Raw genomic sequence first — 72,089 nt, forward strand, 5'->3', positions numbered from 1 at the left:
ATTTTATCCTTTTTTCCTATCGATGTTCCTGATTCGAGTCAAAACGAATTGAGAATTATGTCCGTTTTGTTTTCTTCGCTGCTCGAAATGAGAGTTTCTCATTGGAAATGTACGTATATGCGTTGTGCTCACAGCTTCCAGCACAAGCAATCTAACCTGTTTATCTCTGTGCCGTGCAAACGGGAAATTGAAAGAGAGAACGAAAGTGAAGGCGATAGATAACCGATGAGAATGATGACAGTCGTCGACACCTCTGAATGAAACTCAAGTATCTAGAACCACTTAGCAAAATGTGTCTGAAATTGATTTAACGTTTATTGACATGTATTCTCTCACCAAGCTTTCACAGCACTCGCTCACTCAATCTAACTCTCTCGCTTTCTTTCTGCCTCATTCTCTCTGTTCTCTCTCTCACTTGTCCGCCGCACTTACACCACGCAAGCAAATAATTCAATTGAAAATCCCACGTTTGCAAACCTTAGTCGATGTGGTGAATCAGTCATTCGGTGTACATGTTATGGGCATTGATGCGCCAATCTAAATCGAATTAATGATCAACATGGGCAAGTCACAACGTACCGAATGAATGAAAGAGATGGATTGGACGTGTGTAGATGGAATGAGGCAGGTAGGAAGGGAGGAAGGGGAAAAGAAAGAGAGAGAGAGAGAGAGAGAGAGAGGGAGAAAATTGATGAAGAATCCGAGAGCCGAGGTTAAAGATCGTACATCAACTCTCGCAAAATTTTATAAATTGCCACACACCAAAAACACCAAATGACACATACACAAACATGCATGAAGTGTGAGCGGGAACGAATAATTTTCACCATCTGATGTTATTGGTGTCACGTTCGCATACGAAACGAAACGCAAATAAACGTTTCGTATCAAAATACAATTCAATTAAGTTGATTGCACATTATGGTTGCCAACGCAAAACGCGCGGCTATTTACATGAAAACAAAAGCGACCGCCAACCGAACGAACTGCATGCATGCATATACAACACTCGAATTTAACTCATTTTTCTTTCTTGGATTTTTCGTTCGACTCGCGCTCTCCCGTTCTCGCGCTCTCGCTCACTCGTCGCGTCATATAAATATAAGAATTGGATTGGCGTTATGTCATCGCTCAAAATCGCATTTCATTTAATTTGTGTGCATATAAAACTTGTGCATTTATGATCGAATTATTACGACGAATAAGAGAAAAAAGAGTTCATGTGTAAGAGGCGTGTGTGTGCAAAAAAAAAGTGAAAAGAAACAAAGAGAGAACATAAAGAGCGAACAACAACAACAATGGAGAAGAAAAAAAAGAGTCAACCCAGAGAAACAGCAACAACAATAACACTGTGATTATGTCGTGTGCACAGAGAATAGAGGCAAACCAAATCGACCCATATTTATGATTGATGTCTTGCCGTGTGTTTATTGCTTCGCCGACAACAGGCGAAATGTTCGTGAACCAGAAAATCATATTTCATGCATTGATATATGAACGACAAACAGCACCGCCACTGCCGCCCGCCACCACTGTCGCCGTTCATCGATGAAAATGCCATGCTTGTGAGATGAAAATGCATGTGTTTAAATGATAAATACTGTGTATGTGTGTGTTGTTGAAACCCTGTGCTATGTTGTTAGTCGTCAATTTAACAATATAATTGAAGTAATCGCCATGGTAAATTGTTATTTCACAGGCTTGTCATATGAGAAGTGCAACATTTTATTTTTCAATCTGATTCTCGGCTCTTTCTCTCGCTCGCTCGTTCATTCTCTCAATATGCGAAAGGCATCAGGTACTATTCATTTATCCAGAGAGATAGAGAACGAACGTGTGACAAGATCACACCGAGTGACATCGATTGTTACCTGATGCGTTTCTAAAATGCTCAAAGTGTTACATGGCAACTATCATTTGCTTTGTCCGGGCAAAATGAGTCGCACATCTGCGCAACACACAGACAAAAAGCGACACAGAGAAAGAGAGAGAGAGAAAGAGATCAAAGGAATTAAAATGGAATGTTATCGTTACGACGCAGTTTTCAAAATGAACACATGAAAATTGTATGTTTGAATTTTCTCTAAATCTCCCAACTACAATTTATAACATTATTTTGTGGAATTATGTGAAAAATGTGCTGCTAAGCTCAATTCCGAAGCACCAGTGTAGCAGCTGCATACAGCAAGTTCATGGATGCATTATTGCATTAATACAGCTTTACATCGGAAATTCTCAAATGATCGTAATTCGCAATTTCAAGGATGATGCAAGTGAAAAGCGTGTTTTAGATCTGCATCCAGTGCATGCACAAGTATTCGCAATGACCGAGTGCAAAAATTCAATGGCACACAATGGTCGGTGTGTGGATGTGTGCATGTGCGGTGCAGCGCAGTGCGGAGAACGGGGACGGAAACATCTAATTTCAAATGACTATTGTATTTATATTGCAAAAGACCAATGACGCAATACAACGAAATAAAATCGTATTCAGTAGTTTTTGCTTGATAGTTTTTAGTACTGGAATGCTCTCACTCTCTATCTACCTCCCTACCTCCCTTTCGCTCTAATCTCCCTCGACAGAGAGCAAAGCTTATTCACATGGATAAACTAATCGAATACGTGGCACAACAACAACAAAATCAACAAACATACTACGAAACGCGCACAATGCTGAATATATTTTGGCGTTTTGTGTTTTTGAGCAAATGAAGCGCACACAGACACATTTGAGATTGTGATGATTGCGAAATTCATCAGAAACTGACAGTGGTGCTGCAGCAAATCCATATCCACATATTCATGCAACTCTCCCATTCGCTTTGAATTTGACAATTGATATTGAGCGCAAACATCACCTAGATAATCTAAGGCAATCAAGTAAACTCTCCGTTCTGTCAAACATCATATACTGAAGTATAACATACGGACATCACAAACTCGCCATAGGTTCTTTAGAGGGCGCTTCGGTCAACTGAATTCCAACCAAATACATGTATCAGTATACAAAGCATTCCATTGTTGCATTCATGCGAACGAATTAAATAGAGGGACATAAGAAAGGTTGAGCCCGAAAATCATTATTATTCTATTGGAAATGTATCTGGTTTGAGCGGAATGGAAAAAGCTTTCGTTTATTTTGATTGGTATTGAAGTTGAAAATCATTGTCTCTATTTCTCTATCTCTACCTCCCTCGCTCCCTTTACATGGCAGAGGAAAATTTTCAGCGATTGTATATGAAAATGTTTCGTATGATGGTGAAAAACCAAACAAATCTCGAATCCCCAAAACGACATCAGTCACTTCATAAATAACCCCATTATTCGATAGATACGTGCGGTTTTCTGCTGTTGCCATTTCATCGAAAAGGACACATTTCAACGGGACACATTCTGTGAATGTTTTTGATAGAAAAGTTTTGTGTACGGTTTTTTCTTCTTGACTTTTTCCAGGGAGAATATCTTATTTCACTTTTCGCTGTTTCATTTTTCGTGCCAGCGAAATGTGTCGAGACCAAATAGACGACGGTTGATGGGAAAAAGTGAAATTCGAGATGTGGTTTCACTTGTGAAGAGTATGTTTTCGCTATTGAATGCGGAGCATGCAAAGAATTTTGGTGCGAGTGTATCTTGTATTCAATGGAATGCAAGACTTCTTCTTACTTTACCGTACGAAAAAGTGATATTTTGTTGCTTTGATCTGGATGTAATGGCCTTTCAATCAAATGCACGCGTTTCACCGAACATAACTTGAAAATATGTCCGTTCACGAAATGGCCGATGGGAAAAAACGCGTTCATTTTTTTTTCTTTACTCGTTTATTCGTTGTTCTTTGCAATCAAAATGGTGGAAAGTCTGCAATCGAACAATTGAAAACGACAATTTTTCCTATATGTACTACACCAGACCGAAAACCGTTGCGCTCGTTAAAACATGCCCTTGAGGCGCTCAATCAAGCTACCATACACACATATATCTCTGGCAGTATGCTTCTGCTCTTACCAATTCGTTTTTTTTCATTTTGGATCGAGAGAACAGCGAAATTTTTTCTCTCTGCTTGTTGTTCGATATTCTTTTCACTGTTCTAGTATAGCATTTAAGCGTTGAAAAAAAAGTCGAAAGAAAGAAAAAAAAGCATGTACATGTACATGTACACAACACGTCATCCCGATTGGTCTGTGTGTATTTATGAGAGTGTGTGTATGGTGTGTTCTTGATGTGTTCGCTAATATCAGTGAACCGGAGACAAATCAGCTTAAAGCAAAAAAAAAAAAGAATCAATAAATTTGCGCTTCCAAGGGTAACAAATTTTTGCACAATTTTACACGGGCGTTTGTTTGAACATTCGGCCAAGTGGAAGCAAATATCCCCGACACATTTCACTCTGTATTGAAATGAGCTCTCGATGATTCAATGCACCAATAAGCGAATTAGGGAATGATGAGAACGACATGGCATGGGAAAAAAAAAATCACTCTCACTTGCATATAGAGATACAGAGATAGAGCAACCTATACTTTTGGCCGGCGCAAGATAGTGGTGGCGCCTAAATAAGATGTATTAGCAATTTGCGGCATTTTTAAGAACTATCAATACTTGTTGTTGTTGTTGTCATGAATTTCGCAACAACAAGAAGTATTGATAGTTCCTAAACTTGCCGCAGACTCTATTAAGGCGCCACCGCTACTCACTGTCACGTCAAATACATTGGTTCTTATGGCAGAGAAACACAGGTTGAGATAGAGGCGCGCACACAAACATACATAATTGAAAAATACAGATGAGAGAGTGACAACAAAATGAAGAATGAATAAATAGAACGACACCGTCACCAACACCAAAGATATGTAATATAATGTTGAAGCGCAAAAAGAGACGACGAGAAAAAAATCAAGTTGATGTAAATTTCGTTCTCATACGTATACACACACACACACAGACACAGGTGATAGCGTCGATTCTCTTCAAACGAATACTCTGCATCATCATTGGTTAGGTCTGGAATATTTTACATGATTCGCACATATCAAGTGAAATTTGGTGATGATGAGGTGTTGGTGTTGCCACGTCTCTCTTCTTCGACAAATAAAAGAAACCACCAATTCCTACATTTTCAACGGTTTAAAATGGCTGAATTCACACTCACTACTATTCACTGTCGCTCGCATCAAGAGAGGGACAGAGTGCGAGTGAAATGGTAATAAATAAACGCGACATTTCACAAACAATTCAAACATTCCCCGAGTCCCATTCAGTGTTTTTCATTAAACGCTTTTCTCGTACTCGCATACAAATATATATATCTACCATATCTGATGACGCCGATTGAATGCCGTAATTTCATCTGCTGTTGGAAATGGTATAGAAACACAAATGTTTTTCACACATGTTCACCTATGCTCGATCCATACATAGATGGTATTGCTAGAGATATTTTACAAAGAAATTCGATGATTGAAAATTGATATGCTTTAGGCATTTTGGCGGTATCAAAGTTCCTTTCAATTTGATTGCAATCGAAACGGCACAAACAGACAGGAAGGCGAGCAGCCGAGAGAAAGAGTGAGAGTGGAAGAGTGTACGAGCACCGGCCAAGCTAAACTAAGCAGAACGTAATCACATACCGACGATATGAAACTTTTCCCTTCGAATGCCATACGCGTTCCCGCATCTCACCCAAAGAAAAGCTGAGAGAGTAGATCGTGAGAAATTTGCCATTTCTGCCAATAAGTGTATGCTAAATGAATTTACTTGAACGAAAATTGTGATTGCGCTGAGATAAAAAACGAGAAAGACAAAAAAAATGCGTAAACGGAGTGTGACATGTGAAAAATGCCGCCAGTTTAGCATGCATTTCAATCAAATAAATTTTTGGATGGAAAACAGAAATGGATGACTTTTTAATCCAACAATTACCCGTCATAAGTCCTTTTCGCCTCGTCTCTTACTCCATACATTATATATATTCAATCAGAGCGACGTCAACAAGGATCTGGTGGCTCAAATGAGCGACGGAATGTTTTTATTGAATATTATGAGGTTCGTTTTGTGATATCGACGACGTTGCCAGCATCTCGAATGAAAAGCAGCAGCAACGGCAGTGAGAAAGTCGATGATGGCGGCGGCGAAGGAATGTCATTTGTTCCTCCTCCAACCACTTGACACGATGAGATCATTCGATGGAATGTATCATATTTACTGTGTCGAGCCGAGGCATAGGACGCGTCCTATGTACTACGTGTGTGTGTGCGTATGTTGGGCTGATGGTGGTGCTGCTGCCGTCCTCATCGTAATTAACGTTCTGTCGTCGTAATAGTAGTAATATCTGATTTTTATATGCGTGCTGAAATAGCTATTAAAGTGTCGCATTTACCCGAAACAAGCGACCCAGCACACCATCAATAACCCAGTCTGATATGTCACTTACGAAAAAAGAAAAACGACTAACGATACGAGTGTGGAAGAACGCGCTCTTTTGCTGGTCATGTAATTAAATTGATGTGTCCACACACCGAGAATAGCGAGCAAGAGAGAGAGACGGAGCGCGGTGGAAGAGAAAAGGAGCAATATAAAGAGAGAGAGAGAGAGAGAGCCCCTTCGAGCCGTCTTCGCCCATTTCATCTATCTTCTATCCGCAAGCTTATAAGTCAGACAAATAGGTGTTGTGTGCACGTTTTATCCGCACAGCGTCTATGAAAATAATTACTCTCGACGAGAGATTAATCAAATTCAACACATAAAACGAGAAGAATAATAATGCTGGTGATAAATAACGCACTTATGTGATGTGTATATGTTCTGTCGACGGTGTGTAGATTGTTTCACTCTTATTGATGCCCGCAAATTGGGTTCGTTTTGCACTCACTACTTCACGACACGCACATCCACACACACACACATAAAGTGTTCTCGAGTCTTGGCCACCGTTCAACCACTTCTACGTGCACAGCAAATTGAATCAATAAAGTCATATTCTCAGTGCAAACACCACCATCAATCCATCAACACCACCATCGTCACACACTCATACACATGGAATGAGTCTGTATCGTTTTTCGGATGCACTCTCGTCATTCATACGGTTGACGGGTGTTTGTGTTGACTCTCTCTCTCTTTCTCTGTCTCTCTATTTCGATGTAACATTCATGCTAAACCAACACAAGCACTTTCCCACCTGCGTAATGAATTTGCACCGTTTGCATGGAGATAATCTGCTTAAATTATCGCTCAACTTTTCATATCATTTGCGCTCGTTCGCTGGCTCTCTCCCTCACTCTCTCAAAGTGCATAAGATGGCACGAGAGGTTTTCGTGTGTTAGCGTTTCCAATCAAGTTTTTGCATTTTGAACAGCAGTACTTTCCATGTTCTCTCTCTATCCCACTTTTCGAAAAGCTTTCTAATGCTGCTGGTGATGGTGTTCGCCAATGTGCTTCAACAAACGAAGGTAAAAAGTGAGTCAAAGTGCTGGAAAATGTGTATGCACAAGCACATAGGTCGAAAGAACATACAGTAAATGTGTTATACCACACAAACATACATACACAAACCCCTTTCGTAAAACGTTCCACAAACAGCTTTTTAATGGGTGCATAATTCGGTATTCGACATGGGTCGAATTTGCACGTCGCTTTTCACCTAACCTTTCTATACTTAATTTGAAATTTATGTGAGACAAAAATACTAATAACTGCCATAATATTCAAAATACACACAATATTTTCAAGTTGAAGCGCATAATTTACTCTTGATTTTGAGCGAATTTTCTTTTTCCGTTCGTTTGTTCATTCGTTTATTCAGTCGTTTTGTTGTCAGTGAGAATTGAGTGCGTTCGTTCGCGGGCGCTTGTTAACGGGTGGACTGGGTGGTGTATGGAATGAGGTTATCGAATGTGTTTGTAACGTGTTTCATTTTCATAGTAGTCACAATAAAAATTGCATATAAAAATGCGAGCGCAGAAATTCATCGCGGCGTATTCATGAGGGTATGCGTGCTTCATTTCATCCGTACTGGGCTCCTATTAGGAATTCTGTCGTCGAATCGACAGTAAAAGAGTGAGCGAATAAGAGAAAAAACAGAGAAAGTAGAAGAAAAAAAATACAAATTCAACGTCAAATGGGAAATGGGAAATGTAAAATGGTATATTTATAAGAATAGCATGAGAAAATTTTTGATTACTATTTAAAACGAAGAAGAAGAATGAGAGAATGGAAAGAAAAGAATGTATAAAAGGGAATTTGTTCAAGAAAAACGAAGTAATATTGGAAATTTACATAAAAAATGTTTCCATGAGGTGGAAAAATGCCAACAGTGAATTTTGAGATAACGTTTGACTATGACTACGGTCACCGCTCGCAATCGTGGAAGAACCACACAGAGAGGGAGAGAGTGAGAGAACGAAAGAAAGATAGACTGAGACAAATAAATGCAGCTTAATTCTTTTGAAACGGGATACAAGCCATCGAAAAAGAGAGCGAACGAGAAAGTGAAAAGAATTGCGTACGTGAGCTCTTATTGTTCATTATCCAACGTTCCAGTGCGTGTATTAGTAATTTATTTCATTGCTGCCATTTGCATGAACTTCTCTATCTCTATCTCTATATCTCGTTTTATCTCTCATTTGGTTTTCCATATATTCTTGTACGGCGAACGGCGCCACATTTCAGTCATTGAAATCACTGATGTAAATGATTTCAAATCTTCAATAAACAATGTTTACCAAATCATCCTCGTCGTTGTCATTAGATCGAATTTTCTAATGAATTATTCTCGAAACTAAATGCATAATGATTTTTCTTTCATTTGTTTTCGAATATACACTGGTTTGACATAGGTCTGTTAGAGTCGGTACAATTCGGCCGGTTTTTTATGATCCTTTTTGATTTCCACGAGCCATTCCCCATGAAGCGGAGCGAAGAAAATGAAAATGTAATATGAATTTGCTTGAAAAGAGTTGAGAACACGTATTATTTCAATTTTATCGGAAAGTTACCGAATGGTCCCTTTGAATTGGAATTGCACGAGGTAGAAGCTTTGATAAAGAATTTTCCATCGACCGGTTTATCGGAATTGGAATTGAAATGGCATCGATTTTATACGTGTTTTCCTTTTTTCTTCTCTTTTTTTCTCTCATTTACTGTGTTGTTGGGTCGAGAGAGGGAGAGAGAGAGAGAGAGAGAGAGAAAAGTCTACATCAATCTAAATTGCATGCGTATTATTCAGTGACAGGGGATATTGTGGGGATAAATCCATTGGAAAATACTTGAAAGTGCCTTTGCATTTTCTGAAACGGCATGTGGTTCCACTCGAATTGAATTTTTCGCCTGGCCAGTGGCCACTGAGAATGCCATTCACTTTCGCATTTTCGCCGAATTTTACAAAATAAAAACCAGATTGATCGGGGGAGAGTTGAGCGCCCGCGCTTCTATCGAACTTTCAACAGTGTGTCTATTTCTCTCTCTCCCTCTATAAATTCGGTTTTTTTTAGAAAAAGATTTGCTCTGGCCTTTTTCCAATCCATGTAATTTTAGCATTATGTCCATGTTTTTTTTATTCACTAACGCCACATTTGTGCTCGCACTCGCATTCTGTTTATTTTCATAAAAAAAAAACATCAACGAAAAAAATGTATGAGCATATTCCGAGGTAGCTAGCGCAAACGAGCACAAAAATTTGATACCTTCATGAAAATACAAATATTACCGAATGGCATAACCAAGACTGAACGTAAACACGATGACAGCACGACCGAACGAGAGAACGGAAGAGAGAGAGAGCGCGCGAAAATGTCAAACGAAAACATAACAAAGATAAAAATAGAGAGAGAGAGAGAGAGAGAGAGAGAGCGACGGAATAAGCGCGTTTGTTTATTGTTGATTGAACTGGCGCTCGCGCGATTGAGCTTTTCCAATGGCAGGCAGTTTTGTTGTTGTTGGTTTTATTATCAACACATGTTAGCACACAGTTCGCCACAGAGTTGTTGTGTTTGTTATCCTTTTGTTTCCATTTCGAGTTTCCATCACATTTGGTTGACGCTATCGCAAAACAATTGATTTTGTCATGAACAGAGGGGAAATATGTATGAATTATGAACACATAAAATACACAAAGGCAAAAATCGTATTTTCAATCGATTGCCGATTAAATAGCCACATTGCTTACGACAATTGGAAATGTCATGACTATTTGTGTTTAACCGCAACACGGATCCCATTTTCTCTTTACTGTTCGGATTGTGTTCGACTTGCTATTGAATAATAATTTCCGTGCCTTTGCCCAACATTTTGGTCCATTCTATGTATTTTATTTATAATTTGAAAAAACCAAGCCGTTGACGATTTTCCAATCTTCGAAATTGGAGAGAAAAAACGCGCGCAACAGTAGATTTGATTTGTATCTGAATCTCATTTCCCTTCGATTGAACTGAACAGTATGACGGTTTTTGACAGATTCAAGCTGGGTGAAGCCATCGAATTTTGACATTTAGCCATTATGCCGAAGGAATGAAAATGCCAACAAATTCTCTGGGATGGGGTTATATTGAAGCGTCGATCATACCATCACATCGGCACAAAAGATCCGAATAATTTGCATTTACGTTCACACGCACACAAAAAAAATAGAATGAAACGCGTTCGAGCGCAACTATGTGGGAGAAAAAAATGAAAGCTATTTTTCGCTCTAATACACCGCAATGAAATGGGAAACAGCAAAAACCGCAGCAAGAGATAGAAAAAAAATCCCGTCGCCCAAATGAGATAAAGATTTCAAAGCCACATTTTAATAGCTTTATTACGTTCAACGATTGCAGATAACACCCGCAAAGGATAATCGTGCCGGCGAAACATACACACTTTTAGCCCGGGGAATTAGATTGAGGATGGCATCATATTTTATATGATCGACATGTGTGTATGCCTTGAGATTAAAATCTCATCGCAACTTTTTCTCTGTTAAATCATGATGTTACAGTATAAACAGTTTTGCCAACATTCTCACTCCGTGTGCGCGTGTGTGTGTTGCCGTGTGCAAATATTGATTCATCCGTATTTAATTGTTCTTCCGTCGTCGTCGTCGTCGTCATGTTGCCCATACTTTTTTTGCCTACCAAAATGGTATGTTTTGCTTTGATTCCCAGTCTGTCACGTTCTCATTAATTCACAACGCAAGCAGTAGTAATAGAATAATTTCGTATTCATGTTTCGTCGAGTGAGTATGCGGATGTGTATGTGTAGATTTTGAAAATCGTATGTAATAGATACACAAGGCATATACACTAAGTATTTATATATATATGAAATAACCTACATTTTCTGGCATCCCGAATAATTTATATTCTGGAATCATATGTTCAGTAGAGCGCACAACTATTCCACATGCTCACTCTCGTGCCATCAACACAGCATACAACTGTGAAGGCGAATGAAACTAAAAAAGACATCAAACCACCACTTGAAATATACATATTGAATGGGCTTAGAATGGCGATACATTGATAAACGCATACATAAAATAAGACGATATTATGCGGAAATTGCGCAATGCGTGTGATAATATTTAGGACGAATCATCCACTAACAATTGTGAATGCATTTGATTGTCACATATCACTTTCAATCCCGCTCTCGCTCTCTCGCTCTAATTCCGGATGGGGTAAAATGACAAGATTATTTGCGGCAACGTGCGCCTCATTGGTCAACAAACATTCCATTGTATACAACGGAATCAACGAAATGAGGACGAGATGTGAGCTCGATACCGTGCCGCATCTCGATGATGACTATTAATATTTCAGTGATGCGTATTTTGTGAAATAAAAGCGAATGGGTACGACGCGTGCACGCGATTACCCTAAACGCAATGAGTTGGCTGGAATTCTCAAATCCATGGGAATGCTAGCGATTACTCGGGAGAATAGAGATCGAATCGGCAGTAGTTGTGTCTTACCGTCTAAACACGATTCATATTTGATGAGGCATTGCAAAATTACTATTACTGCCGATGTAACTAATGCGAAATGAGCAAAATAGTTTACACATTATGAGTAATAAATAAGAGCAAATGAGCTATAACTCATTTCGAAAATATTAATTTTCATGCAATTTTCTCGTTCTCTACATAAACCATTTAAAATGTATTTTACAAAGCACCACAGAGAATTCGCTCTTCGACAAATATGAAGTGCCTGTAAAGACGAGCAATAATTTTAAATGCAGATCATATTTTCATTGATATAATGTTCGTGCGGCGTTTGTGTATGAGTTTGCGTATTTTCCCATTCCGTTCACAAAATAAAACACTGCAGAAAATTTATCAAAGCATAAAGATAAGAGCCATCATTTTTCTGCGGCTTGCGCTCAACCTTTCCGTCACAATCTCGTTTTTTCCCTTCTTCTTTTCTCTTCTTTCTTCGTTCTGCTCTCGTGCAGGTCAAAATGCAAATATCTCTCTTGCTTTTGGGGTGGCTAGCTCAACTGAAATGACGCAATTTTCAAATGACTTTCAAAACCAAACCGAAATTATGGCTGCTGCTGCTAATATATTTAGCAGCGAATGCACTCGTGTTTTTGAACTTCACAATTCACAACACAAACACACGCCGTGTGTTTTTGAACTTTATGAGTCATGATGGTTCTATTTGAAAGTTATGTATATAGATTACATTACATTACCTCGGTTGCTCGTGCAAGAAATACGTTTCGTGACTAAAAGCATAAATAATGATATCGATTTCGATTTATCAAAAAATCTGTAAATCGAAGCAATGAAAAATTGAATCATTCACAGTGAGACGCATCAATGGAAAACACTTAACAACAACGACAGCAGCAGCAGCAGCAAAAAAATGGGTTATGCCAACAAACAACCGTAAAAAAATTGCCTGAATCCTGCGATAAGAACGGGACAGAGATTCATCGTGCTTAACCGGTTTTCTGTCATTTATTTTTTCATCTGTGAAAAAAACGGTGAAATATTGTGTTTGTGAAATGAAAATTATAAATCGAATGATTTGAATATGTGCACACATGCTACTGCTCATTCATATGGAAGTTTGATGTGAATGGCAAAAAAAATAACACAGATTTTACTTTGTTTCTGATGTGAAATGCGAATCACATTTCATGCCACTGAATATTTTTCTATGAAAATTTCCAACTTATCTCATTTCAATTCATCACAAACGCACAATTCACTTTGTGTCGTCGGTTCACCGCAAAAATAGAAAAGAATTCATAGCACACCCTGGATGTGGTTCGGCGGCAATGTAAAATGTTGAGATTAGCTTGATGCTTGATCACACAGGATCACAATATTGGCCCATTGTCTAGGCCATTGTGGTTTCAGGTTTTTGTTATGACCCATGTACATATAGATAGGCAGCGGGGCAGCAATTGGCCACCAACAGATACGTCATTCGCATCGCATAAAGCCGCCCCACATTCACAAAAGCTTATTGCTACAAATTTTGTGGCATTAATTTTCATGCACTATAACATTCCATCCGTTAGCTCTATCTCTCTCCCTCTCTCACTCGCTTTCTCAATTTCTTTCTCTCTTTCTCTGGTAATCTCAGATTTATTTTGGCTCAATTTTTGAGCCTACTCAAAAATGCATTTAGAGTAAAATGGTCTGCTCCGAACCAACCGTTCACTGTTCAGTGAGCAATCGGACGAAGGCATTAAAGTTCATGGAAGCAATCGGCTGTAATTAGACCGCATTTTGATATAGAGAGTAATGCTACATTTTTTCCCCTATCTCCTTTTCTTCTCATAAATTTTTTTAATAGGATAATGAAAATGCGGCAGCGCAAAAAAATATGCCCATATCTAAATTGACACTTATCCTAGTTTTAAAACCGCTAAAACTTTATTTCTGTTTCGGTGCACACGATTCTCAGCGACATATTTTCGCAAGCCTTAAATTTCAATCCACTCAGACTCTTTTTTTTAAGATTGAAAAAATTGTGAGATGTAAATCCAGTTGAGCATGAAAAAAGAAATAAGACCGTATGCTACATATATACCAAAATCAACACTGTACATCAATGAAGATCCTATTTTATATTCCAAATTGTCGTTCTTCTCTCTTCTTTGCTGATGCGCACGCGAAAGATGTCGTTTTCTTCTTCCCACGGTGTCTTAACTGATAAGAGATATGCAAATTTGCTGAAGCAGCCACGAAAATCTGTTGGGCAAACCATTTTCACTTAAGATATACAGTCACACACACACACACAAAATGTATATATTTTGTGTATTCCATTTGCAAAGAGACCGACCGAAAAAAGAATGAACAAGCTTGGTGTTTTGTCAAAGTATTGCTGAATGAGCTAATCGCACACTTAGTTTTGGCTTGGTAATTGGCACTACCAACCAATACTTTTCAATTAGCGCGAAAACGATGTGAAAAGCAAAGTGGCAAAAGGAAAAGTTGGATGGAAAGATTTGCACGGAATTGTGTCCTTCGTGCGGTTTCATTTCGGCGCTGGAAAATAAATAAATATACGTACATACGTATCTATAGTCGAAAGCTTTACTTGAATAATTGGCACGTTATAGCTGTGCGCACAAGAAAGGAAAGAGAAAAAAGATACACAATTAATTAAAGTGAAACATCTTGTTGAGTTGCATCTTCGTTCATTGAAAAGTTTCAAACGATGCGTTAAAGAAAACTGTGAAAACACTTGGCAGCTTCGGCAGTTTTTTCTTCTTCTTTTTCTTCTTCTGTTCGTTCTCCGCTTTTTTTGTGTCGTAGCGGTGATGACGGACTAATGAATAAAACTAAATCGTTGAAAATAGGGTCGCACAAAATGTATTCATGCCATAAACGATTTGGCCAAAAGGGAGCAAAATCTTTCGGGAAAGTATTTTCGGTAAATCCCTCGCGCCACGATTTCGATGTGATCGTGAAACCATTTTAGCTTTGACGAAAATCGATTTATTTATCCCTATTCCTTCCTTTCGCCAAATTTCGAAATGATGCTGCGTCTGCTTTTCTTCGTGTTTCTTTTTTTATTGAGATGTTTGTGCTGAATTCGATTTTGAGCAGCAAGGGTAGAAGAAAAAAAGACCGCAGAGTGTCGCTTCGCTCAACTATTCTTGAGATTTTAGTTACTTATTCTATTTTGTTGTTTGACAACAAACTACTTTTTGGCGCACTACATGAAATGTATTTCATCGAAGTAACTTTGCATTAATATATCATTAAAAGTCGTCCCTTTTGATAACACTATGGATCAAAAGCATAGTACGAAGGACATATATTTGCAACAAAGTAGGTACAGAAAAAAGGTTTCTTCAGTTATCTCAATAATGAATTACAAGATCTTGGTTTAATTTCTTTTTTGAAAGATACATACTGCCTCTGGTTTAAATTGAATAAATAATATGAGCATAAAATTGAAAGCCATTCTAATTCTGTTCATGACTCAAAAAAGTATTAGGGGAAAAAAACCAGATTAGTAGCTCTACATTTCATGTAGTGCTAAAAAGCCATTCGATTACTAACATTCACCGACAACACACCGAATTCCTATCACACAAGTCGAACGGACGGACGGGAAATCATCGTGTATTCCATTTTCGATTATATGTTTTTTTCTCTGCAAAAATTTGTTTATTATTTTGGGCATTCTATTTTGTGCGGATCTTCTTTTGATTCGATGCCACAATGTGTGCGTGTGCTCGCACTGTGTAAAGGATCCCGATTTAAAGCGATACACATAGAGAAGCATCGAAACAATAAACAAGTTTTCTTTAGATGAGTTTTTGGAACTTTAGGCGAGCTCCAAATATATGAATCAAGTATAGATGATTTTACTCTCGTTCTACAAAAGACTTTCGCTTTTTCTTTTCGCTTGCGTGTTCGAGGATTCATATATTCCGACAAACAAGAATGAGAGAGGAAAAAAAAACTAAAAATGTTCGCATACAAACATTCACTTGGCTCCGAACTACATATACCGAATATAAACAATCATTTTCGAAAGCAAATATATTGCGGTCAGAAAAATGGAGTATGTGTGTTCACTAGACACACACACGGAGTGTGAGTAAGGCCATGATGTGAAACGATGCCGATTCTCGTAAAAATACTTATACGATATACGTGCTCATAAACAATTTGGAATAGAATGCGATACTGTCGTTCATTAAAAGGCCTCAGACAATAAATTCTAATCGCACACACGCCTGCGTGCCGTCTTTTTTATATTCCGAGTGCGAATCGGGTGCGAACGGCGAGTCAAGCGAGTAGAGCGAGCGCACAACACTGAAAAGTATGGAAAGAGAAGAAAAAAGAAAAAAGCGAGTGCATACGCTAACGAACATTAAATATATCAGTCACACATATCTTATAACGCTTAATAATAAAACAGAATATATTACTATTAATACGAGATGAAATAGATGGGAAACGGCGTCGACGATGACGATGACAACAACAATGACGGTGGCGGTGAGTGAGAGAAGGCGCTCACAAACGAACGAGCGCGTGCTCCCTATGCTCTATTGCTCCTTTACGCTCGTTCACATCGTCCGTTCTGATACTTTCACGCATCCAATTTTGCACCAAAGTTGGTCTCGCACAACACAAATGTAATTGACTCTGTGTGTCGGTAGTTTTTGTTGGGAGTTTATCTCCGGCTCAAACGAAAACTTTTTCTCTACATATAATTTTTTTTTCTCGTTTCTTTACATTCGCTTCTCTGCTATAACCGAAGCGAAACTAAACTCGTTGCATTGTGTGTTTAAGCGCCGCGACAGCAAGAATATACTCGATACCCGACAAACCGTGAGATTAAGTGGTAAATGTGGAAGCGATAGAAAGTTTTGTGTGTTGTGCTCATCATCGTCGTCGTCGTTGTCGTCGTTGAAATGAAAAACTTTTGGCGAAAATACACACTTTAGCCTAAATCGATAGTATAGATACTGTGTATGAAAGTGGCAAGAGTTGTGCGTTTCGATACATAACTCTATATTAAGCATTTTGAATGATGTATATCTCTCACTATCGGAGTGTGAGAGATAGAGTGTTATCGTGCTCACGCTAGAGTGCCCATGCCAAGAGTGAAAAACTGGTTACAATGATAATCAGTTATTAATGAAACATACTGAAAAACTTACGTTATTACTTAACATCTTACACATGGATCATATTGCTTCTGTTTTACTGGAATTATTGTTACATTTTTCGTTCTCAGCTGCTCTCCTTTTCGTTTCTCCCTTCGTCCCTCTTCTCTTACGTTCAAATCACCGATGAACCGAAGTGATGAATGTTGCATTGACTTAAATGAGCTAGCGTGCGTACACACGCGTTCGGTTTGCACAAGAATCAATCAAATTAATTGATAGCAAAGAATCAATTCAATCAACTTTTGGCTACGAACGGAAAAATGATTTTGATAAAAGTAGAAGTACGGAACGTAGAACGAGAGAGTGAGAGAGAAAGAGAAAGCAAAAATGAGATAACTTCGGAAAATACCATCATGTGATATGATGAGAAAGTGATCGAAAAATTAATATTAATGTCGTGTGACCGTTGGACATGCTTGAAAAAAAAAAAAAAAAATAAAACAAAGAAAAATAATGAAACCGACGAAATAAAAAAAATCGATCTTGTTTAACTGGTCTTCCAGTTATGTGTTCTGTGCTGTCGTATCGTCGGTTGCGTTCACGTTATTCCCGTTTTCAATTCATCGAATCGTGTTCAATGTCTTACGTCTGACTTTTCTTTGCCAAATCAAAATAAATATCTAGATATATCTGTCTATACTGTGTGTTTAATCGGTTGTTTTTTGTTTTCTGTATCATACACATCTATTTTGTGTTTCATCTGTCAGTGTCATTCAATTTTTATGTGTTTATTTTGAAATCAACGTGTTGAAAATAGTTTTTAGCACATTAAAATCCATTTATTGGCTCTACGGTCATTTAAATGTATTATACGAGAGAGAGAGAGAGAGAGACAGAGAGAGAGAGAGAGAGAGGAAAGAAAAAACATACGCGCCAAGAGCGCGTAAGATCAAATGTTAATGATTGCGAGAGGAGAAGTGTTCTTTGGATCGAACGAGAATTCGAGTTAGAGCAAGAAAAAAAAAATAAAATCAGCAACGCCGATATATTAAACATCAATTTACGACTGGAAATGTATCAGTACCTCTTGAGTATTTGATGATTGTGCAACTTTAACATATATGTGGTTATTAAATTGGCATCAAATGTTGTAGCGTTTTCAATTTTGTGGAACTTTGTGTGGCGACAGGTTTTTGTTGTTCATTCTCTCTATTTCTCAACAATATTTTCGGAAAGTGAACGCAATGATATACAATTAACTAATCAGTGATGGAAAAAAAAATTGGTCGCAACGTCGTATTTATACAAGTATATTTAATGTGTGTAGATTTTGTCATTCATATGGATAAAATTGGTGTTAACTTTGTATTAATGTCCAATTATAAACTTGTAAAATTGATTACGGTTATACAACAATGCAAGGTGCAAAGAGTGCCCATGTTACCGTGATGTGTGTTGTTTTTTTCTCATTCTTTAGTTGCTGTGTTCTTTCGACGGATGAATGACGACAGTATTTGTGAATGATGCCCGCTGTGAGCATGTAAAATTCCATACCGTGCACCAGCTGGTGGGCCGCAGCGCTATCAACGAATTTATTAATTTCGATGGGAAAAATCAACGGAACATTTTTAATGGAAACTCTTCAAACTGACACCATTTCATACCATTTTTTTCGTTGTTTTGAATTTCATTCAATTTGATGACGATGCAGTTTGAATGTTCTTGTTATTTGAACGTATTTGTGTGTGTATGTGTTGCTATAGGGAAATGGTTGTGAGTTGCTGCTGCTGCTGTTGTTGCTGTTGTTTTTTTCTCCTCTTCAATGATAAGTAACAAGAAAAACGCGTCTCTTATGAAAAAAAAATGAGCTTGAGAAGGTCTTCATCAGTGCTGCCATGGCTATGATGATTTTAGATAGATAAACACGATGACATAATAAACACGGAATGAACAAAATAACAGCAACAGCGGAAAATATAAAAATTCAGCAGCCAATTTGAAATGATATCGTCGCTGGGCAGTTTTTTTCTTATTCAGGATGAAATTGAAAAAAACACTTTTTTTCGTTCTTTTTTGCTGATGGCCAGTTTGCATGCTATTTTTTTTTCAATGATATGCTCAGCAAGTTGATGTGTTGTTTGCAATGCTTCTAAGGTGAAATGACGCGCTAGTGACACACAAAATAAAATGAAAATAAAAAACAAACAGACCAACGAAAAAAGGGAGGAAGAATGAGGAGTGAACGCGAAACATTGAACCGCAATTTAATATTACTTCATGATTGCTTTTGTCTTTAATAACAAAACTCTGTCTCTTTTTTTGTCTCTCTCTCTCTCTCTCCTCACACTCACACACTCGCAAATGTAAGAGAAACTTGTTAACCGCAAAGTTTGTCAATTTTCCAAAAGGAATGGAAAAAGTTTCCGCGAATCACGATCCATTTTCGTTTGTTTGCTTATGCGATGCACATTTTGTGTGTCGTTTATGTGGTCGCTGAATGGCACATTTCCATTTTATTTGGAAAATACATTAAAACTGGAATATTCAGTGATCTCGAAACGATTAGTGTGTTTGCGAACTTTTATCCGCATGAATTATAGCGCGCTGAGTGAGTGAACCTTCAAACCCAATTTACGAAGAGGGAGAAAAAAAAGAAGGAAGAAAAAAAAAACACAGCCCTTTTGGCGTCAAAACACCGAATATTATCAGCGGAATTATTTCGGCAATCGTTAAACTCCTCCAACCGATTCAATGAATACTCAAATAAGCATAGTTATATATGGGATATTTGCTCTCTGTGCGTGGCAATCATGACATTTTCGACGCCAAATCGTCATATCACATAACATTTCTGTTTGACGTCATTTGAAACGCAGAAGCAACAGCAAAAAAATGACAGCATTCTCTCGCCAACATCAGAAGCTACTCGAAGCTGTTTTTTTCTATAATAATTATACACATACACAAAAAAAAACGATTTGCAAACGCGTCGAGCTAATAAAATGACAAACAAAACAGATGAACAAATTTAATGAATTGACAAACAAAATGCGAAAATTCGGCATTTTCCATTTCGAGTGTTTCCTTTTTTGATTCGTCCAAAGCTTTTGTGGTTTTCATTAATCGTTTGATCTGTCCGCAGTTTTTTGTTGCCCATCTCTTATTCCATAGCGACGAAAAAAAGAGAAGAGAAAGAAAAAACCGATTTGTGCACCCAATTTTGGATTCCTAATTTTCTTTTGTTATTCGCAGAAGTCACTGGAATGGTTGATTGTAAGAAAACGCAAAATATATGCGTAGGGAAAATGAATACCCTCTCCGATGAAAAGAAAGCAGAAAAAAAGCGACACGAAGAAAAACGATCCATTGAATCCAAATGAAAAGGTCGCCTCTGCTCTCCCTCCACCCCATCGGACATACAATACGCATAACATTTGCGCTTCGCATTTATCCCACTGAATAGCAAATGCTACACATAGTTCTCATTTTGAATACGCGTACTATACCTTCAACAACTCGTCTGATTGTCTATGGTTTGACTTTTGCTACAATTTCAAAGCGGGCGCTAAAGTTGAAAGAAAAAAAAGTAAGACATTGAATGTGGAACGCGATGATTCAGCGCAATAGAAAAGGCAAGAGAGGGGAAAAATACACGACGCAACATAAGAAGAAAATGAAATAAAATAAAAATATATCTTCATCTATTCATCGCCATTCTGCCATTCATCATGCGCCCAAAAATATGAAAGTGATTATAAATTTTATACTTTTTTCCAGACAATGTATTTGGCTAATGTCAGCTAGCTAACTGAAAACATTCTGGCTGGTTCAGCGGCTGAATTCTATGCGTTGCGTTTTTTCATCGCAATCTGTAGTACAGAAATCATATATATGGAGATGTTTGTTTTGTTCATGTACCGTTATTTGTCAACAAGTCTGCCTATTTCACTGAACATAGTATACAGCTCATAAGAAATGTAAAATGTTCGCCATTTATTTTTACATTGCCAATACATTAGTTATGGGGATTTTTGTTTTGTTTATTTTTTGTCGTTTGTAAACAAATCGGCCTATCTTTTTGCATTGCCTCTGCACATTTCTTATGGACATATACTATGTACAGTGATAATGCAAAAAGATAGGCAAATTTGTTTATAAACAACAAAAAATAAACAAAACAAAAATCCCCATATATATGATTTCTGTACTGCAGATGCGATGAAAAAACGCAACGCATAGAATTCAGCCGCTGAGCCAGCCAGAATGTTTTCAGTTGGCTAGCTGACATTAGCCAAATACATTCTCTGCTTTTTTCCACATGCAGTAGCTTCTTTCATTCACACACATTCGGTGTGTATGTACCTGACGCTCGAAGGGTTGCGGCACACTATTCCATGGCAGTTACGCGCAATTTTTTTGTTTATCGAACACAAATTTCCTACCAACAATATTTTTATTGCGCAAAATGCGAAATTTTTTCCAAAACTCCGCCCGCACCTGCCGTCGTCACCCTCGTTCAATGGAATATACACACACACTGCAGACAATTCACATGAAAAGCAACTGATATATTTCAAACAGAAAAAACCGTTTCACACGACACAGTTTATTGCAAAATTAAAACTGAGTTATTGGCCAATTTAAGGCCATTTTATTGTTTTGGATTAATCCGCATCAATATTCATTCGACACAAAACGAAATCAATTGATACAATCGCACCAAAACAGAGGGTGCCAATCGAAAATTCGGTGCCAATACGGTATTGCGTCGAGACAGACAATCGAACGAAAAGCACGCAAAGTGCCCAAACGAATGAAAAACTCAGCAGGGAAAATGTAAATTCTATGTAAACCAAAGCTAAGGTCGAATTTTAAGAAACACACATACACATAACCGTCATCTTGTGGACAAAGTGTAAACAGATTATATGCGATGGATGTTTTTCAAGAAATTTGAACTGACCCAATCAATTAAAATTTCATGTTTCTGAATCAGTGTGCGGCGGCCGACAAAACGCAGATATACGGTGTCGATCTCTCGGTCAACGTGCCTGGGGCCATGATAAAATGGCAAACAACGTGACAACAATACTGAAAACACATTAACATCTTTTTTCCGTTCGATCAGATATCATTGTGACCTGATGATTTCTATTCGCCATACGGAGAAAAAGAAAAGTCGTAGCGTATCGTAAAGAAGAAAACTCACTTTTGCAGCTTCACATCTACTCACTGTTGGTTCTTTTCGATTGGTACAACAGCAACAAGAATAAAAATAGAAATAAAGTGAAATTAGGTCAAGCGTGTGGAAGAGCAAGAGAAAAAGGGGACCAATTTTACTGGTGATTTATAGACAATTTTGTTATTTTCAACAAATTAAATTTGTTTGAAAGAAGACCTAAGAACACAATCATTCGTATTTCATCCCTCGAGCAACAAAGAATGTTATGAAAAGAAGGAGGAAAAAAAATGTTCAACGCACACAGAGAAAAAAAAGCCCAGCTAAACAAAAGCTGATATCAAATTAAGTGAATAACAACAATGAACAAAATGAAATAATAATAATTTGAACAGATAGAGAAGAATGAAAAACGCGTCGAATTTATAAAAAAAAAGAAAACACACAATAATTTATATAATCGAGTGAAACACAAATGTTTGTGTGAGTGAATAGAAAAACAGAAAACAACAACGGAACAGAAAAAGTATCGTCATGATAGAAGAAAAATGTGAAAAGTTCGTGGAAAAACTTTTACAATAAATGGGACGTTAATCGAATACAAGCGAGCGGACAGCGACAAAAGAGAGAGAGAGTGATAAAGAGAAAATTAAATCAACAACCATCCTCTCTATCTGTAGCACAAGAGTGAACACAAACCGACCGTAAATCCAAATATCACGTACTAAGTCATTCGGATATTTAAGATAAACATGTCCAACATCATAAAAATCCGATCCAGTGGCTGAGACATTCGAATAAAACACACGAAAAACTGCCAAGTCACAGAACAAGTAACAAGGAAGCCATTTATATTCCCATTTTATACACTATTTGATTTCATCTAATTTCCATTGATTTGCCAAAGAAACGGCAGAAAAATACAAATAAACGGAGAGTGTGTTAGCGAGAGAGAAAGAAAAAAGATCATGCTGCAAACTGGGTGCTAATAGCAATAAGGAACGGAAGTTTTCACACGCACACTGTATCTCTCTCTCTCTCTCTCTCTCTCTCCTTCTCTTTCTATCAGTATCTCCAACGTCTGCGTTGTCATTGTGGGGAGAAATTCCCGTTCAGGTTTTGTGTAAACATACGCTTGTTCAAAGTTATGGATAATTCGATTAGTGATGAAAATATAAATACAGTGGCAGCGGCTGCGGTTGTTGCTGCTAGTACAGCTACAGGGGCTGTCGGCACACCAACCATTACAAAAAGTAATGATGGATCACATTCGAGCTGCGATGACGATGGCCAAACAATTACCCACATGGATGACAATCGCAAAACCAAGTGTGACAAAGCATTTTCGGCCACTGGCATCGTCGTCAACACCACTACCGCCACCGATGAGCTTTGCACAAAAGACTATGCGCTTCGGCGCAATGATGGCAGCTACAAACGTACTATCACCTCCAAATGCATATCACGTGCAAGAGATTTAGTGCATAAATGCCAATCGGATCCGGGCGGATCACGAGTTTTACCAGCGTTAAATGTTGTCGCAAACCGATCGTCACAAACTCGATCTTCGTTTCGACATCAATCACCCAGTTGCTCATCAACGTCACCATCAAGCACAGCGATAACGACACGTAAATGTGTTCTTACACTGGATGGATACAACTACGTCATAGGTAAGCTACACACAAAAAAAAAAACAAATAAGAATCCAATTTGTGCATTCAGTGTCTATGAAACTAAACGGTAAAACACTCCATCAAAAGGAAGTGAAAAAGAGAAATACGGTTAAAAAGAACTACTACATGTTTTAAGAGGCGAAGAAGAAAAAAACGGCAAACCGGTGAATCGAACACGACTTGCAGCGTTTTAAAAACGTTAATCAGTTGAATTGAAAATGCAAACTTTACTTCACTTTGTGGGAGTTTGTTCTTTTTTCTACCTTTTCTTCATCTCGTTACGTTTCATTGGGAGCGATTACGTGCTTTTTTCTTCTCTCGAAACGATTTGTCTAAGATAGAATTTTTTCGTTCGGAGCGAATAAGGAAGGCGGTTCCTTGGAAATGTTCCAAAGGTAGTTTTGAAAAACGAACGAAACGACTAGAATAACATTACACTTTGATGAACGTTACGATTTAAAAACTCAATGCTGGTTCAACGAGTGTTTTTTTTTAAATCATTACTATCATCAAATGCCAAACCAAATTATGGAAATAAATCGTCCAATTACTTATTTTTTATGCTACTTCGGCAAATCATTTCATAACCACATACGTCATTTATTAAAATTCTTTTATTTGTTCACACTTTTCATATCATTATTCCATTTTCACACCGTCAAACAGAAAAAAAACATTCTTTTTTCTTCGAGTATTTTCTTATAAATAATTAACTCTATCTATAAATGGAACATGAATTTGTCTATCAACTAACAAAGAAAAAAAAGGGTGCTTTAATGAAAAATGTCTTGAAAGACACGATTGTTTGACTTAATATGGACAATAAAATAAAAACTGCTTGAACATTACAGAACGCGATCAGACAAACAAACAAAAATGAACAACTAAAACAACGTACATCTCGCTAATTGCTCAATTAATTAGCGCACACCGCATTTAGAAAATAAAACGTGCAGTCGATGCGACGAACAAGCCAAACGTTAATGCGATGTTTGCGATGACTGATGACCCAACGCCTTTGCTATTTTCATGTACATGAGCTGCTTTCAGAATAATTGTATCATATTTTCGTAAAATGACTTCCTTCGCTTTTACTTTTTCACTGGAAATAAATAGAAAAACAAAAACACGTATAAGAAAACGAGCAAGTTGTTTTCATTCCCGAAAAAACGATAGAAAAAAAAGGAGCAACCTGAAAGCAAAATAGGTCATATCATTTCAAACCCCCTTATTTTCATCATTTTCATCGTCGAAGAAAAGTAAACGAACCAAAATACAAACAGACATCGATAAATAAAGTAACGATTCGATCGGCAGCAGCATAAAATAAATGGAAATCGATTGAAAACACTCACACACACACAATTCCAAAAACGGAAAATAAAAACGGATGAAAACAAAAGAGAAAATTAAAAATGAAGTGAATGACACTCTCTCTTGCCATCTCCGAAAATAGATTGGTCATATTTTGTCGTGCATTGTCGATGGTGTTTTTATTTTGCTTCATCGGTCGGTTGTGACAGACTCAAGCTCCATTTGCTATTGTGTTTTTGCGTGTTTCGTTTCCAATTTGCTGCGACCGACCGATATCAAAATATGGATGGTGTGTTTGAACAAGTGATGGGAAAGCATTTTTTCGCTTTTTGGGGGAGTCGATATCTATACCTTTGTTTGTAACATGAGTCACTGCCCACAGCTACTATTTCCAGTTGTTCGGCCAAATTTTCACTGATATCAATTTGTTCTTCACGTGCACCGAAATTGATAAGAACCACGTATGTGTCAGACTCGTTAAGTGCTCTGAAATATAATGAATTACCCAACAAACATAATATTATTTACCATTCGACTTTATCCACAACATCTTTATATGGCTTTGACGTGTGGCACACTTTCGTATCAATCAATTGAGGTGATAAATTTTTTTCTTTACTTACCTCACATAACTGAACACATTTTCATTAATAACCCTCGATTCGAATGAACCATACGTGAAGGTGTTCTCCTTGCGAAGCTGCACCAATTGCTTGTAGTAGTTTAATATGCTGCGTGGAATCTCTTTTTGTAATGCAACATTCACCTCACGATAGTTGGGATGAATTGGTAACCATGGATTTTCCGTTGCATTTTCTGGCATAAATCCAGCGAATTTCTCTTTACTCCATTGGAATGGCGTACCTGAAGTGAAAATAAATGTATTACACATTAATTTTTCATAGATTTTTTTTCTATGACCATCGTCTTCGTCGTTGTTAGTGGAGTGATATTTTCATTATTTTTAGCACGTTTTGCCACCCGAAACAATGGCTCGATATAGAGAGAAAAAAAAGAGGCGAAAATGTAAATGTAAAAATGCTCTTACGTTCTGGGTCGCGTGATTCTTGGATCCAATCTCCGGTTGCAGCGTCGAGGTTACAGGCTGCGGAATCCTTTGTGTCGGAATATGAAATTGCTCGATTATCTAACATTCCAATTTCCTCGCCCTGCAAAAATTCAAATGGAAAATTAAATGTGTTTGTATTCGCTGGGTGGATTTTTTCATGTGGCGGCCACAGCGAATGTGAGCCAATTACATACGTTGTATGTCACGGCAATGCCAGGCAATGTCATGACCAAAGCAAGAAGACCATCGATCCGTCGTTCGCCAAATCGTGAACCAATGCGTGGTTTATCGTGATTGCCCATGACCCAATTAAGACGTGTATCTTTGGGCACACTTTTAATTGTCGCATCGATTTCGTCTTTAAATTCTTGTGCCGTCGAATACCGCGTCACGTTTTTAATCAATGCAAAGTTGAATGGCATCTGGGAGCCAAGTGTGCCATTGGCCGATTTGAAATATTTTACAAATTCGGTGGCATTTGCGTATGCTTCAGTCATTAAAATAGGTTGTTCGCCGCCATGTTTCGCCCGGAATTTATCCATAACTTCGCGGAATTTGTACACCACCTCATACACTTCTGGCAAATCTTTTGTGCAGTGATGCAATAAGTAGTCATATGATTTGGGATCGTTGGTATGATTGCTCAGTGGTTCGTTACGCAAATCTTCACACTCGAACAAGTTATTGGTTGCATCAACACGGAAACCGCTAGCACCTTTTTCCAACCAAAAGTTCAGAACGTCGATCATATCGTTAACGACATCTTCATTGCGGAAATTCTTTGAGTTGCCGAAAAATGGAAATAAACTCAAATTATTCATAAACATCATCATCGTTTACCAAATCAATTCGAACCAAATTTATTGACACATTTTCTTACCAAATCCGGTTGCTCTTTAACTGCAAAAAATAATAAAAAAAAAGATTATTCCGGAACATCTCACCGTTAATATTTATTGCAGTATTCTTACGGAAAAAGTGGTAATACCACTGTTTACGTTCCTCGTTATAGGTCCAGGCGGGCCATAGAAAACTGAAACCCAATTATTTGGTGGGAACTCTTTTCCGTCTTTACCTTTGCCATCAGCCCAAATGTAATAATCAGTGTATTTTCCTTCACGTTTCACTGATTTTTTAAACCACTCCGCTTGATCCGAAGTGTGGTTTGGCACGAAATCCAAAATGATTCGAATGTTTCTCTTTTTTGCTTCTTTGAATAGGGTTTCCAAATCTTGCAATGTACCAAACATAGGGTCGACTTCGCGGAAATCTTCAATGTCATAGCCAAAATCCTTCATCGGACTCTGTTAGAAAAATTGGAATGTAAAAAAATGTTCAAAATATTAAAAATCGATTCAAACACCGAAAATTTCAGTTTAGAGCGGAACAATAACGGCTTAATCATTTGTGTAATGTCTTTTTAATAATACTATAAGGAGAAAAGGAAAATAGCTTGAATATTCGAAGGAAATGAGCAAATAACACACATTTCGTTTCGAATATTGCATTTCATCAATCATTCACGTAATAATTACGTTAATTCACGAAATTGTATGTTTGTTCGACATAAAGTAAACATTATCGTAATTGAATGGGAACTATTCAGTCATTTAGAAAAAGTTGGAAGCATTTACAAATAGCTCTATTGTTCGAAAAACTTCAATTATTACGTGCTTTTCTTCACAAATTACAAAAACATTACTCAATGCTTTTTTTCTGGGGCTATACTTTGGCTCAGTTTCAACTATACGATTAAATTCGCGTTAGACGATGAAAAAAACCCACCTTAAAGATTGGCGAAAGCCATGTCCCATCAATTCCCAAATCTTGCAAGTAATCCAACTTTTCGATGATACCATTAATGTCACCAATACCATCACCGGTGCTGTCTCTGAATGAACGCGGATAGATCTGGTAAAAAACCGCATTTTCCCACCATTCCAATTTTGGTGGTTCGGCTTCAGTTTTTTTGGGTTTATGGCCACAGCTGCCATCACAACCTTCACAATTGCTATCGCAATCATGTTTCTCCGAGGGAAGTGCAATTACTGCGACACACAGCAGTGCCACACAAATGACTTTGAAAATCTGCATGATTTAAGTACCACCAGTTGGCCTGCATACAAACAATTAATTAATGTTTTTAAAAAGCCAATGTATGTGGAGCGTAATATATATTGAATTATAATCCAATAATTATCGGAATTAATTTAATTTAAAGACAATTTCAAAAAATCAATTATTTCACTATGTTCAATTCAATTTCGAAAAAAATTCTTCTATCATCACCTAAAATGTGTGTTTCGGGATAAAATTGCCACGAAGAAATGTCAACCTTGACTACTTGATTCAGCTGTATTTATTCTATTCTTATTCGCAATTCATTCTTATCGCGATTCAGTTTTACACTTGACTTTTTGTGCAATCATTGACATGTTTATTGCCATTCTTCTGTTATTGTTTCTTTTTTTTGCTGCCCAAAATGTTTTTTTTTCTCGCGATATCAAGTTCAATCATACATTGTAATATTCGGTGAGTGCCACTAAAAAAATATCTACACTCATCTAGTGCGTGAGACGCATGGTCACTCATTTAGTGAGTGAGACGCATGCGGATGGGATGAAGCAAAGCGAAAGGGAAGCGCGCAACTAGAACATAGAGTCAATGGGTACTACGTGTTTGTGTTTGTGTCCGTATTCTAACGACGGAGTGACGAAATGTATGCGCGCTATATCGTTCGTTCGTATGGAGTTGCCCGCTTCTCTTCCGCTTTGCTTCATCTCATCCGCGTGCGTCTCACTCACTAAATGAGTGACCATTAGGGTGTTTTCGGTATTAAATAAACAGAAAATGGTAGTTTAAGTTTGATAGAGCAGAGAATTTGGAATCGATTTCATATATTTTTGTTCGGAATCAGTCCAAGATGCCACTTCCCACAAGCAAAACAAATGTTCGTCGAATTTTGAGGTTATATCACTATTCGCTGAAACTTATCTGATATTTTCCACTTTTTTCGATTCATTCTCACTACCAGGGATGAATTCTCAATGCAAACATTTATTTTCACGTAATTTTCATTGGAAAAAGTGGCCAAATAGTCAAAAATTCACAGAAATTGTATTGCCTCTTTGACCGGTTCTTCAATCATAGAAAAAACACCGACAAACTCATTTTTTTCACAAAAATTCATTCAATGGGTTTGAAATACACGACAAATTATCTAAATGCACTAAAATATCCAATCGAACAAAGCCAGGAAGGCCAAATTGCAGCAAAACCAAAACGTAAACAAAAACGAGCTGTCATTATGAAATTCGGGCTTAGTTTGATGTTTGACAAGACCAAAATACATCTGCGCGAATCACTGCGTGCGAATTGACTGTGATTCATTCGCACAAGTGCATTGGTAGCCCTTCAAAATGTCAAAGAAGCCCAGATTTCATGATGACAACTCATTTTGTTTACGTTTTAGTTTTGCTGCAATTTGGCCTTCCTGGTTTTGTTCGATTGGATATTTTAGTGCATTTAGATAATTTATCGTCTATTTCAAACTCATTGAATGAATTTCTGTGAAAAAAATGAGTTTGTCGGTGTTTTTTCTATGACTGAAGAACCGGTCAAAGAGGCAATACAATTTGTGTGAATTTTCGACTATTTGGCCACTTATTCCAATAAAAATTACGTGAAAATAAATGGCAGTGAGATTGAATCGAAAAAAGTGGAAAATATCAGATTAGTTTCATCGAATAGTGATATAACCTCAAAATTCGACGAACATTTGTTTTGCTTGTGGGAAGTGGCATCTTGGACTGATTCCGAACAAAAATATATGAAATCGATTCCAAATTGTCTGCTCTATCAAACTTAAACTACCATTTTCTGTTTATTTAATACCGAAAACACCCTAGTGACCATGCGTCTCACGCACTAGATGAGTGTGGATATTTTTTTAGTGGCACTCACCGAATATTACAATATATGAGATCAATATGGTAAAAATATTAAAAATTTATCAACAAATTTTCTCTTCATCTCAAACATGATGAATTATTGCCGATTGTAAAGAATTGACACCGATTTTGGTAATTTTTTTTCATGCAGAAATAATATGATTTGGGGTGTTTACTACTTGGGGAATATAAATACAGCAGCCAAATGGCACCAGCAAAGCTCTGATGCGTTTGAATGTGCGTACTGGCTTGATGCAGTAAACTTGAAGTTTATAACATGGAATTAACTTTTATGATATCAACGCCGATAAGAAAAAAAAAAACATAATATAAATACTTATTAAGCACTTGGTTCCATGTTTTTGGCATATGAACATTTTATACAGTTTATATAAAGCACATCCGCTCAGAAATCCTTCACATGCCCAGCATTCCTCGGCTCAAGTGATTCGGAATTCGAAGAAAAAATAACGAATTTCGAATCGTACATCTCTTTTAAAAACTGTAGTTTTTTTTTCAAGTTGCCCATAGGCTCGGCATCAAGTTCAATATAGTAAAATTATTAAAAATAAGTTATGCCATAGCATTTCTTCGTTTACTATAGTAAATGTAAAGAACATATAGTTGGGTGCGTGATTTGCCAATGATATTACTAAAAAAACAATGATTTCGAATGATGTTGCAATAGTAGGTAATGTTGTGCACATTCCGACTGTTTTGGTATCTTATCAAGTGGCGAAAAATTTTCGAAATGCGATAAACGATAAGAGGCTACTCAGGTATTGTTCAGACACTTTAAGTAAGAGGCATCTCATTGGCATCGGCTTCTGCCGCTCTTTTTGTCAACGACCCTCTCAATGAATTGTTTCGTGCGTTGTGTAAATGATGTGATGAAGCAAAAACACACACAGAGACTCACAGACAAAGAGCATTGAAGATGGGATTTCCATTATTATTTTAATCCGAATGGAATTATTTTCGATTTAGAGGCTCCGATGCGCAACAATAGCATACTAATTGAGGCATTTGCAACATAAATACGTTGGCAACATAGTAGCCAACTCGATTGGTTCTACCGTTGCATTGGAGCAAATGAAAACGAATTGGAATCTGAGACTAATTGAACAGCTTAAATGTTTTCGAGAGTTCAGCCGTCGTTTTCATCGAAATATTTATCAGCTCAGATAATTATAATCGTTTAATGCGAACATTTTTTTTGTGTTCGTTTCGAAGCCAATCGAAGGCGTTCGCCTCGCTCTCGTCCTTTCATCTGCAATTTTTATTATGCTTTCGAGGAGAAAGCGATATACCGTTGAAATTCAAGTGTTTTCGCAGGCCAAACACTTTGTAATGAATGAATAAGAAGTTACCATGGAATTATTGATGAAAGAGAATTTCATTGGAACATGCGTCATTCAATGTTTGTGCTACTACTACATTACAGTGACGATGACTGGATTTTCAACGAGAGGTGTTAGATGATAAGCTCAATCGCATCATGGGGCTATAAATTTTTTATATTAGGCACTTGGCCTGGCTATATTGTAATATTTTAGAATGTTTTTTTCAGGTATTTTGTATCATTTCCGATCGATTATTATTGCGTCTGAATTTTGAAAATTGGTTTTTCCTTCTTTTTTTCTGCCAAAGGACAAGTGAAAGAAAAAAATCGTAATCAAAACCTGCATATAATTTCATCAGGCAGCGACAAACAAGTGCATGTCCTATACCAAACCCACAATGACAGCCATAATTGTAATGTAATTTCACTGTACAATGAAATGTTTGTCAACAATCAACTGATTACTTCCTAGTCTGTTCGTCTCTGGGGTTTTGCTGTAAATTTATCAAAATATTTAATTTTAGTCCGATGTATCTGTGAAAAACACATACAATTTTCTCTCTCTCTCTCTCGCTAACTGTTTACCGCGGCATAGAATGTCAGTTAGGGCGTTATTGTGGACGTATGTATGCCTTCGGCGTATCGATTCCTTAGTCACGAACCGCTGTGCTGATGTTGGCGTCGGCACAATTGGCTGCGACGGGAAAAAAAGCAATGAGAATCGATTGCTGATGCGGTTGGTGTTGTAACGAATTATCGATTTTCATTCCCATTGTCAATATTGCGACCGAAACCGAAGCGACCGACCGATTCTATATTTGGTCATTCAATATTTTTAGCGTTGCAATACATACACCATCCAATTAAAAACCAATTAACAAATGGGAAAGAAAAACAACACATTGTAAACAAAAGCATGAATAAAATGAGTCAAACAGAGGAAGATAGAGTGTGAGCTTCGGAACCAATTAACCAACAAGCTTTGTTGAGGGCGATTGAACGAGGCAAGGCGCGAAGTGAACCACAGTACAATGTGGATTCATTTCATTGCCATCATATAAAATGTACAAATTGCACCAAAGGAAATGTCAAGCTGTAAGTTTTCAACACAGACAATTCACAGCTGCAGCAGCACACGTATTATTGCGCAAATTCGAATGTCAACAGATCATCTAAACTTGTGAACTGCGGTGATTTGTGTAATTTTTCACTCTGCGAACGAAAACTATGCAACGTCAACCGCATAAAATTGGTGCAACTTTTCCAATGCAGCCAATTTAAAGCATAAATTGTTGAACATTTCTTTTGCCTGTCGAGAAGAGAAAAAAGGCTCCAAGTAAAGTGTGCATTGCGCATAAAGTCTTTTCGGTATTCACCCCAAATTTGACGATAATTTATGGTGATAGCGAAACGAGAGACCAATCTTTGAAAGCTTTCTACAAATGGAAACTTGACACCCATTCATCATGGAAATTCGGAACGAGCAAGCGAGCGAGCAAGAGATGTAACAAACCATAAAAAAAAACTCAACAACATTAGACTGTTTCCTTTTGCCGACGCAAGGAAGAAAAACATTGGAAGAAGGAAATAACGTCAACGTGCGCGCGCTCTTTTTTTCGTGCTTTTGCTTCTCTAGCGTAAATTCCTTGCTTTATTATTGCATGAAAATTATTTATGCCATCGTTATGAAGTAAATTTCAGTATTTTTCGGTCAATTGAACAATATTTTTTTATGTGTGTTGTTTTGCCCGTTCGTTAGAAAGTCATTCTACTTGACTGCAATCTTTGGTAGAATTGACAGCCAAATTGAAAGTGGTGTGCTTTACGTCAAGTCAAAAAAGCACTCATACAATCACATATAAATACGTAGCCTTGAAGATTCTATGCAAACTTTGCATAAAATCGGTTTCCGAAATACACACACACACACACACACACACACACACACACACACACACGCAAGCTGTATGACAATTTGAACGGCCATCCAACGATATTGCCTTTTAACGGAATGGGCACACACTTACCCAATATAATTATCCATATGGAAAAAAAAAACATAAAATCGTTTTGGTATTAAGGCCAAAACAACAACAAAAACAGCAGCAATAACAACGGGGAAAAAGGCGTAAAATTTTCACAATTAAATGATGAAATATAAACGTCACTGAACAGAACACATTTGTTCTTTAACAGCATCCATAAATGAAGAGGCAATCATTTTGGTTGATCCATTTCCGAACAAAGTTTTTTCGAGTAAGACACGGAGAATGAGCAAACGAGCGAAGCGAGAACAAGAGTGCCTTTTGAATGGTGTTGTTTATATGACAACTCGGCTGTTCCGTTTTATTTCTAAGCACAATTGCGCCGCCATCAAAACCATTAAGTGAATCTTAATTGTGCCACTTATAGTAAAAACAATCGATGTCTGCGATCGATATGTACGTTTTTTTTTTCTGTTTCATTCGATTGACGAACAACGACAAGTACATAACAAATGCTGTCGCGTGCTCAGTTGTCTAACAATTTATTATTCGGAATGGCTTTGCTTGGGATGGCTCGGGATGGCTTGGGTTGGCTTAGCATTGAAATATAAAAATGTCACCATGAAGAAAAGAAACACACGAGAAAAAAACACCATTCCACATAAATAATCGAGCAACGTGTTGAAATTCATAGATAAGTTTTCAACATGAATGCGATCAAAAACCCACGAACAAAACGAAGACGAAATGAAAATTCTTCTTATATGCTCATTAAAAATGAATTGCTTATTCTCGGAAGTGTATCGGCAAAAATTCGATTTCTTGAGACATTCGAAGAGTACGATGTACAATGTAGGTACACATTGAGTGAGTGAAAGTATATAAATCACATTATCTGTACGGTTAATATAGGTGCATGTGTATGATTGCTATGAATTGACGTCATTAGGCGAGGAAAGTTCAGTAAACAGAGGTATTGAGTGTGGATATGGATATACTCGTGTTATATTGGAAGCAACGGCAACAGCAATGAACCAGGTGACATTTAATGACGTTTACCAATACACTTATTTGTTCTGGATTACAAGTCGACTATAAGCTCAGTCTCTCTCTCTCTCTCTCTCTCTCTCTCTCTCTCTCTCTCTCTCTTTCTCTCTCCATCTCTCTGTGTGTGTGTCTAATGCCACACAGAAATACAAACCAACCAAACGACGAATAAACGAACGAACGCTTTATCTAGCGTAACATTATGGCATTGAGCCCTGCGGCAGAGTTCATTCTAATTAAAATTTTGATAACGTACAACAATTGCTAGCTGACTTTGTGTCTCCTTCACCTCCTACCCGTTGCTTATCTCGTCTGCAGGACCCTCTCGGGCATACAAGCATTGCGACAACCATGTTAAATGGCACATTGACGTTGCTCTCTTCCATCCTCTCCCTCCTGCTCTCTCTCCATCTGTTCCTCGCTATCTCTCTGTGGCGGTTCCTTCGCTCGCATCGTCGAATGATTGGGACCTTGATTTGTCGACTCGGCGACATAGAAAGTTCGGTTTTATGTTACGAAATATGAACTGCATGTTTTACATTAGATTTTTCATTTTTAAAAAATGAATCATATCCAATTATTACTTTTCCACCAAATGTGAACGAGTGCGCTCTCATCGGCGAACAGGATATTGAAAAATCAACATACGAAAAACAAACACATAACATCAACACACTTGCATTCATGCTCCCCAAAAAAAAGACGGTGTACGAAGTTTGTGAAACAGACGTTTTGTAATTGTATTGTAGTGCTCTTTCTGTTTTTGCCACGGTTTAGCGGTTTTCATGTTCGGTCGCTATTTTTTTTTTCTCTTCTTCTCCTTTCAATGCACGATATTGACCAGAGCATATTTTAAGCCTGAATGTATCGGGGTCAATATTGACATTCATTCGACAATTACTGACCGTAATGCAATCGCCAACATGATTCATTGACATACACACACACACACGGTGTGTGTGTGCTCACGAAAACGCGATATTAATTTTCGTCCGCCACGAAAAAGGTCAGCAATTTTATTGAAATTTAAATTTTTCCAATGGCAAAATTGGAGCAATGACACGATATACAACAGCGATTGAATTGCGAGAGAACAAAGTGTTGGAGAATAACTGTGTGTATTTTAACTGTTCATCGATCAATTAAATGCAAAAAAAAGCGAGAGAAAGAAAGAAAATCGGTCGTAGTAATAGTGAAAATCACATTTCGACCGAACGTGACTGAAATGAAATAAGTGGTCCTCGATTCTTGCTGGAATGGCAAGATGAGGGGAAAAAACATTGATGGGCGATTTTTATCAGATGACAAACTCTTAATGCACTTATGAAATCGAGCACCAATCGAAAGCATTCTCTGTAATTAAATACATTAATGCGATGCTGTGACAAGTTGATATGATGAAATAATTTTCACGAGATACAATTTAATTTCACTCACCTGATACCATTTGAGCCAGTATTTTTGCCCGTTCCACAATTTCAACCAGACTGAATTCAACGAAAATATTATTTCTAAATTTATGGATCGATTTTTGGGGAACAAAAGCCACTTGCTGCTGAAGCCAGTCAATTTAAAATCAAATTAATGAGCACAATGGAATATTATTATTTATTTGTTCGAAAAACTATGCAACTTTGTCTAACGATTTTTCGGCATCAAGATTGTGAAAAGACCGTAAATTTTCGGCTCCACGTAAGAACAAAACGACGACGGTGCTGGTAGCGAAATGAATTGTTTTAGTAGAACAAGTGACATTTTGCGTGTAATTACTTTGCGGCGCAATTATTTCTTTATGCATTAATTGTTGAGCGGTGGTTTTGTTTTCCTTTTTCTGGCAATGATAACAAATGATTACATTTCGACTGAGAGAGCCGCAGACATGAAGAATGAGCTTTTAACTCATTGGAGCAGTAATTTGTTTGTTGATAAAATACGTAGAAAAAAGAGAAACAAAATGTACCGTTTACTGGCTTAAGCAACGCAATTACACGAAGAATAAGCATGCACAGTTCCAAAGTATTAGGAGTCATAAAAATGATGTAGCACTTTACTTGTGTGTATACGCGTTTAAAATGTGCTCTGGTAAATTAAACTAAAACTCTGCACCGAGTATCCATTCAACGCACATGTCGTTTCAGTGAGTGCATCAAACCATGATCGCTCTTTGTTCTCTCTGTTTCATTGCAGAGAATGAGCGAGAGAATGCTCATTTCGCTGGCATCCAGGTTTTTTGTGGCAAAATCAATGCATGGCGATGGGGAAAAAACTATGCGAAAATATTGTTATTGTTTGTGTTTGTGGATGCAGGAGCGCGGGCGTGCATGTATCATTTCACAAGCAAACATTGCAACAAAAATAGTAACTGTAACATGGTCATGTTGACGTTTTATTGTTTTTACCATGTAAAATTCACGATGGAAATAGGCATAACAACATTGATATTGAAATGTTGTATTTGCGTTTTTTTTTCCTCATTCTATCTCGTTGCACAAAACAAATACACGAATGATGAACGAACGCAAATAATGAATAAAAGGGAAAAACATACGAATGACAAGCGCTCCGACGACGCAGGATGAAAATTAAAAGCAGCTATCAACATGATTTTGAACATGGAAAACAATAATGTCAATCAATTCATCGGGTGGCGGTGAATGAAGTTGATTTTCCGGATAAAATTGCAAATAACAACAAAAAACACATACAGAAATACATATAAAAAACTGTATGAATGCAAAATTGTCATGAATCGCATGAAAATAGATGCACATAAATGGATATATGCAGTCGTAACTCCTTTGACAATGATTATAGCTTATAACGATGCATTTCCAACATATTTTATAATGAGAGCTTCTGTACAGAAGAAAAACCAACCCTTTTCAACATGACAAGAAAAAAAAAACACAGATTAAAAAAATGCGTTTTATAACATAAATGAAAAAAAAAACGAATGAAAAAATTCACCAAATTACAACTCATCAGCTATGTAAATACTCCGTGGAAATTGTTTTTTTTTTTTTTAATTTTAAACCTGAATCTGCCGAAATGAAACGAATGGGTGGAATAAGTTCAGGCCAAAGAGATAAAATCAACATTAACTTTGATTGGAATACGTGACAGAGCATGAGTGTGGCATGCACAAATAAATGGCATTGGTAAAATACTGCGCGTCCGCATAATGGGAGCTAGACGGAAAGATGAGAAGAGAAAAAAGCAGCACGCATTGCGCTCAAACACAAAGAATCATTGAATATTTCTATATGAACACGTTTCGGGTGGAAACACATTAGGCGGCTTTTAAATTAACGACCATATAAAATTCGTTAAGTGCTTGTGCAGTTCCGTATTATGTCAAATGATTGTTGTGACTCAAAAGTTTTTAAGCCAATTTTATTTGTTTAATACTTATGTCGATGCGATAATCACAAATGATGATTCAATTCGCTCGGATTATCGCTTCAAAATATAATTGAAACAATAATTGCTCGCTCATTAATTTTAATGCATAGTTTACTCGCGATTTTTCATTTTTCTCCATTTTCCCACGAACACACACACACACACACACACACATTTAATGCTTTTATCGACGAGGCATGTCCTTCGTTATTAAGCTTAAGTGTGAAAATGTGATCGGAAGTCTATATTATATATCATATCCATTTCCAAAAGCCATATGAACTTATTTGCCCCTCCGTATATTGTTTGCATTTTAAGATAAATGGAAAAAGTTTGTCGTTCCACAAAGTAAAACTGTTTGGAAAATTTTCGTTGATGTGCAAGCAAATATTGACTTTCTTGTGTGTGTGTGTGTTTTTTTTGCTCCATATTTTGCTGAGAGAGTGTGAGACATTGTATAGCGCCAATTTGGCTTCGAAATTCATCAATGATGATGCAATCAGAACAAATGCTGTTAAATTGAATAATTTCAGTTGTGTGCAATAAAACGAACCGAGATGACCAACGACCATTCAAGGAATTTATGCGACGTTGTCCTTTTGTGCAGTACGACGACAAAAATAAAATCAATGGCAATTTGTTCCGAAAACCCAGTTTGTTATGCTGATTTGAATGCCCTTGTGGCTTATAATAATCAAGGCACAGATCAACATTTTCTTTCATTTTGCAACACATTGTGTCCACTTTGTGTGCAGCATACGGCCGACATACACAGTAGAACAATAGTTCCGAACTTGTCCGAACAGTTGACTCATGGCATTACATTCTCGCCCATTTTTTTTCTGCTGTCGAAATTGTACCCGGTGCCATTGTGGCCAATTTGAAAGGCATTTATCAAACCGTTTTGCGCTATTCGTATATCACGTCATACTATTTCCGACTGCAAAATGAACGTAGACAGTTTTCAAAAGCAGCACGATTATATAAATATTTATTATTCATATGGTGAAATGTACACATAAAGTCAGCTTCGACTGTAAAACAAACGGTGCATTTTTTGTTCGTTCTCTGCACTCAAATGGTTTTTTTCTTCCATTGAAATAGTTTTTCTCCGTTTTTGTAATGAACATTTTCTTTGCATTATTTCGACCATATACCATGTGTTGGTTCATAGGATTCCTGGAAAAACAACAACGTCGAATTGTGTCGGTGAAGTTTTGTTTTTGCCATCACTCTAGTGTTCTTTTTTCTCGTACGAATGTGCTCATTTCTCTTTATTAATTCGACAAAGATGCCGAGACCTCCTTTCACGAGGAAATTCACTCAATTATAAGGCATTCTAAATGGGAGCATACGCACCAATTCGCATTTCATCTATGGCATTCGTCGGTTGAATGAATGGGGGATAAAAATCCTTCGCAATTTTTTTTTTCAATGCTCAAGAGTGTATCACTAAATGTAGTGGAAAATAAGACTGAATAAGCTCTTCATATGAGTTATGTGAGTTTTTGCGGCTCTTATGGCTGCCTTGCGTTCACTCGCTAGTATATTATTGTACTCAAAAGTCTGTCTTAAATGTAGATATGCACTCCAGCCATAAATTAAGTTCAGATATAGGTAGAGAGTAGAAAAAAAAGGTAATTGTCTACTAGCTAACATACGTCAAACTGAAATACTCTCCTCTTTTTTCCGCTGTGAAATACTTGATCGGTTCGATGTCGCGTGTTTTGTGCCTCGCTTGTGCTGAAACTGTATGTTTCGGAATCCGAGGCGGCTGCAACAACAACCAATCCATATTTCATTCAGAGCACCAGTTTGGATAACCCTCTTTAGCAAAAATATTTTCAACAAACCCTCCGAAATTGTAACAAAGAACGACGACGCAGAAAAGAAACAGACGAAGAAACAATGGCCACATGATTCCTTCACGATACACTATAAGTCTTGAGCCACATACACACACACACCAATGGATGGTATGCGATGAATAAAAGTTTCGAAAACAAAGCAGCTCGATATATTGGGTGCTTACAATTGAAAAGGAGATGAAATAAATGTTCACTTAAATTAGGCTTATGTAAAATATGGAATCGAACGTTTCCCGCGGTTTATTGTTGCTGCCATAAATTTGATCCACGAACACATCCACTTACACTAACACACACACACACATACACGTGCTGCATTCAGTCAACGGTGAACGAAACAGATGGAAACAAAAAAAAACTGGAAAGCTGCACACATTTTCTTTTCCCGCCGAAAAATAGATACGGCGAAAACTTCTGCAACTGCTGTGTTCGTTACGCTCCATTTCCATCGTATTGCGTAGTCATCGTAATAATTCATGATGCGCACTGGTAAAAAGTAATTTGTTGCTCAGCATAAAGAATTGTTGCCTTAACTCTTAAATAGTTATGTATAGTGATTTTCTACTTTAAAATTAACTTTTTAAGAAACGGGCACAACTGTGTGTGTCTTGCAAGAAATCGAGTTTTATACTTTTCGCTTGTAGTGCTGCTCACTCCATGAGAGTCTTTTGCTTTGCAACAAAAAAAAAAACCATCGAAACCTACCTTGCAACTTTTCATATAGTGAAAAACTTCCCTACTAGCGTACATGGAATGCTCTCCTTGAAGTAGATTTACTTATAAGTAATTACTTTTTTGATCAACCAAATAATTAGCTCATACAAATAGAGTATACTTACTTGAAGTAGTTTGACTATCGATCCCTCTTGAAGATAGTTAACTTCCACTTGAAACCATCTAGCTAAACATAAATTTTATTAATTCGTTGAAAGTTTCCCCCGTAAAAATAAATGACTATCATTCTAGAAGAAATGAATAATGACGATAAATTTTGTTCATGTCCAAAATCTAGTTGCCAGTTCACCGGACAGCAAATCAAAGACAGAGAATCTCACAGGTGCAACAAGCAGTGAACACGAATTAAAAAGCCCATTCGATGAGAAGAGTGGCAACAGTGAACAAAGTCAAATATCATCTCCAGCGCCACAGCAACCATCATCGCCCACAATAAACGGATTGATATCAAGTGAGTATTTGGAAATGTATGGTTTTTTTTTCTGTCGTTCAATAGCTCCAGTGTTCCGTCGAACAATTCCATTTCCTTTCTGAAATCCAATTTCATATCATTCGTATGAAATTTTATCGTTCAATGAATTCCCATTTGCATTTTTTATCGCTGGAATTATCTTGGTTTTATGAAAATAAATATTATTCAATTCGGTGATTTCATTTTGATCAAGTATATCAGAATATGTAATGTTCGGTGCTGCAACGGTGAAAAGCCCCATGCAGAGTTTGCTAATAAATATAAATATCTGCATGTGCACATAGTGACTGTACGGATTGTTGTGACACGAGCAAAAATGATTGCACTCACGTACAGACATTACAGCTGAATGAATAGAGTTCTAAACTTCTACGTGTCGCTTGGTCGATATGAACGGCTGTGAATATTCGTTGGACTTCTTTCGATGCGTAGTTAAATTTAGAACTTGAAAAAGGTTGTACGAAAAAACGGGACAAGTGTTGTTTTAATCACGGCTTAAAAAACCCCGAATTTTTTTTTTTTTGATGTACCGTTTTTGTGTACCAACTTTTTCAAGAACCGTATTTCAGAAAGACGTAATAGAGTCCAACAAATATTCTCAGGCGTTCATATCTGTGACCATGAGTGGCATTAAAGTATCCGATAAAAATTTTCAAGCGGATATTAATATTCGTTAGCATACTCTGGCTTCATGTTCCCATATCCACCGCATATTGTGGTTAATAATAAAAATGACAAATATTAACCTCATCCACGAAATTAACTCAAATAACCGATTGCGATTCCGGTACATGGATGCGTAAATATGTACAAGTATATAACACCAATAGATTGGAATTGGTTCAAATTGAAATTAATAATTAATTTGAAATTGTTCAATTTCTCTCGCACTTGCTCTCCATTTGTGTTAAACTGCAGTGTATTCTAATTAAATTGAAATGTGTGCTCGTATTTGTCTTTTATTTGTTGTTGCAGTTCGAAGGTCTTCGACGAAGAAAAGTGATTATTTTACAAAGCGGTATTCGCAACCACAATTAGATACGGGTCTAGAATTTAGCTATCCAACAACAACGCCAGCAGCAGCAGCAACAATTCCAACAGCAGCAGCACCTCATCTACAATCACAAATTGCAAATTCCTTACAACAGATTCCATTGGACGTCAAGTGTGGCTTGGATAAAGCGGCATCGGCGGCCGGAAACAAGCATAAACCGTACTTGAATCGACGAAATCAACTCTATCGCTTTAGCTGTGACAATTGCCCAGACGATTACCACTCAAGCAGTGGCGATACAACGGTAGCGTTTGGTGATAAATGTAAATTTGCCGCTGCCAAAGGAGAAACATTCGCCTGGACTAAAATGCAAAGCGATTCGGTGTCATCGTCGTCGTCTGTGCTGGCACAAAATCGTTGCCTTACTGAACATGATGGTAGTGAACAAGCAGCTGTAGCTACGAATCCAGTTGACTTAACTACCGATAATTTACCAGCCGTCGATACACCTGATGCCTTATCACAGGCATCAGCGAGGTAAGACAATCGGCAACAGCAACGGAATGACTGAACGACTACCGACAACGACGTCGATTACGATTGCGACTACGACGGACGACCATAAGAATAGCACAAAAATAGAAATGAAGCAAACGAATTCCGAGAAAAATGTTATGCCATTCGATGTGGTAGTGTGGTGGCAGCGCCCCATTTTTTTTTCAAATAAAACCATGACATATGCTAAGAGGCTTTTTAAAAATTCTCTTGAGAAAAATGTGATTTATTTATTCTTAAGTGCATAAAGGGTCGTAATTTTGCAATGTATGTGTGTGTATATTGGTCGTTGCCACCGTAGTCGTCGTCGTCATCGTGGTCGTCGTCGTCGATTTTTCCCATTGTCGGAGATTCTTTTGCTTGCCAACGTTCTTCACTTGGCTCATTTATCAGCCCACCATTGTGTAAGCAATGACATATCAAGAGATAGATAGAGCACATTTACCCTCTGCCATATCATATCTACATTTTCTTGTGCTGTTCTTTTTCTCTCTGTATGCAGTAAAGAGAATTTTTGATGCTAGCACAAAAGAATTTTTCAATATTTTTCTTCCAATTTCTTTTTTCTTCTCGTTTCGGTCTCGTTCCTATTTACGGCTGTTTATCAATTTATCACACACTCATACACACACACACACACACACACCAATCAGGCTGCGTTGCATACTCAAGCTTTTACAGCGTTGCTCTGGCGATGTATCGGCGGAAATTCTGCAGAAGAATCTTCATTATGCGGCCCGTGTACTTGAAGCACTCTACATAGACGAAACAAAGTAAGTAAAAATCACATCGTCTGTCTGTCTACCGTTACGGCTTCTATTTATCTACGCGATAAATATATAACATATACAATATATACATGATTTGACTCTTTGTTTCACTCGTTATTTTCATAATAATTTTTCGGATCGTGTTGATCTCTCTCTCTCTCTCTCTCTCTCTCTCTCTCTCTCTCTCTCTCTCTCTTTTGCCCCCTTCCTCACTTATTAACATTTCTTCTCTCTCTTGACTCGTTTTATCTTGTCTCTTCGGCGCTTTGTTTCACTTCCAATATATATAAATTTGTTCTTATTCACAGCTTCAAATATTTAAACAGGCAGAGCATAGAATTTTAAATAAGATACTTTTACTTTTATACTTAAGAAGGCCGAAAACGGAAAAAGAGATATAGACACGTTATATTCATTAAATGCTAAAAGTTTCCATATATGTTGATGTTGCCCATCTTGTGTGTATATTTTGTGAAACACTCTCTCTCTCTCTCTCTCTCTCTTACTCACCCACCCACTCTCCCTCAGTGTCTCTCTTTCTATCTCCTCTGTCTTCACTGTGTGTTTAGCTGGTGCTGAGTTCTGTGTTTGCTACTCACTCTCTTCTTCTTCTCTTTCACTTGCTATCAAGCTTGGGCGCTTGGATTTATGTACTGTCAACATTTGGCGCGCGTTCTCAAGTGTTTCGACATTTTCCAGTTTTGCACCACTGATTGCTTTTCTAATTCCCTTCACACTTCTCCTCACTTTTTTTTGGTGTTGTTGTTGTTGTTGCTGTTCCTTCTTCCCATCGTGTGTCGTCTTCTGTTCTTACTTCGTCTGCATCATCTTTATCTTCTCTCGTTTCAATTAGAAGTGTTCAAATTATGTAGAATCGTTTTTCCCTCCATCGGAATTTCGAATTCACTTGAAGTCAACTTGAAGTCGTTTCGGCAGCCCCAGTCCCAGTCGACATTCTGTTTCCTTTATTGTGTATACGCTGTAAAGTCGTTCGTATTTTGTGTGAAATTTTACAGACAGTCTTCACGAAAATCATCTGACAGCTGACTCTAGTCTCTTGTTCACTCTAATAACCTAATAACAAAATAAACGAGAGACTTTGCGCCGCGTGAAATTGTAAGTGTGAAGACGGCTTTCGACTTCTTATAGGTGTGGGTGTATAATGTATATACTACGTGTTTGACTCTGGTTTCTTGCAAAAATCCACTTTTCGCAAACGAAAATGAGAAAACTCCGTGTGAAAATGAAAGTTTTTCCCTCAGTTTCAAAATGCCCATTTAACACGCACTCTCTCTCTCACTCTCACTCTCTCTCTCTCTCTCTCTCTCTCTCTCGACATAAACCTCCACTCTATCTTTCTTCTTTCAATCTCGTACATTATCTCAATCGCTTTACAGAACTTGCACATTTATTATCTCTCGACAATTGTTCGCATTAACTGACTGAGAGTACTATTTCGCTATTGTTTCCTCACAATATTTATATCGTTTGAAACTACTTTAAGTGGATCCTTCCCCTGGAATTGTGTACAGAACTATAAATCCGATGCGAACAAAGTAGAAAATAAACGAAAAAAAACCACATACACGCGCGCGCTTGCAAACTTGTTTCCCTTTAGTTATATGGTGGTGTATAAGTTTTAGTTACTTTTGTACAGGTCATACAATTGAATGAAAATCTAATTTTGGAAATTTACAAGAAAAAAATAAAATAGAATCCATTGTTATGACGGCAAAAGTAAATATACCTATTCTTAAGGAGGGAAAATGCACTCACATCTTCTATAAATAAACTTTAAGTGGAATGGCATTATGATGAAGACGATCAAGATGATGAAAATGAAAAATCTCTTACGCTCGGGTTTTCTCAAAGAATACAATTTATAAGCTCTTAACAATGAGATAACCTTATATAACCCATTTTCAATGGCAATCGTTGGGCGGACGCTTGTTATGACTTCAAAGTTTTGTGAACCGAAAATTATTAATATTTTTTGCACTGTGTTTGTGTGCCGTGCCGTTCATGCACTGGTGAATGTATTCTCGATGGGCATTGCGAGTGGGTTTGCATCAGCAACACTTTTCCAATTGCTACCGAGCAGGGGTCAAGGCTGAATGCAAACACAAGCAAAAAAGAAAGCCGCCGGTCTCAAATTGAAATCAGATAAACAAATTTCATATTTTTTGGTTTTGATTTTTGTTTTAGCTTTCGAAAATATGCATTAACCAATTTTCTTTTCGTCGAATTTCATTCAGATCAGTGAAAAATCAAAAGAAAATCAGCGACGAAAGTACGGCGCCTGATTTTGAATCGAATATTGAAATTGAAAACCGTGGTGAGTGTGCAAATGACGACGATCACGACGATGTTGATGAAAATGCAAGTGTAAAGAGTGGCAATGCTGACATGGATGTAGACATTAAAACCGACGATGTGCCTGAACAAAGCGTTAGTCCAAATAATCACGAACATAGTTTAGATGAAAACGATCACGAAACCGCCAATGCACACAATGACTTAACATCAAATGATGATACCATCACCGCCATCACCACCACCACCGCTACCGAATATGAAAGCCAAACATCCATTTCGATCAATTCATTTGGTGGCTCTGTATTTTTAGGAGAACAATGGCATCGACGTCTTCGTGCACCAGTTTGGGCCAGGTGTTCTATTAAACTACATTTTTCTCCCACACCCACACACCGACACACACACTCTCTCTCTCTCTCTTTCTATATTTTCTGAGTCTCAGTCTCTCTGCATTTCCATTCACACGCAGAATCAATATTTTTTTTTTGCAGAAATAATACAACAACAAAAATATACCGAACACATTAATTCGATTGATTCACATTGGATTTTCATAGATTTTGGCATTTTGTTTTTTGTTGCTAGCTTTTCGTTTTGTCTGATAAAAGCAAAAACAAATGGCACTTGGTTTTTGAGCAAACAATATGTTTTTTTTTCGTGTATTTTTTTCTGTTGGTTCGCATAACACATTTTGAATCCCGTTCACATGAAACGTTCGTCTCTAGTGCTTAGTACTTTTCCAATTAGTTGGATTTGCACATCAACAAATATCAGCAACATTGTGCCAAATGGAAAACACTCCACTATTGAAGCGATATATTAAACAATTCCGGCAGTCAATAGAGATGGGAGGAACAGAAAACAAAGAAATTCAATTGAAAATGGCACATCGATCCATTTGTAGAAGTCTAGAGCAAGCAAATAGTGTAGAAAATCGGTTGATTTAAAAGCAAATAAGCAAAATGCACACAGCGAAGCACGTATTCATTCAATGCACACATATATTCATTCATCCACCATATATACCATATTTTCCAGCTCTGGAAACCAGAAAATTTATTCATAACTACTATATACCGTCGCTTCACTCCCTTAATAGGTACCGTAAGCTTGATTGTATTGTTTTTTGTTCTCAGGCATTTATTTCATTTTTTTTTCTTCATTCCGGCTGGCCGACACATAGGCATATTTCATGAGATCAGAGCTAGTTCGGAATACACGTTTCTCTCTTGCTCAATCTCCTTCGTGGAAATATCGAGTCTCCGGCAAATGATAGCTCGGAACGAAAACATGTTTACCCATACTGACCATCCCATGAATATTTCAAATTTATATATATGTATTTCCTTCGATTGCGATGGCTGATTGTCCTTTCAATTTGATCGATGTATTTACATACATTTCGGCAAGCACCCGAGAAATATTCCGATTTCATTGCAACGCATAAAATGAAATGATGGGGTCCAAGACTGATTGTTCCTTTTATGCTTGTTTTCCGTGCTGACGTTAAATCAAAAGTAAATATTGCGCCATGTTTGATTGTTCCAATGTTGACTTTGCATTCAAATCAACAACGAGCGAGACGGGGAAAAAATGGAGAAAAATCGCTTCGAGTGATGGATTCCTGCTTTTATTCCGTAACTTTAAATGCTAAGAATAAATGCAAACATCAATTGTGATTGAAAAACATGCGCATGCACGATGATTCAGTGCCATATTTCATACAGTTTTCTGCCTCATCTGTCAAATGATTTAATCCAAGTTTTATACTTAATTCAAACCGTCATTTTTTTCTCCTTTTCTTGGTTGGTTCCTCTCTCTCTCTATCTCCATATGTCGCGCTCTGGTTCTCTTTCTCTATCGCTCCGTTGAAAAATATGGTTAAACTAACATTTGCATTGTGCGGCGCAGAAGGGGTAAAAAAAAGTTGACGTGGGTTTTATGCTCTTTACAAAATATATCCGCCGGAATTTCCGTCGAGAATATAAATGGAGAGATGAAAATGGATCCATTTCGAAATCAAACTATTTCCGCAACGAACGTGACATGAAACGCTAGGCAAACAGAATAAATTTAACTAGTCGTCGATCCAATTAATTTCTAATGCATGAGGCAAACTAGTTTGGATTTTCGTAAAACGCCATCCACTACGCTACCACTTCCCGCACAACAACCACTTTCTTGATGTGCATAGATTGTATATTTTTCGCTTGATTTAATATTCAGTGAACGACAAAGTGAATACAACAATGCGTGCTGTCGCAACAACGAATTTCCGAGAAAAGGGAATTCGTCCAGTTTTTCAAGCGCACATATTTCGTCCACCCTCCCTCCAAAGAAAAAGGGAGATCGAGAAAAAAAACATGTGGATGGACGAACGAACATAATTCCATGTTATTTCGTTTGCATTAAGGCCAAACATGTATAATTCGATTACCATGTTGATGTCATTTTATTTACCCAGCGCGTAAAAGTGCCATCGTTCAGCAGCCGAAAATTGTTTAACAACATCAAGCCGAGAATTGAATAATATGACAGAAGTAATACGAAAATGTTAAAATAAAAAGGAAACTATTGCTTTTTTATTGATTCGTAAATGTCAATTTGATTTCCGTTCGGGCAATCAATTTCACATTAGTGAAAGACGAGAAACGAAAACGAAAAAAAAAACACCAAACGCAAAAAGAAATGAAAAAAAAACTGAGTCATCGTTTAGTTTAGGATTCGAATTTAATACCAACTCTAAAACTTAACAATCAAGAAACAAACCCACTCGTGTTTCGACGATACACGTGCAGAACGCTCTCAAAATGAAAACCCAGTTGTGACATTCATTTTCAATTTGGTTTTATTACACATTGTTTTTTCTTCTTCTTCGGAACACCACAATCCATCATTCAATCGCCCAGACTAACTGTGACTTGAAACCAACTCTAGCTGTGGATTTTCTTCACTCTTTCTATTTTCTTCTCTCTCCGTTGCTCCCCCTCTATCTCGCAGATGATGAGAACCGTGTGCTTAAAAGATAGAATGTCGATAATGCGATGATACACACAGCCATTGCGACCAACAACAACAAAAGAAACAAAGTAGAAGAAGATATATTCACTTCGATAAGCTAAAGATTTTGCGGTTGAGGTTTGAATTGGAAATACGCATAAATATCCTTTGCACACAAACCCAGAGTCGCTTTCGCACTCATTTATTTCAGATTCAGCTTAAATGGAGGGTATAGAACTTTATCTCTTCGTCGCATTAAATCGCAATAAATCCAGACACCGACCGCCACATTGCGACGCTCATATTCATTTTGAATTCTAGTTCGGTACCCAAAAACTTCATGAACTCCACCATCATTATCAAATAAAAAGCTACACTGAATTATTTAAAAAGAGAAGAAGAAGCAGCAGCAGCAACACTTTTTGACGTTAAAAAAGTTTTCACTTTGAAAGCACACGAACACACTCACACACACGCTCACAAGTGCCAAGTGAAATGAGCGAGAAAAAAAATTGATCCGAGCATATTTCGAAGAAACGGAACAGCAACGGTTTGGTGCTACAAAATCGACACAGTGAGAGAGAGAGAGGGAGAGGAAGCGAGAACAAGGGTGAAAGAGAGGAAAACAAAAAATAAATCCAATAAGCTGCTAAGAAATAGAACAAATCAAATGTTCGCCTTGCTTTTGTGCAAACACAAAGTATGTAATACATAGTGGTGTAAACACAAAAACTGAAAGCAAGCATTGAAAATATCCCCATCGCCACTACCACCACCATCATCACCACACACTGTGCACATCGTACACAAATTGACACACAGACCAATGCATGGCCGAACGTGTGAGCAAGCAAAAACTGAGAACGATAGAGAGAAATAAATTACGTGCTCGCTTTGAATAAATAGAATCTTTGCTCCGGAAAATGCAAACAAACGAGCTTTTAATTTTCCGAATGTATGCACAGCGATCGTCCAAAGTGTTTTTCCACAGCCATGCTCTCAATACTGTGCCGTAGCTCTTCGTCAGTCTTTGTTGAGTGATTCGAACAGGAGGAAAACCGATGGGCATGGAAACGTCGTCACATTTCAGTGGTTGGTTTTTATCCACCGTGCGAATTAAGGTTGCATAGTTAGAGTGGGTCAGTGTTGTCCTTTTTGACCAACTTCAAGCATTTTCACAGTGTCATGGGTATTATTGCAGTTGCTGGCTCTTCACCAAAAGCGATGGACGAACGAAAACACGTTATGATATTTTAACATGTAAACACAAGCTGTTCCAGCTTGAGATTTGGCCATAATTTGATTTTATGATTCCGGTTATTTGACGTGTACCATTTAAAATGAAATTATCGCCATCAATTCCCATGAAAATAGCAGCAGCCAAATGTTGGAATAACAAGCTCAAGAACTAACGAAGAAGAAAAGAACGACAACGCTCTTATCTTAATCGCTCTATCAAAGTCGGAAAATCTGGTGTGCCTTTTGTTATTGGCCGGTTGACGGTGGAACGTGTGTATTTAGTTAGGTGGAAGTAGGATTGATGTCAAAGGACGACGTCCTTAGAGACGACGCTAAAAATGGAACGAAACGATAAATGCACGATCTACACTTCAGCCACCAAATTGAGAGTATGAGAAAAGATGTGAGCGTGAGCCTGTTTGCAGAAATGTTACGACCGTTACAAATAATTATTTCTTATTTATGATACTTAAGGCCGAATTATCTATGCCGAATGCCACTATCATTTTTTTGTTGCTTTATGTATAGTATGTTGATGCGACCGCATACCACATCCACTAGCTAGGGGGTAGACACGAAATAACACTAGAAGAAAACTAGCAAAAATTGAGCATACTAGAAGTTACTAGAAGAATATTTGTGAAAAAATTGAATGATGCCTCTTCCATAAGAATAGCATTGCCAGTGGATTTTATATGGACAAATTCTTTCATTTAAAATATACTGCCAATGCTTTGCTTATGGAGTTCAAATGTTTTGTTTACAAAAAGTACCGTTAATCCTTCCATAAGAAATCCATTGGCAATGTTATACTTATGGAAGAAGCAATGGTACGATACTAGAAATACTAGCAGAATATTTGCGTTTCTGCTTGTATACTAGAAAAACTAGAAGAAACTAAACGCATATTTGAACCGATTTGAACAAACTAGCTATACTAGAAATTGGTGTCTAACCCCTAGTCCACTCTCTAACCCCTAGTCCACACAGTACGTCGTCTGTTTAGCTGTTTCGGTGATTTATCTACGTCGCTTTACATATTGCCCCTTCAAAACCATAATAAAATAAAACCATAACAGTTTTTATCAATGAAGAGAGTCAATCAAGATTATATTGTTCAATTTACTGTTCTTCGTATTAGTTATTTTCTTCTTCTTGTCGCTCATATTCATCTCCTTCTTTTTTGTCGGTTGTTATCGTTGCTTCGTCTGTGCTTTGTTTTCTCAGCATCTTAACTTCGATGAAATACATGAATTTCGTTTGATATGCTTTTGCGATCCATTTGCGCGCGCGCGTCCGTCGTGCACACAGACAACACCACCACCACCACCACCACCACCACCATCACCATTCATAGACATACACATGCAAGCCAAATCAATTGGCGATATGGTTTTTATCTAGCAATACATTTTGATGTTATGCATCATTTGCGCCATTCTTATGGTTATTTTCGGTTTATATTCCATTTCGATTTTCCGTTTTTATCTTCGCAGTTCGCCTGGCACATCATCATTTGCATTAGTCGTAATGCCATAGTATAAAATCCACAACGCGTCGCAATCATATTATTAGTCTGTTTCATTCACATTTGCTCTTTTATCTGCAAAAACTACTGCGACATTTATAGCGAAATAATCAGTTCAATGCGTTACATTAGTTAGATAGATATATATATTTTATCACGAGCAAAAGAAGAAAACCACTCTGATCTTTTATCCATTAATATATATTTTCCGAGAGAATGAAATGCCATTCACCTTAATTATTTATTGGTCGTCCTGATAGAGGAGCAGAAAACGTGTTTGATAGAGGAGCAGAAAACGAGCACACTCACTCACTCACTGACACACAGAAAGCATTGAAAGCAGTTTCTCGATGACCTTCTATCACTTTATCTGTAGCGTTTCAACTAGGACTGTATTTTTTCACACACTCTCTCTCTCTCTCTTTTTCTGTCTTGCTTTTGTTTCGATTTCTCTTTTAAGTCACCAGATTTTCCTCTTGTTTTTCGTTTTCAATTCGAACCAAATAACACAAAAGGCTATCTTATTTTGCCGTTTCGGTTTGGATTTTTTTTGAAAAGATTAACAAAATAAAACAAAACAAATAAATTAGACACAACAAAAAACAACCATTTGCTAAATCAAACCAAAAACAAATCTCTCTCTCTCTCTCTCTCTCTCTCTCTACATTGTTCTTTTTGACACAGACAACAAGAAAACAAAATAGCTAATGAGAAAAAGCACTCTACCGCCGATAATAGCGCATCAACCAAAGACAACGATTTGAAAGTGCAGAGGTATTGCGTCGATCATAGTTCTTCTTCCTCTTCTACCACTACTAGCACTACTACTTCTAGCCGACTTACTTCTAAACAATCTGAAATGTGAATATTCCACACCGTATATAAACACTAAACAACATGTTTTTTTTCTCTTTTCCTCACACTGTCTTGAACCGGTTGTGTTTTTTTTTTACATCTATTTGGATTGTATATTGAATGTGTTTTTCTTCCTTCCGTTTTATAATTTCCGTGTGTTTTTCTTAGGAGTTGTTTTAAATTTTTTTTTGTATTCGACTCACCTCTAATTGGATGAGTCGATGTTTAGCTTCCCTTTAGATTGTGAATATATTTAGATTTTATAACAACAACGAAATCGTTGAAAAGTATTAAGACGTCAATGGCAATGTTAATAATATTTTGTTCCTGATTTGATTCAAGCATGTTTCAGTGTAAAAGTTTCTATTTTGAAATACTTTTTTCAATTCACAACTTCTTCCGAACCCCGGAACTCTTTCGCTCGCCTCCCATTGTGAAAACTCAGAATGGTGATAACGTGTATGTGTACGTATTTGTGCTTTACAAGCAAAATATCAAATATCTCGTTATCAAACCATTTTGATTCAATGGAAAATATGTAAAGAAACGACAATAGACGGTAGAGAACTTGTAAGTTTAAGAAATTGGAGTTTCCTGTATGAAAATTGTATTCAATCTTTTTTACTTCCATTTTCTTTCCGAAGAAAAAGCTTAGCTAGTTTCTCTATAGTTCCGATCGACATGTAACCGTTTTTTTAAATATAGTTTAGCCGTATATTTTCTTGAACATTTCTCTCTGTATGTTATTTTAATAGAATATATACTATCTCTTTGTATCTTTTGATGTGTGCTCTACCTTCATCTTCACCTCCACCTCCTCCTCAAATTCTATACCATAATTTAGATACGTATCTCAATCTTCAATCATACACATTCTATGCTTCATGAACATTGAATAAAAAATACACACTTTGTGTGTTCTCCGCCTGATGTTCCAATCATAATAATAGCGTTTAATTGTAATCTGTGACATTTATCCACCTCAAGGATAGTTAATCATAATAAACAGTAACATACGTAGGTCACTCCGATAAGCAATCACAATGGCACAAAAACAAGAATACATTTATTGAAATACTGTCAATCGAATAATGCTGGCCATTGTGTCTGTGTACAGTGTTAATAGAGAATGTAGCGTAAAATGTATATAAATCCTGAATCGTATAAATGGTCGAAATCGGTAGATGCGATTTGTTTTTCTTTCAATTCGAATCAAGAATGTACGACAATATTTTGATTCCAACTGAGTTGAGAGCATATCGTTCATTGCATTCCATGTACGTTAGAATCATGTTCAAGAAGATTAAGTACTTAACAAGTGTGTTTATGTTTTTGGTAGATTTGTAAATCATAGCCGCCGTTTGTGATTGTGAACCACCACAAAAGTCGAAATAATTTCAGCAACTGTGACTGTGCTGTTCAGTTTTGGAAATGAGAAAATGTATCTTGAAGAAACCGATTTGTACATGATTTTCATCGCATGCTTCAAGCATTAATTTTCCTCAGAAACATGACGCTGAGCGAGTGTTTGTACCAGATAAAATCTACATTCACCGAAAAACAGTATAAATTCAAATGATTCCGTGTCACCGGAATCGTGATAAAATGTATAGAAAAATACGTCGGAAGGCATTGCTGTGCAAATTGTTTATAATAGCTGTAGATCAATTTTGTCGAAGAGTAACAACAAATACAACTAAAGCGTAAATTGATGAATTTACATGGATCGAAAGAAGAAATACCATCATAATATTTCTGCCATCACGTATGCGTTGTTTAACAAAGTTTCTTGTATATTTAGTTTACTTAACTCAATTATTGTAACGTAATGTAATGTAGTGTGCTGTGAGAGCCTCTCCAAAACAAAACAGAAAAAAAATCATGATCGAGAAAACAACGTTGTAGTTAAACACAATCCCATATATACATGTATAGAGGTTAGCATGGTATTTAAACCTCTATCTAAGATTGATTGAGATTTTCTTTTTCCACTTCATCTGTTTGCTGTATTTTTTGTATCCCCATCTAAGTAAAGAAAAAGTCGTGTTTTTGTTCTATCTCTCTACTCTATCTGTCCACCCTCTCTATCTCTCTCTCTCTCTCTCTCTCTCTCTCTTTCTCTCTCAATAGCATCATTAGTCAATGTTTTCACTGTATATCATCTTTTCTTGTTGCATCCCTTTTCCAAACAAACCAAATAATAAACGTAAGACGACAAAAAATAAGTATCATTCCGTCACTCACACACAAAACAGTTTCCAGTCACTGACGATGATGATACACACACACACACACCGTATTTATGTATATTTTTCTTAATTGTTTGCCTGAACTAGCGTTGCAAAATAATAACAACAACAAAATAACCCCGTATTACAATCATCCTTATGACAAGTTCGCGTAAGAATTATCCAATTTCTTTTCATTTGTTGTTGTTGCTGTTGCTGTTGCTGTTATTTCGTTGTTAGAGTATGAAATGAACAAAATAAAACATCCATCTCATTGGAGACTTATATTTGTACTGTAACTTTTAACTTGTTAGTGTGTGTGCGTGAAACGATGTTGGTATAATAATAATAATAGTCATTTTGTTTTATTTTTCTTTGAATATGGTCGTTTTTGTATTTTCCCTCCCTCCAAACCATTCCATTTTTATAGCTACGGCTTTTATGTTGTCTTGTCGTTTCCTTAACTTGTTGCTGCGGATGGTGTGTGTTATCATTTTGTTGTTCATAGCATTTCAATTTCTCACATTCCTAGACTCAACATCTAGTTTTGGTTTTTAGTTTTTCTTTGTTTCCTTCTATTCCATTGCCCCATATTCTGTCGAAACAAATCCACAAAAACAGTTGTAAATAATGATCCGAACAAATGTTACCGTTTACGACATATAATGCGTGAAGCTAATCAAATATTTCTTTTTTATACCTCGCTCCATTCATATATCACAATGTGAATGTGTGTGTGTGCGTTTTTGCCAATGTTGCGAAATAAAACGCACGTTTTGCCGGAACAATGCGATTTCGTCATGCTGTGTTAACGTCATTCCCTCGTTTGTTTTGCCGCAACTCTGCGTCTCGTCTCGCCCCGCCACACTGTTCGACAAATAGACGTCTTGCCGACGAAGATGATGAGCTATCAGAAGTGCAACCGGATGCCGTACCACCCGAGGTTCGGGAATGGTTGGCATCCACATTCACACGACAACTAGTCACAACACGAAAGCGCACCGAGGAAAAGCCCAAATTTCGTACGGTCGCACATGCAATACGTGCTGGTATATTTGTTGATCGAATCTATCGACGGGTGTCCAGCACAGCGATGTTACAGTTCCCAACTGAAGTGGTGAAAGTTTTGAAGGTGGGTATTACCTGTATTTCCACATTTATAATGTGAAAATAAATGAAACGATAGTGACATAATTGTATTTTTCTGCGGGAAAACCATAATCAATCATAATTTAGTGACAAAATTTGATAAATTACCCGTTTGACTTTTTTTTCTTTCCTCATTCCCTTTCTCTCTCTCTCTCTCTCTCTCTCTCTCTCTCTCTCTCTCTCTCTTAGACATTAGACGATTGGTCATTCGATCAATTCGCCTTGGCAACGGCGACAAATGGCCAACCAATCAAATATTTAGGCTACGATCTATTGAATCGCTATGGAATTATACACAAATTCAAAGTGTCGCCGACGGTGTTAGAGCAATTTTTAGTGAAAATTGAAGAGGGCTATTGTCGCTATCAAAATCCCTATCACAATAATTTGCATGCGGCCGATGTGGCCCAAACGATACATTACATGCTGTGCCAAACGGGTGTGATGCACTATTTGACCGATTTGGAGATATTTGCCATATTGATAGCCGCACTGATTCATGACTACGAACACACTGGCACAACAAATAGCTTTCACATAAACACCGGCTCCGACATGGCAATGCTGTACAATGATCGTGCTGTGCTGGAAAATCATCATGCCAGCGCCGCATTCCGTATGCTCAAAGAGGATGAATACAATATTTTCAGTAACTTATCGCGTGAAGAATACAAAGAGATTCGTAATTTGGTCATCGATATGGTCATTTCGACCGATATGTCATTTCACAATCAACAATTGAAAAATATGAAATCGCTCATTGCGATTGCCTCGTCCGATACGCACTACAATAAAACCAATGTTGACTTGAAATTCAAAGCTCTGTCATTTATATTGCATTGTTGTGATATTTCGCATCCGGCGAAAAAGTGGGAGATCCACCATCGATGGACAATGCTGTTAATTGAAGAGTTCTTTCGACAAGGCGATTTGGAGCGTGAACTTGGGCTGGACATTAGTCCGTTGTGCGATCGCAACAGTACCGTTATACCGAAATCACAAATCGTTTTCATTGAAGTTATCGTTGAACCAAGTTTGGCGGTTTGTGCTGATTTGCTTGAGCTCATTTTAACGCCAATCGCATCGCAATCGGGAAGCAAAACGGACAACACCATTGCCGAAGAATCGCAAAAATCTAGCAGCCCGGCAACATCAACTGATACCCAAAATCCATCGCAACCGCAAAGAATTTTCATCAAAAAACCCTGGATTGCCTGCATGAAAGAGAATAAACGCATCTGGAAGGAACAAGAAGCAGCAGGTAAATAAAAAGAATTTTGTTTGGTTTTTCTGTTTTGCTTCCAGTTTTCAGCATTTCTTGTTTTTGTTTGCAATTTCACAAAATTTTAATTGCTTGTTATTACGAGCGCAGAGCCATCAAGTCAGCCTTCACTATCGACTGAGGAACAGAACGATCCAGATGCCAATTTAGAAAGGCCTTCATCATCTTAGATTTCAACTTAAAACAACAACAACAACTTTATTCAACTTTTATATGTTATTTTTACATCTATTCTAGGAATTACTGAAAATTTGTTGAAAAAAAAAGAACCGAAAACTTTTCACAAATTAAAAGGGAAAATAAAACTTGTTTGTGCTTTCAATTTACACACTGTCACTTAAGCTTAGGGAAAGCAGAAATAGAAATCCCACAATCAACGCAACTATGCATCCATTGAACGTTTTTGTTTTGGAATAGTAAATTTGCGAATTGAAGCACATATTCACTCAAACACACACAAAACAACACATATTTTAAATAACAAAATACTCTCCCTTACCTATCTCTCTTTTTGAAACGGAAGTAACGGCATAACATATGTTCCATTTTTTTTTATTCAGACGGCAATTGATTTTGCAAAGAAGAAGATTGAAAAAGAAGTGGACAATTTACACATCCTTGCATATTGTATATCCTAAGAACTTAATTTTTAATTGAAAAATTGCCCTTAGATTTCATATCATTCCAAAAAAAAAACAAAATCTCTTGAATAAGTATCTAAAACACATTCGAACCAGCGAATTTATTATAAAAATATCCATATGTTCTATTTTCAAAATAAAATCACAGTGTTAAGAAGAGATTGCAAGCGTTCTTTTTGTTTTCGTTTTATTTACTGTTTTTTTGTCTCTTTCTCTCTCAGTTTTTTTTTTTGACACATTATAATTTCAACCATTTTGGTGGAGCAATACAAAAGTTTCACTCATATTTCCAATGGGACATTTATTTATTAACTTTTTTAACATATTTTCCGGTTTGGAAATTAGATCGAAACGGAAAAAAATAGTGACCAAATATAATTGAGCTTATCCTCTCTAAATAAGTGCAGAACATATAGGAGCATTTTGGAGAAACAAATCTATCGACTATGAAACGAGTTGGCCCAATTTTGACATAGTTTTCCCTCTTTCAGTTTTGTTCCATATTTTCACCATGCACTCGGTTTGCGTACATCATTTTACAAATGCCACTTTTGACATGTAGAGATTTGAACGTATTTAAAAGTATAAACAGTTGTTGGGAATGGAATTGAATCAAGAGGGAAAAAGTTAGAGAAATGTCGGAAAAGCTTTTAATTAGCTAATGTATTGCATTTTGTCGGAATTGCATAAGTAAATAGGAATAATTTTTGGAGCACCAGGTGCAGTAGCAGTGACCACTGACCACTGACCACATGGGATTTGATTCTGAATTGGAATATACAAATTTTCCTGATTCATTGGAACTTTTTACATTTTGAATGGCATTTTATTTGATTTAACATTAATGTCCAATGCTTCGTTCGTGGCATTTTCATAGAAACAAACAGAAATGAACAAAAAATGTTGTTCCTCAAACTCCTTATGAAGCAGTTCCACTTCATATACTATATAAAGTGCTAACCTTCTCCCATCCAATTTCAAAGTGAAAAAGAATTGTTGTTTATTTTACAATCGATTTTATTCAAACATAAATAACCTAATCAAGGTATCATTAATTTTCATTTGAAAGTTCAAGCTCAAATAAATGAAAGCGTAAAAGAGAATGAGAAAAGGAAAATATCAGTATTCTATTTTCTTGATACAACCACTCGGAGCATCGTGTCTCACATTTCTCTCGTTGGTTCGAATGAATGGCGAAAGCACAGAGACTGACGACGACCAGATGGAAGCGTAGCATAACATAACTCATTAAATAACGACGGCCAAAAAATGTTGAGCGATTCGGTTGGAAACTGGCTCAAAATTCAAATTCTGCGGTTGGCTCTATGGATATTTTCATCCGGGTAAAAGTTGCCATAACTAGGTTGTGTTTGTTGAACGTAGACCATCACGCGTAAAGAGAAAAGTTTTCGGTTTTTCGAGTGTGCTCATAGTTGCCATGTTGAAGAGGTGTGCATTTCGGTTTGGCAAAATAGAGCGCTTTTTCGTTGGCTGAGTTAATGTTTTGAACAGTTGAACTGACAGCAGCAAAGCCACGAATTATTGTGTGAACGATATGACATTATTACACAGCCAATTACACACAGATATACCGACCCACAGACGCATATGCTGATCTCATTGAAATCGTTTCCCACAGCAATCCGAAAATTCGACGAATCCTACCAAACAACAAGAAAAGACATTAAATTAATGAGAGCTGATTTAAAAAATGCGATAACTTTTGCCAGCAGTTTTCAGGCGCAACTTTCTCTCTACCTGCCATCATTCAAAGTTACACACAGAGTCAATGTGTGGTGAAAACAAAAACAGGTGCAAAAGAAAGTAAATATTTCGGTATTTTTCGAGTAGAGACGAAAAAAAACCACCCACAATTGGAAATGAGAGTGTGAATATGCGCTTTAACAGAAGGACCACTGGAAAATAATTAATTTGTTTCCGTATGTTTCGTTTGCAATGTCAGAAGCGCTCTTCATTTTTGAAACTACAAACAATTTTCTGATTCAATTTTCACGAACTCATTTTGAACACGATTGCAGCGCACATGACACACGACATATAAATAACGAATTCATATTCAGCACCAATGGAATTTTTAACGGAATGCGCTGACTAAAAAAAGAACTACAGTCATTTTTCTCTCCCAACCTTATGAAATATTTTAGGATTTCGAAACGGAGGGTTGGTTTTTGTCTTTCGCAAAATGTGCGCGCGTTCGTAAATTCCTTTCTCTGGAAAATAAACTTTCTGACAAACATCTCTGCTCGACAGAGGACGAATATTACAGAAAAATCTGCACCGATGTTATGCATGTCATTCAATTTTGTGAAAGTCATTGAAAATTCGAATTTAAATGAATTTTTCACATTCAAGTTTTAAGTATTTTCACTTAAGACGCAGTTTTCCCAACAACAGTCGGTGTGCATAACGACACAGAGTACGAACGGAATTGAATTCGAGAATCTCGAATCGAGATATTGCAAATAATTTCTTTGTAGAATCAAACATATGCATGTCGCTGACATTATGCACACGGAATATAAATGGTAGCGATTACAGAATGGGCACGAATGAATGAAAGAGAGACATAAAGCGCTGAAACAAACTGACATCTGCTGATTTGAAAAAGTGTCGAAACCATTTGCAAATAACAGCGAAAAACTATTTTCACACCAAAAAAAAGTGTAAATGAAATGTGCGGTATTATGCTGTTTTCTGTGTTTATTCTCGTGAATATTTTATCTCATATTCTGCTTTTTCTTTGCTTTACATCGCTCTTACACTCTTTGTCTCTTCCCTCGCGCACTTTTCTCTTCGTCAGCGTGGCGAATGGATGCGCCACCAAATACATAGCGAAAACGTGAGCTAGTTTAAACATCTAGTGCGCTGTACAACTTTAATGGCGATTAACTTTTTCGCGCGTACATATTTTATTCGCGCAAAATTGAATTGGCGGATATCCTTTTATATGCACGATTCACAGCCATATTTTCACTTGAATTATACCACAAATTCGATGAGAAAAAAACCAGCATGACAAAGAATGAAACGAGAGAACCGAAAAAGAAAAGAAAAACGAAATCATGGATAGCAAAAGCTTCGTGAGATTATAATATTCGGTGGGGTTGGATTTTGTGTTCGCGACGTTCGACAACAGCAAATTCAGCATAACTCCGACTTGATTTAAACTTTATTCAAGCACATAATCAAACATTTTCTAAGATATTATATCCATAAAATATCCTGGCAATTTTCCTATTCTGCTTTTGTCACACACACACACAACGTACGTCTATTCAAATCAAACGGTTTAAATGATTTATTGCAATTTCCTTGAAATTTTTTCACAAAAAAAAATTATTGTACGGTGACAGCACACAGCGGGACCCAGAAAGTCTAAAAGGAAATATCCATGTATCCATTTTTCATTTGATTCCAATGTGCCCAGCGAAAGCTAATCCCAAAATGATGATAGTTTGGTAACTTGAACACATTGGCCGTATTGATTAATCGTCTCGACCAAATACTTGACAGTTTCACCAAATTCACCCGGTTCAGTCTTCCGAAACACATACACTCTCTGTCTATCTCTCTCTCTCTGTCTATATCCATCTGCTTGAATTGAATTGGAGAATTGATTTAAATTACGGTGCGAAAACTTTGAAACTCACTTAATCAACCTCTTACATTGCTTATGAAATGGATTTCGAATGAAGGGATTGGTCGCACTGAGTTCCTTACAATAATAATGATTTTAGAAAATCGATCACAGTTAAAAACAAAATACGGGAATTATATGCCACATTTATTTTCTGTCTTGCAGTATTTTATTCAATTCTATCCAAACAACAAAATAAAGCTCTTATGACAACAGACATTGTTCACAAACTAAAATATATGGTGGTATTTTGATAAAAACCTATACGAAACAAAATATTGAAGATAATATATTTATACTATATTAAAGTATGTAACAAAACGAAAATCCAATGGGGGCCATTTCATGAATGCAAAATTTTCATATTTCTCCCCAATTTGCTTTGAATCTTTGCAAAACAAAATTATCATTTATCGAATTTTCGCTTGAATTTTGTCATTTAAATCAATGTTCTCTCAACCACTTCTCTCTACTATTTTTGAAATGAGCTCCGAATCCAATTCCAATTCCGTCTGTAATATAATTTTCTCTCTCTTATTACATTAACCTCCTTCCGAAATCCACATTCTACGTATCCAGTTTTGTCATCTTCTGAAGAAAATGGCACTCCTTAGAATTTCAAATGTTAGCTTTGTTTTAGGTAAACGTGCACTCTAGACACAAACACACTTACAGATATTTTCAGTGCGTATATTATTTTTGAAGATGGTATCATACATACTCAATACAAACGCATAACATTAGGCTGCATAAAATCAGTAAAAATATAAAATAGATGGAATACACAGAATGTCTAATGGATAATAATCCATTGATAGTAAAAATAATCAGAATCAATACTCCAATATCGCGCGCCTTTCTGCTTGTACTCTTTTCTTTCTCTCTCTCTAACTCTCTCTTGGCTCAACACTTGGAGTAGAACAGCAGAAGGCATATAACGTTTGAGCCCCATGTAAAATACATTGTTTAAATAAACATTAGCCACAACGTACAAGTTAATAGTGTGTAACAGAAGTGGTGCATTTAAAGTTTAAATCTATTGGGAATTTATCTCGTAGCATAGTATAAATTTTCGTGCGGGATTTCAGGCGATGGTTATTTTCAGTTCAAACAGCAAAAAAAGGGAGGAAAAACAACGGAACACCTTTGTGGTCGTTGAAAATTATGCGGAATTTAAAGTGCTGAGATTGTTCATTTGCTTAGTTTTGAATTACTTCCAAGCTAAAGCGGAAGATCCCAATCCGGTGAATCGATTTGATTCAATGCATTGAGATTTGACCACACCGAATAGTGATTTGCAGCCTAATACGAACGTAACTTTTGTCCAATTTATCATTCGGTTCTGCTTAGGAATTTTCCCTTCAAATATGACATCTAACAAGCCTAGTTCAGTAAATGAAACAAGAAGAATAAACAAATCATGCACTTGAGTATTTAATGTAAAAGATAAGCACTTTTTGTTTGGAATTTTTCATTAGATTTTTGTTCATTTTCTCGTCTGATTGAAGGGACCACAATGATTAAGTTCACAATATGCTCATCGTTTTCGATCGGGATCACATTCAGCACCCACAATGGCAGCCCAACCTTTCTGGAATTGAAGAATATCCAATTTCGAATAGTCTCACCGTAATTTGAAAGTTTGAATCATTTCAAATTGGCAAAGACACTTGTTTCTAACCAATTCTAACCCAATCTTAATCATATTTTGTCCGTAGAGTATGTTCTATTCGATTTTCCCTTCACCTTCCTTAGAAAATTCGATGAGCATTCGTGATTGAACTTAGCAATAAGGTACCAATATATCAGCTGAAATTGGGATCATAGCTTTATAAACATATTCTTGAATATAGAGAAGTAAACAGAAAAACTACAAACTGATTTGAAAGAGAAAATGAAGTGAAGCAAAACAAATACTTGTCGCCACTTTTATTGAAAGCACTAACGAAGTGAGATTGGTGAACAACGATAGATGTATGATAGACAAACAAAAATTTAGATAAATCCAAATAACATTTCGATTCGTGTAGAAAAAATGCATATAATAAGTACAATCTAATGAGAGAAATAAAAAAGAGAAATATTTACACAAATAAAATAAAAACAAAACAAAACAAAACAAACAAATAATATATGAATTAACTTTTAAGATTTAGCAAAACAACTGACAAATTATTATCGAATTAAGTCTACCACAAATATATGATTCATAAAATTACAAGATAAACAAACAAACACTGTGTTTTAGTTATTCGAAAGAAATATGCAGCTGGAGCAGCCAATGTTGGGACAACATATTTTCGAAGGTAATTTATTTCTTCAAGAAATATTCGAACGTCAGATCATCTAAAGGATTTTAATGGAATTGATTCAAAAAGTCAAAATCTTTGTCTTTCAAATAAAACAGTTTCAAATATTTCATCATTTGCAGAGAATACTATGGGATATTTTTATACAGATGGGTTAGAAATACCGCATAAAAATATCCCATTTTTTGTTTATTCACGGTTATTTGTCAACAAGTTTGCCTATATCAACGCATTGTATCTGCATATTTCTTATGGACATATACTATGTACAGTGATTTGTTGTATATCGTTAATTCCAAGTGAACTTTGCATCCGCAACCCACCTCTTTGGGCTGAAATCTAAAAACTGCAGTAAATCTTTAGATTGGGATCCAATTTAACTGTTTTATCTAACTGAATGACATTTCTGTGCTGATTTATAGTGATGTGAACTTGTATGATTGCCGGTTATTGGATTATATATCAATTCAAAAGTTTTTCTATCCTCTTTCCAATGAATATATGAACTTTGGTGATTTTGAACACTTAAGCAGATAAATTGACGTGTGAAAGTTTCAAACGGTAAAATGTTCGTTAAATTAGTGTACGCAAGTTTTACTAGGTTCGAAAGTCAATCTATCTGTCCACATCTTGAAAACTAACAAAGTGTATATATCAAAAGAAAGAGGATGGAAAAACCTTTAATTTGATCTATAATTCATGCTTGAAAAATTATTTTTTAGAGACTTTAGATAGATAAGAATGAATTGATAGCTGCGATCGCTAAATCGTTGGTTGACAACTATGGTAAGAAACTTCTTACTCAAAGTCAGATAGATTTACGATCAATTTACGATTCATGTTGAATTTCGATGGTACTTCCGATGGACGAACCAGGAGGCTGCAACATTGACTTCTTACCATACTAATTTGACGTTTGTCAGTGGTGAACGATTTTGCAGTGCCATCTGCACATATTTTACTATTCAAAGTGAACTAGCTGTTATCAGTAATGATGAGTCATTGATGTTCAATTTTGGGTCATAAACGGCTCTTTTGCAATTTTCAATGTACCGTTTATGACCCAAAATTGAGCATCGATGACTCATCGATACTGATGACAGCTAGTTCACTTTGAATAGTCAAATATGTGCAGATGGCGCTTTTCGTATTTGAGGTGATACGTTGCAGCTGCCCGGGACGATCCAACTTATGCTTTACGATTTTAATTGTCGGACAAATGATCACTGAAATGGAATCATGGAATTGTGTTTCTTGTTACTATAGTCAAAATTCAATGGATTTTCGTTCCAATCCGACCAGGCATTGTGGATCATTGTTTCACTCTTGATTTTAAAAAATCACAATCCTGCACGAATTGCGTACAATTTTTACCAAAATGTGCTCTATTTATTACTGAAAGTGCTACTAATACTGTGTGAAAATGCAGTTGGGCAAAAACACAGACCATTAACCTTCCATTACATTCGCACGATTTTTCAAAATATTCATGCTTATATCTCTTCTGTAAACCCAGAAACCACTTGAAGTATTATGCTGAGGCAAATCTAGACCACAAAAGGAACATTTCATACCAACAAACCTTTCCCATATCTCTCACACCTATAGAGATATAGCCGTTTTTTTGTTGGACTGGACGGTTACAATTTTGGCGATATGTTTGGAGTTTATCTTACATATATCTAAAATCCAGTTCCTCCAGCAGAGCATCCTTGTACTCCAAGGTTCTGTTCGCTGTCTGAAGGATCAAAGAAACGAACGAAACCATATTTACCCCATAAAAATCAATTCGGGTCGCTCTACGATCCAAAATATATGGACTGGAAGGTTACAGAAAAAAGACCTCGTTACACAAAATTCCTCGGGCTAAATAAACCAAATATCAAATTCAAATTAGATTCAAATCAGTCGATAACAAATAGAAATACGAGAATTTATCATGATTTTTGGTTTCGAATCGATTTGTAATAGAAATTTGTCATAAACGATTCCGATTTCTCTGATCAAAAAAAGGACTGGAAGGTTACACATAAAAGACTGGATCGTTACAAAGTACATCGACGGTTGAAATAAATGCAATAATATACTCGAAATTGATTCAAATTTGTAGAAAAAGAATAGAAGTGTTATCATTCTTTGTGGTGTTCAGTTCTGGATTGGTTTACAAAGAAAAAACCTGTCATCAAATGATCTCGATTTTTTCAATGTAACAAAGACTGGCTCGTTACACATGTCTGAAGGCTCGTATAAGTGTTTTAGTCTAATAAAGTAACTAATATTTTTTATTTACATTCCAATTTGCGGCACCTTTCAGAGCCTTCAAATGCACATGAATAAGATGTATTCATTGCAAAAATTGGCCAAAATAGCACGATTACATCGTAATCTAATAAATAAAATTGAACACACTCAATATTATAGCGACATCTATTATTAAAATAGCTTGTAGTAAACGCATTCATAGCATTTCACTGTAGTTTCGATGTTACCTATTAAATTCCCCTGTGGTATGTAGTTAACAAGTGTCAAACATGAATGTGTCAGTACTACAAGGGAATTTAATAGGAAACATCGCGACTACAGGGAAATGCTATAAATGCATTTACTACAAGCTATTTTAATAATAGATGTCGCTATAATATTGAGTGTGAATAATAGCAATGATAACGAAAATTATATATTTAAATTGACTTTTTGTTAGGTTGTGTATTTTCGCTCATTTTGACACAAAACGAGGCACAAGCACAACTACGTTGAAATGGGCCACTATAAACGCCTACATTCATATGAAAATGGTATTGGCCGATACTTTAGGATCACTTTTAAAGAAAAAAGACCACAGTACCGCGATATTTGAATAAAAAAAAATTTCTAACCATTCCCGATTTTCGTGTTTTTGCTCAGTTATACAAAGTTGAAACCAAAATTCTTTCATTTGATAATATACACAGTATTGATTCTAGCAATGTTGAGATTTGACACTTAATTTGGTTTTAGTACCATTTGCTCTAGAAAAAGTTCAAAAGTTCTATAATAAATACATGAAGCTTTGATTTGTGATTTAGTACATTTTGAACTTTTTCTAGTACAAATGGTACTTAAATGGATTTTAGTGCCAAATTTCATATTGCGGTTCTAAAAGTTAGAACAATCGTGTTTACTGTGTAGGTAATTTTTTTATATTTCAAATCATTTTACAAAATTGAAAATGTCCCAATGACTGGAATACATTTTAGTTGATGGAATATCGAAAGTCATTGAAGAGAAAATCAATCTAATATTCTGACGGTAATTATCATAAAATATTGATTGAGAATTGGAATTTCTTTGGTGTATTATAATACACCAAAGAAATGTATACATGTTCAATCGTAGTTTTTATCAATGTTGACAAACAAAATAGTGTACAATGTGTCGTAGTCACGTCGAAGGTCTACTAGATTCACTTGTATTGCTACTGTTGTGGCTTTGCTACTTAACACAGTTTGAATTTTGCTTCAATTATCCATTTTGAACAAGTTATGCCTCACCATTTTCCACAATTCCTTAAGCTTGGTGAAATTAAAGTCAAAGTCTTCCTTTTTGGAGTTGATTTTCTGGAGATCGATATTAATTTCTGCTGTGGCTTCCATGCTCAAATTCTGATTGAGGTATAGGACAATCTGCGTTTCAGTTCGGTATCCGGATAAAACGCAGAAAATAAAAACGCAGAAACGCCAAAACGCAGAAAAAAAAACGCAGAAAGACAAAACGCAGAAAAAAAAACACAGAAAAAAAAAACGCAGAAAAAAACGCAGAAAAAAACGCAGAAAGACAAAGCGCAGAAAAAAAAACACAGAAAAAAAAACGCAGAAAAGACAAAACACAGAAAAATGAAAAATTTGATTTTTGACTAAAATATTGGGTAAATGAGGGTTCTTTTGGGTTATTTTTCCAAAATAATGGCATTTTATCTTGGCCAAAACCTCGAATAGTGTATTTTTCTGGTACCTCACATACATTACATTTACACTAGCATTTAGAACAACAACAAAGAGAGAGAAAGAAAATAAAAGGACAAAAACCATTATTCATAATATATCTGTATCTTGTGCTCATTTTCATTCAAGTTCAAGCCCGGGCACATCGATTTATCCCGAAAATTCACGCACTCTTCTGTCAGTATGCATAGGAGAATTGTCATGGACGAAACAATGTTCTCAGTACTGCCGAATTAAGCTTTAATAGAAGGCAATGCCATTTCAACGAGAATTCCTAAATGCGCTTCGTCCTGTCCATAATAACCAGCCGTCGAACGACCACCTAATTTATAGTCACTACTTAAAACGTATCACGCACAAGGCATGTAACGGCAGTGGTTTATTCGTGGTTGTTTATGTTTCTTTTTTCGAACAGTATTCACATAATAAATGTCCAGTCATATTGATTGACACACTGGAAATATATTGAATATGAAGAAAATGATACTAACTGAAGTTTCTGCCAGCCGAGCAATTGCTTGGAAATTATCGCTCTCACGCTACAATGAAATTTTTTTCCCTTTTGGACATTTGTGAGTTTTTTTTTTTGCTTTATCAATTCATGAAGAACAATCCATAACAAAGTGCAAATGAGATCCAAATTCGAAACGAATAGAATGTTAGAATGATGAAACTAAATGCTTATATGCTTTTTTTTTTTATTTATGCCTCAAAATCGCCGGCAATGCAAATGAAACTGCATAAGAATGAAAGCGACGGCATCAAATGCTGTTGTTTCGAACATAAAAAATACAGTCAGCAACACACACAAAGTAATGCCGTATTTCGCGAAAACCATTCACACTGCAACTGTATTTGCCAAAATTCATTCATATCACACACTGAAATAGTTTTTTGCGATGCGCAGCATGAACTCCTTTTATTTATATGAAGTTTTTGTCCTTTTATTTTCTTTCTCTCTCTTTGTTGTTGTTCTAAATGCTAGTGTAAATGTAATGTATGTGAGGTACCAGAAAAATACACTATTTGAGGTTTTGGCCAAGATAAAATGCCATTATTTTGGAAAAATAACCCAAAAGAACCCTCATTTACCCAATATTTTAGTCAAAAATCAAATTTTTCATTTTTCTGTGTTTTGTCTTTTCTGTGTTTTTTTTTCTGTGTTTTGTCTTTTCTGCGTTTTTTTTCTGCGTTTTTTTTTCTGCGTTTTGTCTTTCTGCGTTTTTTTTTCTGTGTTTTTTTTCTGCGTTTTGTCTTTCTGCGTTTTTTTTTCTGCGTTTTTTTTCTGCGTTTTGTCTTTCTGCGTTTTTTTTCTGCGTTTTTTTTTCTGCGTTTTGGCGTTTCTGCGTTTTTATTTTCTGCGTTTTATACGAGAATCTTTCAGTTCATAGCCTCCGTCATATGAGCTCATTTATTTTATTATACATGTTTGCTTTTAACTTTTCGTATGGATATGGAGTTCCAAACCCACTGATTGTCCATAATAGAAAGTAAGTTGAATAATAAATTAGATGGACAGTGCTCATATGAAACACTGAACCGATTTCATGGCAATCACACCAAATTTGCCATTTTTTTTGCAAAATTAGTATGAACAGCAAATATGTAGCACCAGATTACAAACACACTCTTTCGTGAGAACCTTTGTTGATCTTTAACAAATATCACGATTATTTTAGTTGATGTAGTGAATTGTTTTGATTTTTTTTTCAAATAAAAATCCAAATTCCTGCCGATCATCCTTCGTGATGTGACTTCTTCCCCGCAATCGAACGGAGAATATGAGATTTGGCAACGGTGAGTATGTGGCTTTAAGACAAATAAAAATCTAGTACTGCACTCGATAAGTGACAGTGACAGCTGACTCGCACAAGCGCAACGACAACTCAAACATCTCAATACTTCGAAAGAAAATTGAACTGTCAAGCGAATGAATTTCACTGTGACCAAATGACGATATGACGTGTTCAATACGATTATGTTTTGGTATTCGATTCGAGTATCAGAATCGCTTTAATTTTGGTCAATCTATGTTTTTTGTTCGGCGAACGCATTTAGTTTTGTATAAGTTGTAAAAATAGGTGACAACAAACACTCGAAAACGATATTGAATCGGCAAATAGCAGCAGATTGTTGAATTAGCCCGGTTGGCGTGAGGACGATTGATTATTTCTGTTTTGCATTTTGGGCATTGAGCGAGAGTGAAAGACACAGACACACAATTAGTGGCTAAGGCTAAAAAGAGGAAAGAAATCGTCATCAAAACACATAAAAACGAAATGGATTTTTTCAAAAGTGGATTAAAAAGTGTTTTAGGCTCACCAGAGCCCGGTACCCAGCCAAGTGGCGCTGAAACAGTAAATACCCTCTAAATTTCTCTCTCTATATGTTAAGCGAAAGCAAACAGAAAAATAAATAATAATATTTTGTGTTGCATAGTCATTATGAATGGTCTTTAGTGTCAATCCACCATATTTTTGCCATTTTATCATTATTTTCTCATTCGTTCATTCATTTGTGGCGCTCATTTTCATCGTACGCATTGAAATCAACGTGAATATTTCAATTGATGTTCAATTATTATAAAGAGAAAATAAAATGCAAGCTCATCTGTAAAAAATAGCACATAGCTAACAGTGAAACTTAAGTACGGTGTGTTGCAAGAGAAAAGAGAGGAGAAGAAAAAAAACGCACAACACCAAGCGTATGTACTGGAATACAGTTGTGATTGGAAGGGGAGAATACAAAAGCCGAGTCAAAGAAGAAATAACAAAAATCAGTCAGTCACTCACTGGATGGCAACATAGCACAGAACTCTACCGTGGACCGTGTATGAAGAAAATGTGAACAGAAGAGATAGCAAATACTAAAGATGTCAGACGACGTGTGATTTCTCTCTCTCTCTCTACACTTCTTTCATTTATACGTGGAATTTTTGTCAACGGAACCACAACCACAACTACAACAAGTTTTCTCAAAGTATAATTTGTTTTTTGTTTCGTTCATTCTTTCATTTTCATCGGCGGTGCGTTTCCGATTCAGTGTTCGATCGAAACATGAATAGTGTGGATGTGGTGTCGGACTTTGAAGCAAGTTCTGAACTCTCAAAAAATCATCAGCGTTTACGCAACGAAACGAGAGAACGTTTAAAAAGTCTATTGGCTAAAACACCTGCATTACGTGATTTAAGTTATGATGTAACGCCCGAAGAAATTGCAGCCGAAATTGCAATCGTGAATGGTGAATCGATAAAAGTGTATGTGACACGTGAGCCATACCAGCAGCTTAAGGTCATTGTGCCAAAAAATAGCCGTGTACGCGATTTAAAAGCGGCCATTCGACGCACATTCACAGCCCTTCGAAATCGGCAACAACAACAACAACAACGCACAACGGAAACTGCCGAAACGAATGGTGCAAAGCAATCGGAGCGAAGAAATTCCAATGAAACCATTCCAAACATCTCATGGAAATACATCTGGCGAACATATTATCTGCAACATGACACCGCTGTGCTTGCAGATGATGAGATACCACTACGTGACTGTGGTGTACGCAACAAAACCGTATTGAATTTTGTGAAAAAAATCAAAATCGATCGCCGAACCCAACGAAATCAACTAAAAAATAAACAAAAATAAAACGAAAAATCGGAATAAATTCAACGAGACTCACGCAAACATAACCGAGAAAAGAAAAACCGGTCGAATGTGCAAGTCAAGTGTCAAAATATTCGAAAAACGATAAAATACACACTTAATATTCTAGAAGCAGACAACTGACAGTTCTATTCAAAACTACATGAACAACAACAAAAATAGCAACGAACATGAATTGCATGCAAAAAAAAACTGAAATGAGTGAGATAGAATGAATGCTATTTTAATGAATCGTGCTTAGAAACGTTATTAAATATACTCGATTGCCTTGAACTGATAGACAGTTGTCTAAGCCCAGGCTCACCAATTGAACGTGTATATATTTGATTAAGATTATTGGAGAATATGAGAATAAGACGGAGACCAATTAGTTGAGTTAATAAATCGTGAGCAGTGTGATATATGCGTTTTGCAGCAGTCGTGGCACAAATGCCTACAAAGCATCCGGAAAAAAAGGAAAAAAAATATTCCATTAAAAAGATATTATTTTTATAAAAATCCATTCAAGAAAAAAAAAAGTAGTAAAAAACTCGAAAAATTCCACGTTATTTGGAATGTTAATTAAATCGAATTTCAACCATCTAATTAATCATCAAACGAACGATATCAAAGCCAACGTCAAATCAATCAAATTTTCAGAAAGTGCTGTGAGTGTGTGTATGTGAGCTACTGAATTCGAGAAATTCGCAATGAAAATGTTGGCGTACGATGAATTGAAAATAGTGACAGCTTTGTTGAATTCCACATTTCGTGTGCCGAATTCATTATGCATAATTTTAATTGTGTTGATTGTGGGGCCGCTGCTGTCGCCGCCGCC

At 36.6% G+C, this 72,089-nt stretch overlaps 4 protein-coding genes across 10 annotated transcripts in view; 3 read left to right on the forward strand and 1 right to left on the reverse strand.

Moving 5' to 3' along the window:
* The first annotated feature begins 17,588 nt into the window (after positions 1 to 17,588).
* On the forward strand, positions 17,589 to 57,827 carry LOC129566684 (dual specificity calcium/calmodulin-dependent 3',5'-cyclic nucleotide phosphodiesterase 1A-like). 7 transcript variants are annotated; one of them, XM_055442833.1, is made up of 9 exons: positions 22,288 to 23,922; positions 40,915 to 41,088; positions 42,085 to 42,640; positions 43,312 to 43,431; positions 45,684 to 46,097; positions 52,196 to 52,285; positions 55,477 to 55,726; positions 55,933 to 57,004; positions 57,116 to 57,827. In XM_055442833.1, exons 1-9 carry the CDS (start codon positions 23,397 to 23,399, stop codon positions 57,193 to 57,195), a joined length of 3,282 nt encoding a protein of 1,093 aa, XP_055298808.1. In that variant the 5' UTR covers positions 22,288 to 23,396; the 3' UTR covers positions 57,196 to 57,827. The 7 variants fall into 7 exon arrangements, with proteins under 7 accessions (XP_055298813.1, XP_055298814.1, XP_055298815.1 ...); XM_055442838.1 differs by lacking the exons at positions 45,684 to 46,097; positions 52,196 to 52,285 and adding an exon at positions 17,589 to 18,389; XM_055442839.1 differs by lacking the exons at positions 45,684 to 46,097; positions 52,196 to 52,285 and adding an exon at positions 17,589 to 18,259.
* LOC129566685 (maltase 2-like) lies at positions 24,524 to 28,704 on the reverse strand. Its single transcript, XM_055442841.1, is given in 10 exon segments — positions 24,524 to 25,027; positions 25,591 to 25,725; positions 25,863 to 26,103; positions 26,288 to 26,408; positions 26,503 to 27,087; positions 27,189 to 27,208; positions 27,280 to 27,330; positions 27,333 to 27,612; positions 28,094 to 28,424; positions 28,598 to 28,704. Coding segments are annotated over 9 exon segments (1,908 nt in total). The 5' UTR covers positions 28,403 to 28,424; positions 28,598 to 28,704; the 3' UTR covers positions 24,524 to 24,861.
* Positions 57,828 to 69,497: 11,670 nt separating the features above from the next.
* The window catches only part of LOC129566687 (general vesicular transport factor p115), a 7,123-nt gene continuing 4,531 nt past the window's right edge, over positions 69,498 to 72,089 (forward strand). The window contains exon 1 of the mRNA XM_055442842.1: positions 69,498 to 69,970. Within this exon, the coding sequence (XP_055298817.1) occupies positions 69,893 to 69,970 (78 nt within the window). The 5' untranslated portion in view covers positions 69,498 to 69,892. The remainder of the gene's footprint in view (positions 69,971 to 72,089) is intronic.
* LOC129566691 (carbohydrate sulfotransferase 11) overlaps positions 70,048 to 72,089 on the forward strand; it is a 3,000-nt gene continuing 958 nt past the window's right edge. Inside the window, exons 1-2 of the mRNA XM_055442845.1 lie at positions 70,048 to 71,236; positions 71,953 to 72,089. The exon at positions 71,953 to 72,089 is cut by the window's right edge and continues 958 nt beyond it. Of these exons, the coding sequence (XP_055298820.1) occupies positions 70,670 to 71,236; positions 71,953 to 72,089 (704 nt within the window). The 5' untranslated portion in view covers positions 70,048 to 70,669. The remainder of the gene's footprint in view (positions 71,237 to 71,952) is intronic.

Source organism: Sitodiplosis mosellana, unplaced genomic scaffold (assembly GCF_009176505.1).
Source record: "Sitodiplosis mosellana isolate CC-2019 unplaced genomic scaffold, AAFC_SMos_1.0 Smas_scaffold_4, whole genome shotgun sequence".
In the NCBI taxonomy this organism is placed as follows: domain Eukaryota; kingdom Metazoa; phylum Arthropoda; class Insecta; order Diptera; family Cecidomyiidae; genus Sitodiplosis; species Sitodiplosis mosellana.

Bases quoted from the DNA above. Each gene is read 5' to 3' on its own strand.
- LOC129566684 (XM_055442833.1), top strand. From the start codon at position 23,397: ATGGATAATTCGATTAGTGATGAAAATATAAATACAGTGGCAGCGGCT. The intron at 41,089-42,084 runs GTGAGTATTTGG...TTGTTGTTGCAG, and splicing joins AATAAACGGATTGATATCAA to TTCGAAGGTCTTCGACGAAG. The intron at 57,005-57,115 runs GTAAATAAAAAG...TTACGAGCGCAG, and splicing joins GAAGGAACAAGAAGCAGCAG to AGCCATCAAGTCAGCCTTCA.